The 70,969-nt window shown below is 50.7% G+C and overlaps 1 protein-coding gene and 1 pseudogene across 2 annotated transcripts; one reads left to right on the forward strand and one right to left on the reverse strand.

The window, feature by feature from the left end:
* Positions 1-1,965: 1,965 nt before the first annotated feature.
* On the reverse strand, positions 1,966-57,042 carry TSPAN15 (tetraspanin 15). Of its 2 annotated transcripts, XM_007963218.3 has the most exons (8): positions 56,817-57,042; positions 24,370-24,555; positions 23,032-23,106; positions 13,811-13,906; positions 11,157-11,273; positions 5,188-5,235; positions 3,409-3,525; positions 1,966-2,807 (listed from the first exon to the last, which is right to left on the reverse strand). In XM_007963218.3, exons 1-8 carry the CDS (start codon positions 56,910-56,912, stop codon positions 2,658-2,660), a joined length of 885 nt encoding a protein of 294 aa, XP_007961409.1. In that variant the 5' UTR covers positions 56,913-57,042; the 3' UTR covers positions 1,966-2,657. The 2 variants fall into 2 exon arrangements, with proteins under 2 accessions (XP_007961409.1, XP_037865061.1); XM_038009133.2 differs by lacking the exons at positions 23,032-23,106; positions 24,370-24,555.
* Positions 57,043-69,350: 12,308 nt separating this feature from the next.
* LOC103216789 (uncharacterized) overlaps positions 69,351-70,969 on the forward strand; it is a 6,076-nt pseudogene continuing 4,457 nt past the window's right edge.

Consider the following 70,969-nt stretch of genomic DNA (forward strand, 5'->3'; position numbering starts at 1 on the left):
ATGCCAAAACAGACAAATGGGATCTAATTAAACTAAAGAGCTTCTGCACAGCAAAAGAAACTATCATCAGAGTGAACAGACAACCTACAGAATGGGAGAAAATTTTTGCAATCTATCCATCTTACGAAAAGCTAATATCCAGAATTTAAAGGAACTTAAATTTACCAAAAACAAAAAACAAAAAAAAATCAAACAATCCCATCAAAAAGTGGGCAAAGGATATGAACACACACTTCTCAAAAAAAGAAGATATTTATGCTTCCATTTCTTGAGAGGTAAGTGACCAAGGTTTGGAAAAGAGGAGATGAGTGTCTGCTGGAGCTTAGCCATCTGTGGCACCAGTGCTGGTCCACAGAAGCAGCTGGCCACAGAAGCAGTGTGAGGTAAAGAGGTGTCTGTGAGTGGTGCTGGAAAGAGGGAAGACAGGGGGTCCAGGTTCCAGGTTCCAGGTAAGGTGACCTTGGATAAGCGATTCGGAGCAGCCCATCTCCCACGGTGCCCCTGCCATCCTGCTGCCCCTAAAGGCAGCTGCCGTCTCCCCTCTGGGCACAAAAGGGGTTCTCAGAACAGCCAGAGCCTCCAGGACTACAAGGCCTCCAGCCAGACACAGAGCTTGACCTGGCCTTGTGTTCATTAGGTCAAACTGGGACAAGACAGAGGCTGCAGCAGTGGCTACAGTGAATATCCCCGGGACAGAGCTTCAGAAGCAGCTGCAGCCTCCACTGGTTTTGCACGCCTAGTACCGTGTGTGCAGAGGAGGCAACAGAGGCAGTACAGCAGAGGGGCTGACTGGCTCAAGAGATCCTACCTGGGCTCAAGTCATGGCTTTGTCACTTACCAGCTGCCTGCCTGGGCAAGTTACTTAACTGCCCTGTGCCCAATTTTCCCACTAATAAAATGGAGATATGAATTACCCTAGTCGTGAGGATTAGAGTTAATATCGTTCCTGGCAAAGTATGCTCTATGGTGTGTTTGTTATTGCTGTGTTATTGCATACTTTTAAAAACCCTCCTCCTGCCCCTTCTTACACATGGGGTTGGTACACATGGCAGACCAAGCATCTGACCACTTGACTTCTGGGTGTATAGACGGTTCCCACCGTCAGAGTTCTTCACGTTTGGACGTTTGGGGCTCTTGCTGCTTTCTTTCTTTTCCTTTTTTTTTTTTTTTTTTTGAGACAGAGTCTTGATCTGTTGCCCAGGCTGGAGTGCGGTGGCAGGATCTCGGCTCACCACAACCTCCACCTCCCGGGTTCAAGCGATTCTCCTGCCTCACTCAGCCTCCTGAGTACCTGGGACTACAGGCGTGCACCACCATGCCCAGCTAATTTTTGTATTTTTAGCAGAGATGGGTTTCACTATGTTGGTCAGGCTGGTCTCGAACACCTGGCCTCGTGATTGGCCTACCTCGGCCTCCCAAAGTGCTGGGGTTACAGATGTGAGCCACCGCGCCCGGCCTCTTGCTACTTTATTTCTATTGCGCTGGCTACTAAGAGCCTCACAAAAAATCTAGATTCCATGTCTTGGGGCCGGAAGGTTTGGGTGGACTGATTCACGCAAGTCCCGGCATCTCCAGCAGGGGTCGACGGACACCACGCTCTGCATGCGTTGCGCGGCAGCCACTGGGCACACTGAGGGCTGCAGGGAGAGCTGTAAGTGAACCTGAAGGCAACTCCGCTTCCCTGGTACCCCGTTCACCCCATTTCCTGGAGGTAGAGTATCATGCTATATACCTGGCCCAGGCTCTTTCCCTCGGTTCTTGGTAAAACAGGCGTGGTCACCTCTGGCCCTGTGGCTTCCCCACATCACCACTCCCGCCTGTGTCCCAAGCTATGCGAAATCTTCATCCCATGCTCCCTCTTCATCCTCGCATCCACAAGAGGTTTCCAAATCCAGGTTGCAGCCTTCCTTACCCCCGCCCCAACAAAACAGCACACAGGAAAGGCAAAATAAATAAATAAATAAATAAAAATAAATCATATTTTTATTGTTTGATTAACAAACTGGTTGGGGGGAGGGCAAGAATAAGACATGCGGGGAAATACCAGCTTTGATTAGTCAGAAACTCCTGTTATCTGTACAAAAAAATGAATGTTACAAAAATCACATAAAAAACTAGGCTCAAGGAAGCAGCTGCCCTTGCAAAAGAGGGCTCAAGGCACCTGGGAGGCTGAGAAGAGGCCAACCTGGTCATGGGCGTGGCTGTGGGGACAGCCCTTCCCTCCTTCCCTCCTGCCCTTCCCCAGATGCCCTTCCCTCCTGCCAGAGGGGCACACTCCCTCTCCCCGATTACAAGTGCTACAAAACTGCCTTGAATACCACCGGCCAAGGCACTGCCAGAGATGAAATGGGCCCTGAGTGGAGCCCCAGGCTCTCCCTCCCGGGTGGCCCAGGCCTGGAGAAAGGAGGGCCTTGTTCCCCAGGCCCCAGGCGGGCACAGATTCTGGAGCTGCCTGGGGGAAGCCTCTTAGGGGAGGCCCAGGCTCCGCCCCCTGGGGAGGCAGCGGCTGTGGGACCCACACACAGGCACACACACCCCTGGTTTTGGTCAGTACTGAGTGTGGGCAGAGGGGCCACAGCCCTGTCCAGCCCCATGATGTTGACTGAGAGGTGCTATCCCAGACGGTCCTTGCTGGAGCTGCCATCGCAGCCTGGGCCCTAATTGGGATAGCACAAACAGCATCCCGTGCCCGCCGCCTCCACGCTGGGCTTGGCACCGGGTCCCAGGAGCCCATCAGTGACAGAGTGCTCCATGATGATGTCCTCCACCCGGGTGATGTACAGCAGCGTCAGCAGCACCCCCAGGAACTGAGAAGAAGGGGCAGGGCTGGTAAGGGCCTGCTGGGCATCAGGGCAGCCCTCCCTGCAGCTCCCGGCTCCCAGAAATCCAAGCAGCCAGTCCCAAGCCCTCATGGCCCTGTGTGACCTGGGCAACACCCACAGCAAAGACTTCTCCCAGCACCCACACTGCCCAAGAAGCTGGGCCCCCTCTCCCCGACCTGGGCCCCTTCTCCCTCTCCCAAGAAATCCCAGAGTTCTTCGCTGAGCCCGATCAGCAAGGGCCCCTCCCTTCTGGGATTTCTGCCTCCACCCCAGCTCTGTTATACACTATCTAGGGGATCTTGGCAAGTCACTGAAGCTTGCGGCTCCTCAATTTCCTCCTCTGTGAAATGGGCATCGTAATAGTGCCTCCCTCACAAAAAAAAGTGAAGCAGCAGTGGCTGTGCAGCACTTGGAAGAGCTTTGCCACCACTGCTATTGCCATTCGCCCCTCCTTCCAGCCGTGCAGCCCTCCCCGGGCAAGTCCTGGACTTCTACGAAAAAAGCCCCTTTGCTCTCCCACTCTGCACCTTCTCTGCCCTTCTGCAATCACCAAACCACACTTTCTCTGAACCCATGGCCGGCCCACCTGGGGGAGGAGGATGCCCAGAAGGATGCCCGCCATGATGGTGTAGTTGTCCATGAACCAGATGATCACGGCGTTGGTGCAGCCCCGCACGTAGATGACATCCTGCACACTGAAGCGCTGCATGGGAAGGAGCTGGGTCAGCCCAGAAGAGCACCTGGGCTGGCAAGAGCCACAGCCCCGACTCTGCCATTTACACAAGGTCCAGGCTAGTCCCTCAACTGCTGTGATCCTCAGTTTCCCATATGCAGCATGAGAAGGTGGCCCTAGATTCTGGTTCTTAATGGACAGTACTGTTCTCTAGAGAGGACTGGGGACACCGTGGTGGCACTTTTGGTTGCCCCAGCAATCGAGGTTGGGGGCCGAGGGACTGCAGAGCTCAGGGTAATCCTACTCCACAAACAACTGCCCTGCCTGCATGTTTCTCAGATATCCCTGCATGAAAAGCCTCACGGATGTTTTCCATACATGGAAAGCCTATCTATCCAAGCCAACAGCCCCACTCCAGGTACATATAAAAAACAAAGCAGAGCTGGGCATGGTGGCATATGCCTGCAGTCCCAGCTACTATGGAGGCTCAGTTGGGAGGACTGCCTGAGCCTAGGAGTTTGAGGCCAGCCTAGGCAACAGTGAGACCCTGTCTGTCTCTTAAGGGGGGGCGGGGGGAAGCATTTCTCCATTGGTTTTAATATACCATGAATTTTCCAGGACTACTACTAGGTAAATTAAGGAATGATTATACATTATTTAATTCAGAACTTTATCAAGAATTGTTCACCGTTTTTAAAAACCATGCCCATGCCAATGGCAAAAATGATGCCCATGGTATGTGAGTCGCCAACACAATGCCTACTATCAGCTGCCCTGTAGCTACTGCAGCCTCAGGGATGCCTCACATCAGTGCAGACACCTGACTACATTGTATCTTCTCCTGCACCCCTCGCTGCCTAAGCACTTACATGATGAACTATGTTAAAGAGCTGTAAATTGCTGTATTTCATTTCTACTTTATCTCAGATCATTACGTTAATTGTTTTGGAATGGGGCATGTAGGTAGGTTATCTGTGAATCTCACTTGGGGATAATACATAGGACGTTACCACTGTTTGTTATTAAAATGGCCATTGGTTCTGAGGGGTTGAGAACCACTGCTGTTCTATGGCTCTCAAACATGTGTCAGAATCGCCACTAGCCCCATCCCAAGAATGTGCATTTCTCACATTCCCAGGGGATGCTGTTGCTGCTGGACCGGGGACCCCACTTTGAAACCTGCATGTCAGGTCACGTGCAGGTCACCTGCATGTCAGGTCACCATTCCTTTTAGGTCCCTTCTCAGCACCAGACCAGGTCTCTCCTAGACCAGGAGTGTTGCCCAGGAAGCTGACCCAGGGGCAGCCCCCAGAGAGAGTTACCATCCTCTAGGACTCCTGGGTCCCAGGTGGCCCCAGGGGCAGAGGCAAGCTGGTGCTGAGCATGGCTGAGCGCACAGCACACTGCGGGTACCAGGAAGGGCCATGGTGGCTTCACGTGGACCAGCCCACAGTAGGTGCTTGGTAAACCCTGACAGGTGGCATCTTCCAGCCTGGGGGAATTCTTGGTTCCTTGAGACCTTCTGTGTCTGGGTGGGGGTGGAAAACCCCAGCAGCCCTGGCTCTGGGTCACAGCCAGGAATGTTGGAAAATCTCAGTGGCCAGGACCCCGACCTCAATAAACCCCTCCAATCACCCCAGGGTGGAACAGGAAGAGCAACATTTCCAGGGAAAGGCGTTTCAAAGACGTTACCTCCTTGTCGATAGTTTTGTAGCCACACATGGTGTTGACAACTTCTGTCTGAAATGGAAATGTATAATAGCTAATATTTATAACGGTTCTAACTCAGAAAGGCACTATTATCCTACCCATTTTACAGATGAAAACTGAAGCACAGAGTTGCACTGTCCAGCAGGGATGGAGCTGAGATTCCGACCCAGGCAGTCTGGCTTGAGTCTCCATCATAACCACCTCCTCCTCCGAGAAATGCCCCGTGAAAAAACTGTAGGAACGCAGGTTCCATGACTTTTACAAGGGAGGACCACCCCTCCACGAGCAGCAGATCAAGACCCCAGAGAAAGGTGTGCTGCCCAGGCTCCCGGGCCATGACCGCCCCAGAGCACCGCTTTGCTCACATGGTAATGCACCATCTCAGAAGTCGGGGTGGGGCTGTTCCTGTACCGCTGGCTCTTGGGGAAGAAAACCTCAGACCGCAGCTGGCACAGGGTCAGCTGTGGTTTACCTGAAGTCCAGGTCAGGGCTCCTGGCCACGCTTCCCTGTTCCATAGACCACTGCTCCACCAGCAGAGAGGGCTGCCAAAACTTCCTTCTTGGGAAGAGAGGTGCTCTCCAGAATTCCCAACTACTGATTAATTCAGGCATAGGGAAAGCTGTGGTCACGCCCTAGACCTCGTCAAACCCCTCCCCAAGCAGGCCCTAACTCACAGGCTGCCGCGGGCACCTCCCATCACCACCTGTGCCCTGCAGGGTCTCCTTCTCCAACCACCAGGGAAGAGAGTGAGACTCCCTGGTCCAGCCCGTGACCCCCACCAGCCCTGCTGCTCTACATCTAAGTGAACACTGCCGTGGGGGATGGATGCCGCAGGCGGCCAGTGATGACTTAGGGGGTCAACAGCAGAGCCCCCAGTGTACCCTCTGGTGTTACATTTCCTAGGTCCAGATCCTGCTCTGCCACTTAGGAGCTGTGACCAACCTTAGGTGGGCTGCCAAGGAACCGGCATGCAGAGGTACTTAATACATATTTGTTAACTGAGCGAATGAATGAATGAATGAATGAATGAATGAATAGGCTGTGATGATCACAGAACCCCACCTCCTAGGGCTGTTCTGGACATAAAGTGAGATGCACATGTAAAGTGCTTATCACAGGGCCGGACACATGGAGAAGCACAGGAACGCTGGCAGGTGTGATTTGTTCATAATTCCAGCCCTTGGAAAGGTAAGGGAGGGTGTCTTCTCTCCTTCCAAGAAAGAGGGTTGGGCTCCAGATGTCATCTAGGTCAATCTAAATGTCAGGGCTTGATGTGCAGGCAAGATAACTTCCCTCGGTCTAGCTGGTTCTCCAGGTAGCCTCAGTTCCAGCCAGTGTATTTGGCCCTTCCAGGCCATAAACACGACCCCTATGGAGAGGGTCAGGCCTGGAGAGCAGGTGCACAGGCACATGATGGGAGTGAGTGCTTTCCATCTCGTTGGTTCATCATTCATTTGTTCATTGAACAAATATTAACTGAGCACCTATTGCATGCCAATCCCAGTTCTAGTCACTTGAAATACAAAAGTCTTGAACAACAAGACAAAGTCCCTGCCTTCATGGAACTTACGCTGCAGAAAGGGAGATAATGAACATAACAAATAGGTAAGCTGCATGGTACGTAAGGAGGTGACAAGAGTGACTTCACTGGGCCAGCCCTGGTGACCCGGGGGTGATAAGTCTCTTAGCAGACAGGCGACTGGCATAGGCCTCTCTGGTGCCAGAGCCCAGAACCCTTCTCCAGGCCCAGGGGGGACTCACCTCGCCCTGCCAGGGTCTTTCCAAAAGTAAAGCCTGCCTGGGTTTACCTGCCTGACCACAGAATTGATATTCTGCAAGAGGCTCTGCTGAAGTTCACAGGCCCCAAGACCAGGGTCCAGCAGCCTCTTCCATCCTGCACAGGGCCACAGGACAGGAAGTCAGAAAGGGGACTCCTGGGCAGCCAGAAGATCACAGCAACGCTCGTGTGTGCATCCTCTCACCCTGAGCAGACTGAGCAGCTGATGGGACAGGGAGGGGGCCTTCACGACAGGCCCCTAAGGGGTAGCCAACAACAAAGGAGGGGAGGTTCGTGAAAATTTGTCCTAAGAGCTCAGCAGGCACAGCAGTCTGGAGTCATTTAATGTAGAAGCACGCTGCCCTCTGCACCAACAGCTCCCAGGGATATATCCTGGTATAACCAGATTTTACAGCCCTATGTGAACTTTTATGGCTCAAATCCTCTATTGGAAGCTCATTTAAGACATTTCTTCTAAAGCTGAGTGTTAGAGAAAAAGTTACTTTTCCTGAAGAACTGGTATGTTCTGCTGAACAGTAACAATGTAACAGACCATGTCTCCCTTTTCCTTTTGGCTGCCAGGAAACTCTAAGTTAGCGGCCTCCAACCTTTCTGGCACCAGAGACTGGTTTCAAGGGAAACAATTTTTCCACAGGATGGGGTGCGGAGGGGTGGGGGAAGATGGTTTCAGGATGAAACCATTCCACCTCAGATCATCAGGCATTAGTTTGATTCTCATAAGGAGCACGCAATCTAGGTCCCTTGCATGCACAGTTTACAATAGGGTTCGTGCTCCTAGTGCCACTGCCAACGTGACAGGAGGTGGAGCTCAGGCGGTAATGCTCCCCCACCCTCTGCTCACCTCCTGTTGTGAGACCTGGTTCCTAACAAGTCACTGACCGGTACTGGTTCATGGCCTGGAGGTGGAGGAGGCCTGCTCCAAACCACCAGAAATGAGGCTCAGTTCCTTTTCAGTGAGTCCATGAGGCCCTGAGGCTTAGATAGCAGGATTTTATATTTTTCTCCACCATCTAGGCCTCCTATCTGAGAATACAATTTCCACAGTCCTGATTTTTAATGTTATTTTAGTTTTTTACACTACATATTTCCTGTGTACTTGTTCAAATCCTAGGTTGAATGGTATAGTGTAAAATAAATAGATTTGGACACAAATCAACCAGTTCTATGGAGGAAGGGAATGCCCTGTTTCACATTTAGAGAAAATCATCCAGGTGTGGTGGCACAGGGAGAATCAATGGTCATGTGTAACGCAGGGTCAGATAACCCCGGCCAGGGGAAGGCTCCTCCCTACCTCGGTGCTCTCATTCAGATGCTGTCTTCAGATTCTACCTTCTCTGCAGATGGTGTCCGTGTTTATACCCCCAGCCTAGTCGTCCCCAGAACTCCAGACTCCTATATCCAACCGCATCTTTGACATCCCTGCTGGGATGCTGAACAGGCTCTCAAGCCCCCCATGTCCACGCTGAGCTCCTGGTCGCCTCCTGCCTCCTTTCAGTCCTCCCCTCTCAGGGAGTGGCAGACCCATCTTTCCTGTGGCTCAGACCAAAACCTGGGTATCCTCCTTGATTTCTCTCTTTCACTCATCGCCCACATCTGCTATGCCAGCAAATCCTGTAGGCTTACTTGCAAAATACAGCCAGAATGTCACCACTTCCAACACCACCACCACCCAGCTCCAAGCATCTGTCTTCTCCTGCCTGGTGCAGGGATGCTGCGGGCAGCCCTTAGCTGTCAGCCCCCTGCAGTAACTACTTCATGTGATCGTTAATTTTATATGTCAACGTGACCGGGCCATGGGATGCCCAGATATTTGGCCAGACATTATCCTGGGTGTCTCTGCAGGGATGTTTCTGCATGAGGCTAATGTTTAAATCAGCAGACTAAGTAAAGCAGATGGCCCTGCGCAAGGGGGAGAGGTCTCATCTGATCAGTGAAGGCCTGAACAGAAGACTGCCCTCTCCTCAGTGACCATAAGAGATTTCTCCCTGCTTGGCTACCTTCGGGTGTGAACTGAAACACTGGCTGTTCCTAGGTTTGGAGCCTGATCGGCCTTTGAATGGGAGCTCCACCCTCAGCTCTCCTGGGTCTCTGGCCTGCCCACTCACCCTGCAGATCTTGGAACTTGCCCGCCTCCATAATTACACAAGCCAATTCCTTATTATCAATCAATCCCTCTCTTTGCTCTTGGTGTATTAGTCTGTTCTTGGCTGAACAGAGCCAGCAAGTCCCTTCTTGGGTGGACCACTGGACTCATGCAATGCCTGGTCAATGTGGGTGGGAGTGTGAAGGCCTGGCCCCCTCATCCCAGTAGGGGACAACTCTGAAGGGCTGTCCTTGTAGATGTGGCTGAGGCCTCCAGCCGAACTGAGCTGAGGCTGCATCACTGCTCAGCTCCCTTCATTGCCCAGTCCCGCTTCTGGCTCCCGCTGCCACAGGTGCTGATCCAAGAGCACCTTCCCGGACAAGATGACCTGTGACCCCTGGATCACTGCATATCAGCCCCTAACTCTATCCCTTCATCTAGCATGTCCCTTACAACAGCCAGGCTGATTCTTGTGAAACCAAGTTAGAGTGCCGCTCTTCCATGCAGCCCTGTATGGCCCCTGTCACTCCTCCGTGACTCCACTCCTACCATCCTCCCCTGTAACTCCCTGTGCTCCAGCCACTCCGTGCATTTCTCAAACACCCTGGGCTGATTCCCACCTGGGGCCTTGGCACAGCTGTTCTTGCTGCCAGGAATGCCCCTCCCCCAGACACCTTCCTCGCTTTCTTCAGAGCTTCACCCAGATCTCACCTTTCTCAGTATCCCAAACTGCAATCCTCTATGCCCTACTTTCTTTTTCTCCTTAGCATTTATGACCCTCTAACTATCTTTTACTTATTTTGTTTGTCAGTTTTCTCCAGTAGGATGTCACCTCCACACAGGCAGAGACTTTGTTTGCTGCACCCCCAGAACCTGGAAATGTGTCTGGCATAGAGTAGGTCCTCAGCCAAAATGTGTTGAATGAATGAATGAATACAACTTCGGCTTCCACATCTCAGCTTAGGTATTCAGATGCTGCTGCCCTGGGTGATGAGGCTCAGGATCGCCCCATGCAGGCCTCTCTGGAAACTCTGCTCCTCCTCAGCAACCCCCTTCCCAAAGAACTACCCTAAAATGGCAGCTAACATTTCCAAACAAAGTTTCCCTCCTGGCCCAGCCTTTTTTAGAGCTAGTGCACTTGGCACTGGCTCTCTGACTCATGGGCGAGGCCCCCACCCGCAGCTGCTCAGTTTACAGAATCTGGCAGTAGGCACAGAATGGTGGCGATGTCAGGAGAGAAACTTTCCATGATTATCTGGCCCATGAGTAATTGCAAAGCTCTCCACCTCGTTCCAATCCTGAAACAGTTTCTGGACACATTTGTCAAACACAAGGACTGATGAAGGCTTTCACTTAAGCGCTGACTACACAGGACATCATCCCAAATGACCAAGGTGACAGAGCCGAGAGGATCGTGCTGGGGAGAGGAAGAGGCTGGCATTTACGTCATCAGACCCCCTTCCAAGCACTCTGCTGCTGAGGATCACCAGGACCTCAAGGCTAAAGACTAATAGAGATGTCCAAGGTGCAGGTCCTACCAGGCTCCACTAGCGCTGCAGAGCCAGCTCTCCCCCGCTAAGCTCCCCTGGCCTGGGCGCCTCTCCCTGCTGCCCTCACCTGGCCTGCACAGTTCTCCAGAGTGTAGCTCAGGTAACTGCTGTCTGCACTTCATCCCAGCCCTGCCAACCTTGAGCAAGACACCCAGCCTTTGGGTGCCTCAATTTCCCCATTTGTAAAGTGGGTAAAATAACAGTACGTACCTCACAGGGTTGTGAATACTAAATGAGTAAATACCACCAAAGTGCCCAGAGCAGGCCTGCACAAGGTAGGTGCTCAATAGATGTTAACCAACACCACTAAGAAAGATATGGCCTCCCCACCCCCAACCCCTAGAAGCTCCACTTTCAGGAGCCCTTGAGAATCAGGAAAGCCTCCGCTCTGCCACCAACTCCTACTTCCCCGCCATCCACCCACACCACCCATCTTCAACTTGGGGAGAGAAACAAGAGAAGAGTTGTACCATCTGGGGTCCCCAACAGCCCCCCACCCCCCACAGGAACAGTGTCTACCGTGTTCCTGATGCAGCAGGTGTAGGGCACCCCACAGGCCAGGGGTCCAGGGGCACTGCAGTCGTGGTACTGGTTCTTGCTCCAGTCTCGGTAGTCCTCCCCGCCACAGCACTTGAACTAAGGAGGGAAGCAAGCAGGAAAGAGGAGCTGCCGTCATCACCCAGGCCCTGCTCCCACGACAGGAAATGGCCCTGCCAGAAGACGGATGCAGTTCATTATGTGGGTCACCCTGGTGCAGGGAGAGGCTGTACACTTTCAAGTCAGAGCTGTCAAAGTGTGGCATGGCTGCCTACAGGGTAGTGAACCCCCTGTCATTGGAGAGGTATGAAAGCCAAGGCTGGGCTGCCTCTTGATGGAATATCAGGATAGTGACTAGACACTGGGAGGAAAGGGGCTTCCTTGACAACTGGCCTCTACCTTCTTCATCTTCGTGTCCCCAAGTGCAGGTGCTGGGCTGGAAAAGATGGCCCTTAAAGTCCCAGAGACCAAGCATGACTCTGTGAAAGTCCCTGCACCTCAACTGACCTTCACACCCGCCCTAGAAGCCCTGCTGGCCCTGCCCTTAGCAAGGAGAGCACCCGAACCTCACAATCTGCCTGGGACTCTCCCCTTAGCCAAACCCTCCCTGCCTCCCCTCCCTGCTCCTGTAGGAAGTAGTTGGTAATCCTCCTGATGGCTGGTATGTGCCTGGCATTGTCCTGGGCACTGGAGAGACAGGGTGAGCAAAAGCAACGCAGCCCCTGCTTAGGTGGAACACATTCCATTGGAGAGACAGAGTGAGCACTGGATGGAAAGGTGCTGTGCACCCCGGAAATGGAGAAACAGGGGAAGATTGGGGAGGGGTGGCTCTAGGTTGGAAGGTCACAAAAGGGCTCTCTATAGAGAGGATATTTCCTCTGAAACACAGAAACAGGAAGAAGCCAGCCGAAATCATGCAAAGGCCCCACACAGAAGCAAGCTTGTATTTCAGCAACAGGTGTGGAGGCCAGCAAGCCTGGAACAGAGAGAGCGCAGAGCATGAGGCTGAGAGGGCAGCACAGGCTGGACCATGCAAAGCTTTGCCAGCCAGCTGAAGCAGGAGCTGGGACTGGAGGGCTCAACCAGGGCTGTGGTACATGTCCTGGTAGCCAGACACCCTTCAGAGTCCCCACAGTGCCCCTTAAGCCATCAGGTTTTGGGACCTGGAAGTGTCTTTCTGCAATGCAGTTCAAAGGGCATTTGCTTTGCAATGGAACAGACCCAAGGTCAAATCCTCAGACCACCACTCCCTGCTGTGCAACCTCAGGCAAGTTGGTCAGTCTCTCTGAGCCTCAGAGTTGTCTGTAAAGCAAGAATAAGGATGGCAGCTCTGCACAGCTGAGCTGTGATTACATATAGTGCCATGCATGAAGCACTCAGCACTGGGCCTGGCACCAAGCAAGTGTTCATTCAGCATTAATCACCTCCTACCTCACCCCAGGAGAAATGAAATCCCCAAGCCAGTTAAAGGCTGGTTCCAATAAAAACATCTCACTGCACCCAGAGCAGAAGTCAGCTCTCCCGGCCCAAGCTGGCAGGCACATCCCTGGCAGGAAAAGGCCTTCCAGAGGCTGCACCTGTTGTGACTGAAGAGAAGGTCTGGGCCAAGGGTGCGGCCACAGCAAGTGGCCCTGCGTGTGGGGAGAGGCTGGTCCCCACAGAGGGCTGGCACAGGGGCCCAGGCCAGCTGAGGCCCCCTAGATTATGTCCCAGGAAGTGCTGCCCTGGCTGAGTGGTCCTGTGGCCCTCACTCTGCTTGTCCTCACCCAGGAGAACATACCAGTGATCCCCGCGGCTGGCACTGTGGTCTCACCCTGTGCCTGGCACTGTTCTAAGCACATCTCCTAAATTAAGTCAAGGTAATCCTCATGATGACACCCCAAGAGCTTCCTGTCATTATTCCCCTTATGCAGGTGAGGAAGCTGAGGCTCAGGACCAAGTGAAGTTGATGTGCAAAAGCCACCCAGGACAGGAGCTGGCCCTACCACTGCTATTATTAGTAGTAGTATTACACCAACAGATTTGGGTGGACCTAGAGGGGAGAGATGGTCTCCCAAAAGGAACAGGATCATCATCACATTCAAGAAGTGTCATGGAAGTAAGAGAGGAGTCTGGTTCAGTGTCCCATATTTGGGGGAAACTGAAATCAGTGAAGAGCTTTCTCCTGATCAGGGCTGTCTTTCACTTGACAAGGAGTGAGTTGTCACTGAAGAGACTTGGCAGAGGGGGCTTTGGACTGGGGGAGGTTTCTCCCCTCGAGGTTGCTCACCCTCAAGGAAGGAGGATCCTTGCCCATTGGAGGGTGGTACCCTAGGACCCCACAAGGTTGCTTGTAGCGACGCCTGACTTTGTATTTGGGGGTGGGGGATAGGAAGCCAGTGTAACTGGAGAGGGACAGAAGGGTGACAAGGTTTTGGGCCAGGAATGTGGGCAGAGGACTGGCTGAGAAGGTTGGGTCCTGGCTTCCCCATCCTTGGTGGACCATCCATGCTCACCCTTGCCTCCCAACCTGGCCAGTCACCTGCTTTGGGAATGGATAAGTCACCTGGCCCCTCACCCCATCTTCTTGAGCAGGGGCCTGAATGGGGGGCTAAGGGCACGGGAGGCGCATCTCTACCCCAAAGCACCTGGCTCACCTTTTTCTGAACAAAGTCCATGATGTTTTTGAAGTCCAGATCGTCATAGTAGTTCTCAATTCCTCTTCGAATGTTGTCGTTAAGGAAGGCAATGGTCTATTCAAAAGGAGAAATTACAAAGAAAAAGAACCACACACTCCTGGAGTCCAACTCAAGGTTCCCCAGAAGCCTGGATGGGTAGAGAATGCCATGTGCTGGTGCCTCCAGTGTTCACCTGATGCCTGAGTCCCTGTGCTATGTCCCAGCAGGAGTAATTCACTCCACTCCCTTTACAGACCAGACAGCCCAGGCCCTGAGAGGCTGGGGCTGTGCTTGGGGACACACAGCTCTGATGCCGCCATGCCTGAGCTGAGACCTGGCTGTCCTGGTCCCAGGCCCAGTGTTCTTTCCACCGCCCGGGGATGGGCCCACACTGGAATCTTCCCTTTGCCCTCCAGAGCACCTCTCCACACTCCTCCACTATCCAGCCTCTTGTTTTACAGATGAGGAGACCGAGACTTGGGGAGGGAGTGAGGTCACAGAGCAGGCTGGGTGGGGTATTGCCAGGACTGGAATTCAGTTCTCCTGACCTCCCTCACGTGGACCGCTCTCTTCATCACTGCAGCGCTCAGTCCCCCTCAGCTGGGGCTGGGACAATCCCTGCCAGGAGGAACATGGCAGGCCGCCCTCTCCCAGTCACGCTGCACTTTCTGGATCAACAGCCTGGCTGTTGTGCTGAGACCCAGGAGCACAAAGGGCCCCACAGTGGGAAGGGGCGGGGGCAGGAGCGTGGGCAGTCCAGCTCACTGTAACAATTGCAGCTTTCAGAGCACGGAGGTCGAGTATCAGCAGAGACTGGGGACAAAGGGGGCATTCTCGGCTGCGGTGCCTGCCTGAAGAGCCAGACAATTCCCGGGGGTGGCACCACAGCGTACGCTGGGACAACAGGATCCTGGTTCCAGGCCCCATCACGGCTTACTTCTCCTCTCTGGGCCTCAGCTTCTCAACTGTGAGCCAAACCCGTAGGCCTATCTTTAAGGTAACTTCCAGCTCTGAGGATCAAAAACCAAGTCCCAGAGAGGCTGTCAAGCCTCATAATCAAGGACACGGTCCCCACAGCCACCCAGGCCTCCGCTGCTTCTTGTAACTTCTGAGCCTCTGTTTGCTCACCTGAAAAATCAGGAGGAAAACACTCTCTGCCTCATAGGAATGTTGTGAGATTTAAATAAACAAAAGCTGTGAAGGTGTTTAGCAGGACACCAGGCACATCGTAGGTCCTGGTGTTATTATTCAAGATTTGTCTGTTTTTCAAGGAGACAAATACTCTATGGTACTACTTCACACCCACATGTCGGTGGAAAACAAATCCCAGGGGAAACCGAGGCCCCAACTCTTGTTCAAAAAACTGGCTGCAATGCAGGTAGCCTCTGAGGCACGAGTCCCGGCCAGCCCCACTCTTACAAATACCCTGCAGGCCATAGAGCGATGTGGCTAGTCCAAGGTCATCCAGCTCACCACTGGCAGAGAGCCGCTGGGACCAGGGTGTCAAACTCCCAGTCTGATATACTTTAAGGTGCTAAGAAACCAAGTTTCAGGTTTGGAGCCATCTCCCAAAATTATCTCCAGGATCAGGAAAAGAGGAACAAAGACTGTAGCACCCACCTCCTCCCTGAGCCTCACTCTGCTCAAAGTCAAGGTAAAGAAGGAGATCGAGGCCTGGCGCGGTGGCTCACACCTGTAATCCCAGCACTTTGGAAGGCCGAGGTGGGCAGATCACCTGAGGTCAGGAGTTCGAGACCAGCCTGACCAATGTGATGAAATCCCGTATCCCCTAAAAATACAAAAATTAGCGGGGCATGGTGGCATGCGCCTGTAGTCCCAGCTACTCGGGAGGCTGAGGCAGGAGAATCGCTTGAACCTGGGAGGCAGAGGCTGCAGTGAGCCGCGATGGCACCACTGCACTCCAGCCTGGGTAACACAGCGAGACTCCATCTCAAAAAAAAAAAAAAAAAAAAAGGAGATGGGCTTGGGGAAACTGGCCTTCGTAGCCAGAAGGAAAGTCCTCTGCTGATGATAAACGCAGCTCTGGAGCAGGCCTGGGACTGCAGAAGACTGGAGTCAGCCCCAAGAGAAAAAAGGAGATGCAGGCTCCTGTGAACGGCTGTCAACTCACCAACCCATGGCCCTTCGCGGGCCTGGCACTGACCCCCAGGGCAGAAGTTGGGTGGGAGCATTGCCTTCCAGCCGAGCAGCCTGAGCAGAACAAGGATTCTCATGGCCCCGGGCCCACCCTCCCAGAGGCCCCCAGGTCACGAAGCTTTTTCATCCTTGGGTGCCTGCTCCTCTGGGTGATGAAGGGACAAGCCAGCTGGCTAGGGTGTGGTTGCGGGTGCCTAAAAAACAGGACACCAGGGTGGGGCCAGTCTGCCATCCAGGGTGGGGCAGGGGAATGAGCTTACAGCATTAAACAACAGGCTTGGCTGAGCTACGTACTCTTGGGGTGCCGCCAGGGTCAGGGCCTTGCCTAAGGCCACACGTGGGGAGGTTCCTCTCAGGCGGCTTGCCCTTACCCTCGAGGCACCACAGACACAGTCCTGGCCCACCATGTCCTCTGCACCTACCTGGGCCCACTGACCCACTTACAGCACCCCCACTGGCCACTGTGCTGTTTGGACTCTCCCAGGGCTGCCAAAAGGGTGTGATGAAGGTGGGAAGCCCAGGGAAGGAAGGAAGGGAAGTGGCAGAGTACAGGCTGCTCTGTGGCTGTGGGGAAAGGCTCTGCATCTCTGGTGAACAGCCACAGCCTGCCTCGCCAAACCATCCCCAAACCATCCCGGCTCCTGGGCACTTTCCAAGGTTCGGACTTCGAGAGGGGCCTCGAAAAATTAGGCCTTCCATCTGGTAAGCTGAGCCCAGTTTTGGGGGGCAGGGGGGCCTTGCAGGAGCAACAGATGTCCCTGGGTTTCATGGACAGCAGCTGCCCCGAACACCCATCAGGGAGCAATTTGGGGCATGCTGGCTCTTGCAAGTGTGCACTGCTTGTATGTGTGTGCACATGTGTACGTGTACCAGGGAGACGAGGACACTGAGATGGTTCCTGTGCTGTGAGGGGCGATGGCGGGGTGGGGGGTGTGTGTGAGAAGATCCCATGAGGCAAGCTGGCTGTGCAGTTTGTTAACTGGAAAGTGCTTATGCTGACGTTGACATACTGGTAATGTTCTGAGAGACCAGGGGAGCCACTCAGAGGACAGGGAAGAGAGAATTCTAGCTTCCTCTGCCATTCTCAGATGCCCAACATACGCAGTGCCACTGCCCCCACCCCATCCCCCTCCAAACCAGGCCATGCCAGCAGGAGCAGTTCCAGTGAGGACTAGAAAACCAGGCCAAATTAAGCAAACAGTAAGCAAACATCAAAGGCCACAAAGTTTGAAAGCATGTTGTTTAAAGCACCAAAGAAAGCTATGAAGAACTGTCCTTTCTAGCTTTGTCTTTTAAACCTAGTTTTTATCTGAAGCCTCCACATCACCCCTCTCTCAGGGTTTTTAAATGAATGAGGAACTGAAGCGGGTGAGGCATGTGGCGGCAGCTCCTCCAGCACAGAGGACAGAGGGGTAGGAAAAGGAGTGGAAGGGGCAGCTGCTGGAGTCTCCTACCAGGCCAGCTGCCTGCATAGGACCAAGACCCGCTCGGGGGAAGGAGCAGCCTAGGGCTCCCCTAGGCTGCTTCTGGCTAACACCGCTTCCATGTCAACCTGAGACCTGAGGCTGGGAAGGCCCTGCTGCTGGTCTAGTGCGGGCCTAGCTCTCAAACTTGGAGGAGGAGCTGGTCATGGTGGTCCCTGCCTATAATCCCAGTACTTTGGGATGCCAAGGCAGGAGGATCACTTGAGTCCAGGAGTTCGAGACTAACCTGGGCAACATGATGAGACCTCATCTACACACACACACACACACACACACACACACACACAATTAATTATCCAGGCATGGTGGCATATACCTGTAGTCCCGACTACTCAGGAGGCTAAGGTGGGAGGATCGCTTGAGCCTAGGAGCTGAGGCTGCAATGAGCTGTGATTGCACCACTGCACTCCAGTCTGGGTGACACAGCAAGACTCTGTCTCAAAAACAAAACGAACACTTGGAGGAGAGGTGCTTGGCCCAGGATTTTCTTCCTTCATTTGTGCCTGGAGCCAAGCCATCATCTCAGCCTTTCCCCAGTCCCTCTAGAATGGGGACTTGTCCTCATTGCCCCTGGACCCTAGCCTCTGCTCCAGTCCCAATAGAAGCCTAATGTGACAACCAGGAATGGAAGAGAACCCAGGGAGCCAGAAGAAAAGAGAATGCAGGAAGGGGCATGTGGAGTGAGCATCCGCCAGACCCTTCCTCAGAGCCTGGCCGGGGTCACAGGCTCATCTCCATGGTGGGGGAGGGTTATGTTTCAGTGTCCTTGGGACTGGGGGCTCCAGCCTCACTCCCCGACGGCTGTCCACAGTGGGGCACACCTGTTGGGGAGCCTGGCCAGACCAGCAAGGAGCACTCTCTACTTCTGGACGGCCAACAGCTCTGCTGTAGGTGGGAAAGACACACAGCCAGCCCTCCACATCCACGGGTTCTGTACCCACAGATTCAAGTAACAGTGGATGGAAAATATTTGGGAAAAGGAAAAATAAAAGATAACAACACAATAGTAAAAAATAATACAAATTAAAGAACAATACAGCATAAGCAACTATCTACACAGCATTTACACTGTATTAGGTATTTGGTTGTTTTGTTTTGTTTTGTTTTTTGTTTGAGACGGAATCTCGCTCTGTCACCCAGGCTGGATGGAGTGCAGTAGCGTGATCATGGCTCACCGCAGCCTCTGCCTCCCGGGTTGAAGCGATCCTCCTGCCTCAGCCTCCCCAGTAGCTGGCATTACAGGTGCCCACCACCACGCCCAACTACTTTTTGTATTTTTTCTAGAGACAGAGCTTCACTATGTTGGCCAGGCTGGTCTCGAACTCCTAACCTCAAATGATCCGCCTGCCTTGGCCTCCCAAGGTGCTGGGATTATAGGCGTGAGCCACCATGCCCGGTCCTGTATTAGGTATTTGCAAGTAATCTAGGAGTGATTTACGGGAGGATGCGTGTAGGTTATATTCAAGTACTACACCATTTTATGTAAAGGACTTGAGCATGCGTGGATTTGGGTATCCTTTGGTGGGGGGGCATGTCCTGGAACCAATCCCCCTCGGACACCAAGGGACAACTGTATATATTCAGGTGTTGGCCAAGACAGCCATGGTGCCACCTACTTTCTCCTGCCTCTGACCTCAAGGTTGTGCCCAGAGCCAGCTTGTGCCAGTGCCATGATAAAATAGGCAGGCTGGTGCTCCCCACTGTTCCCTGACCACAGTGTCAGTTAAGACCACAGTGTCAGGTAGGACCACAGTGTCCACTGATCCTACCGTGGTGGTAGAGAGAGGAGGCCTGGGATGGGGATATAGACACACCCGCTACTGCCCGGACCCTCCAGGTGTCCATGCTCAGCTGCACCTGGCTGGGAACATGAGGAGCTGCCCACCTCTGACACCTGACACCCTCACGAGAAGTCCCAGAACAAGCTGGGACAAGAGCAAGTATCAAGAGGGCTGAGACCCAGACAGCTGGGGAAGTCACTCAGGTCCTCCTCTGGCCCCTGGCTGGGGTCAGGGTGTCATACTTCTCCTAAGGCCTGCTCTGTGCCCGGCTCCCCAGCGCATGGCCACGCGCCCCTGTATGAGTGGAGAAGCGGCTTCAGTCCGACTGTCAGGCCACGCCTAGCAGCAGAAATCTTGCCTGGGGTCAAAGCCTGAGGGAGTTTCCTTCTTATATCCAGGAGTCTGTTTAGCTTTCAATGCCTGGCTGTGGCTGTGGTCTGTGCACCTCGCTGAGAACCCAACATGTAATCCTTAGCCTAATGACTTGTTCTGATTTGTCATAACTCAGAGTTAACAGGGCCCGTGGCACTGGAGACTGAACTTGTTATGTTGTGGCTCAGAGAAATCCTCTTGATCAAGGAAAAATGGAATTGAGAAATCACCTCCTCCTGGAGGTTGACCTTGATTGCTCCTCACCTTTTTCTCCATCTTACACTGCCCTTCCTACCATCATCAACAGCCAGGCCACTCCTTCCCCATCTCCACCACTGGCCTGACTCCTGTTTTACAAAATCATATCACGTTAGAGTTGGAAGGGATATTATTTTTCTTTTTGTGATATTTTCCCCTTGATTATTAAAAAAAAAAAAAAAAATTGAGAGCTAGGGAAAAATATAAAGGGGAGGAGAAAAATCACCCTCGTCTCATCCCTCAGAGGAAATATGAGTTCACATGCTGATATTTCCATTCCTTTAAGTCTTTTTCTAGACCTATTTTTTTTTCATTGTAGAGATCTTACTGCAATTATAATTTTGTATCTCATTTTTTAAGTTTTCAAGATGATGAATCATGGCCTGAGCCTCCAAACAGCGGAGAGGCGTCAGTGAGGACCCTTCCTGGGCTGCATACCAAGGCCCTCCCCATGAGGCGACACCACCCAAGGGGAAGGAGCACCCTTCACAGGCTACCGCACCTACAAGGTCTGGGGGCGACGGGAAACCATCAGGCCTGACCTCAGGCCCACGGAAACCTAAGCAGTGAGCACTGAAGGGCCCCTGGACCTTCCGCCAGCCAAGGCCTTCATCTCAGCCCAGCTCCATCACTTGAAAGAAGGAGGTGATGTTCTGTTGACCTACAGGGCACCAGAAAATGACAAATCAAATGGCCTTTGCAGCAGTGCGCTAGAAACTAGAACTGCTGCCCATCATGGAAGGATGGTTTATGAAGGCCATGCATGCTGCTGACCACAAACTGGACCTGGGCTCCAGCCAGGAAAGCGCTAACCCATAGTCCCTGGAAAGCCGCAGGCCGGCCGGGAGCTCTGCTGGCTGTACAGAGAGGCAGCCCCATGGTCAAATGGAATAAAGATCTCTCCCCTCGCAGCTGCTGAAAAGTGAACCAGCATCCTGGATCTGCCAGCTCAGAGGAGAGGCTCTGACAAGTAGAAAAGAGAGACAGGGAGGGGCACGTAGCAAGACAGGACTGGGAAGCATTCCTGAGGCGCCTCTGCCTTGCTGTGTGCTCTTGGGGGAATTCTTAACTTCTGTGTGCCTCCATGACTCCATTGATGGGATGGCCACTTGCCCCTGTATGAGTGGAGAAGCCACTCCAGTCTGACCGTCAAGCCATGCCTAGCAGCAGAAACCTTGTCTGGGGTCAGGGGCTAGTGGAGATTCCTCCTTCTATCCAGGAGTCTGTTTAGTTGGCCACAAACTGGACCTGGGCTCCAGCCAGGAAAGCACTAACTAGTAGCCCCTGGAAAGCCGCAGGCTGGCCAGGAGCTCTGCTGCCTGCACAGAGAGGCAGCCCCATGGGCAAATGGAATAAAGCTCTCTCCCCTCAAGTCTGCTGGAAAGTGAACCAGCATGCTGGATCTGCCAGCTCAGAAGAGAGGCTCTGATAAGCAGAAAAGAGGCAAAGGGAGGGGCAGGTAGAAAAGAGGAAAAGGGAGAAGCAGTCTCATGGGCAAATGGAATAAAGCCCCTTTCCTGGGGCTCATAAGACAGTAAGGCCCCTGGATTCCAGGTGTGCAGACTTGCCTGTGGTTAGGTCCCACTGCAGGAGGTCCCAGCAGAACTAGTGTGGTCCCTGCTCCCACCCGAGCTGGAATCACACTCCCATGAACATTTTCACAGGGCCAGACCCTGGGCCATCTGAGAGGTCTGCACAACGCGGGCTGTGGGACAGCACCTGCTGCCTTAAAAGCAACTGCTGACAACAAAGATAATTTGGCTGGGCACAGGGGTGCATGACTGTAGTCCCAGCTACTTGGGAGGCTAAGGCCGGAGGATCACTTGAGCCCAGGAGTTCGAGGCTGCAGTGAGCGATGATCGCACCACTGCTCCAGCCTGGGTGACAGAGTGAGACCCTGCCTCAAAAAAATAAATAAACAATTTTTTTTAAAAAAAGATAACTTGGCTCACAGCCCTAATGCATGTCCCAGCAGCGACTGTCCAGCTGCACCAGGACCAAGCTATCGGGGGCAGGGAGGGGTGCAGGCCAGGCAGGGGACACAGAGAATGGCGTTTCTGCAAACATGCCCTGCTCCTCGAGCCCCACCTATGGCAGCAATGCAGGATGAGGACAAAGGAAGAAGATTATGGGAGGAAAGACGGAGTCCTGGGTTGGAGTCAGCCCTGCTCCACCACCAGCTTCTTGTGGGGACTTGACCACTATGTGCCAGAACCATGCCCAGTCCTTCACATGCATTCTCTCATCAGATCTGTGAGCTAGGTGTCCCCTAATAATCCAAGAGGCCAAGTAACTCACCCAACGTGGCACAACTAGTATGAAGTGCATACATCCTGCCTGAAGGAGCTGGAGCCAGGAGCCAGGAGAACCTTTCTGGCTCTAAGGCGCCCTGATTCTGCAAACCCTGCCAGGGTCAGGATGCCAGGCGTCACCCTGTCAACCTGCCCCTCTCCTCATTCCTCTAGACAGCACAACAGCCTCTGACAGTGCTGCCTCCAAAACACACACCAAATCACCTTTTCAGCCCAGGCCCACCGCCTCCACCTCAGTCCAAGTCATCTTACCCCATTCCCAGGATGACCCCCACAGCCTCCCAGCTGGGCCCTGTGTACACCTTCAACTCTTCCCTGTCCATTCCCCAACTCAGCAGCCATGGTAAAATATAAACTGGGTCACATCGCTTCCCACGTGAGACTCTCCAAAGGCTCCTGCCACCTCTAGAAAAAACTCCAAGCTCCTAACTCATGGCCTACAAGGACCTCTGTGACCTGCCTGACCAGTCCTTTCGACGTCACCTTCCACCCCTCTCCACCCTACCCATCCTCAGCCACATGGCCTCCACGCTGTTTTGCTCACATGCTAAGCTCATTTCTGCTCAGCTTCCCTCTGCTGGGACCTCACTCATCTGGCTCCTTTTACCATTTCAGCACGGTCCTCCCATCTCCTCCCCAGGCACTCTCATGTCAGCCTGCTTCATTTTCTTAGTCACTGCTTTACTTGTTCAGTGTCTGTCATTCTCTTTTAGCAGAATGAAAGCTCCATGGGGGTTATCTGCCCTGCTCACTGCTGCACCCCCAGTTAACAGCCTAAGGCACCCACAGTGGGTGCTCCGTACACACATAGCTGATACACAAATCCACAGGCCCACCTGGTTCCGGAAGGTCAAGGCCACCACACCACCAATGAGCTCCATGATGAGGCAGATCCCAAGGATGTACATGAACTGGAAAACAGAATTCAGAGACTCACCTGGAGAGGGGCAGAGGGCATGTGTGGGGTACAGGGGATGCACCATCTGCTCCAACAGCAAGCACAAGGAGAAGCATCCCTGGGGGAGCTCCTATCAGCTCCCAGGCCTCTGCCCCTTCCTCCCGTGAGAACGTGGACGTGGACAGGCAGGCCCCAGGAAAATCTGTCTCTGGAGCCGGAGGGCAGGAAGAGTGACTCAGCTGTCCCAGCCAGATCGTCACCTCCATTCGTCTTGGGGGTCTATGTAGAAGAGCACACCCTTCCCCCACCACCATAAGAGAGCTGGACCTCACTGCCACTGAGCCAGAGGGGCTGGGCCTGGCTTAATGGGCAGGCTGGGGCAGTATTTCCAGCTCCCCACAGAGAGCCCTCAGATGTGACCTCCCAGATCCCCCAGAGTGAGTGAGGGGGATGGCTGAAGCTTAGAGGATATGCACCCCCACCTCTGCCCTTTACTAGAGAGCAGGCATTATCCAAACTGATTTCGGCAACTTCCAGCCTCAAGTAGCATCCAAACCCGGTTTATAGCGGATTGCAGGGGCTTCCCATATAGGGGGAGACAATGAGGTCAAGAGACACACAAGTGCAGAGTGAATGGATCTGCCTACTCACTACCCCCAACTGTGGGGAGTCATCCCTCACCCCACAATAATGGGATGCAGATAGGATTGACTCCCCATGTCCCATCCCAGAATGGGCACGTGGCCCAAGCCAGGCCCACCAGAGTCCTGGGACTTTGGCCAGAGCTGGTCAGAAAGATTCCCTGAAATCTAGAACCATAAGGACTCTGCTGGCCTGAGGCCAGCAGTGACCACCGCAAAGGGGGCAGCCCCGGTTGGGAGGGGCTGGGGAGATTGCCCAACCCTGCCCAGTGGCGCCATCTAAACCCCTGGACCCAGTGTGGGTTTGCTGGTTGCATGAGCTAATGACTCACCACCACCTCCTTTTTTTGTCTTTCCTTGCTCTCATTTGAGTGTGGTTTTTCCTACTCACAACTGAGCATCCAGATGAACACAGAGTTTAAGTAAGAGCAGTATTCCAATCAGCTTTAACATGCAGAAGGGGAGGTGGCCTGGGCACTCTTGGGCCAGTGTGATCAGATGGGCTGATCTAAGGAGCTCTCTAAAGGAGGTGGTTTGAGGCAGGGACCAAAGAAACTGAGCTGCCCAAGGGCACAGGGGCAGGCGCCGCAGCTCTCCTGGGGAGTCCCAGTTGAGGGGTGGTGTGGTCCACTCACTGCTTGGAGAAGGTACAGGTTGTCACGGAGGGACGCCAGCACACCAATGAAGGAGACCAAGAACATGACGACACCCAGGAGGATGAGGATGATGGCTGGAGCCAGGAAGGCACTTTCAAGGGTTTTATATTTCTGCCGCTCGACCTCTGCATAGATGCCCACAGATAGGACCAGGGCCCCGATCAGCTGCAGCAAGAAAACAGAGGGTGAGAGAGAAACGAAGGTCACTTGATTTTCCAAAGCAAACAGTCATCTGGGGCTGTGGTACCTGCTGTGTGGGAGGCTTGCCCCAGGTTACAGCATATAAAGGGTCCTGTTAGTGGCTGAACTGTTTTCCCAAAATTCCTCTATTGAAATCCTAACCCCCGGTACCTCGAAATGTGACTATATTTGGAGACAGGGTCCTTAAAGAACTAATTAAAGTTAAAATGAGGTCACTAAGGTGGCCCTAATCCAATATGACTGGTGTCCTTATAAGGGGAAGAGATTATGATACAGACACGCACAGAGGGAAGACCGTGTGAACACGCAGGGAGAAGGCAGTGTCTATAAGTCAGTGACAAGCCTCGGAAGAAATCAACCCTGCAGGCCGGGCGCGGTGGCTCACGCCTGTAATCCCAGCACTTTGGGAGGCCAAGGTGGGCCGATCACGAGGTCAGGAGATCGAGACCATCCTGACTAACACAGTGAAACCCCGTCTCTACTAAAAATACAAAAAAATAGCCGGGCATAGTGGCAGGTTCCTGTAGTCCCAGCTATTCGGGAGGCTGAGGCAGGAGAATGGCGTGAACCCAAAAGGTGGAGCTTGCAGTGAGCCGAGATTGTGCCACTGCACTCCAGCCTGGGTGACAGAGTCAGAGTCCATCTCAAAAACAAAAAACAAACAAACAAAAAAAAACCCCTGCCACCTTGATCTTGGACTTCTAACCTCCAGAACTATGAGAAAATAAATGTCTGTTGTTTAAGTCATTCAGTCTGGTACTTGATGTTATGGCAGCCCTAGCAGACTAATACAGACCCAATCTGGAGATGCCACTTTAGAGGAGAGTACAGATGGGTTAGGGGAAATGCCACTGGCTGGAGGGTCAGAGAACATGGGTTCGAGCCCCAGCTCTGCTACTTGCTAACCCTGGCCTTGGACAGGCATTTCCATGTGATTCTGTGTTCTCATCTGAAAGACAGGCATGAAGACATTCATTTCTGCACTGCTCACACCACGGCTTTTGTGAGAGAATGAACGTGGAAACACTACAGACCTGGAAGTGTGAGGCCGCCGTGACCTGTATTAAACAGGCAGGTCACCCAAAAAACATTCCAGAAGTGCTCAGGGTGACAGACATTTCACACAGTACCATAACACAGAATTTACTTTCAGGATGACCACAGAGAAGGCCAAAGGTTGAAGCAGGAAGAATTTTGAGGGAATTCGCAAGTAGAATCCCTCACTCTCAACTTTTCTAACAGTGGACATGCTGTTACAGAACACCCTGTAACTTTCCACCAGGAAAACCCAGGCTTCTTGTTGCTTGTCAACTGCCATGTGTGCTCACCCCAGGGCCTTGGCACAGGCAGTTCTGACTGCCTGGAATGCTCTTCCCTGACACCAGCATGATTCACTCCCCCACCTCCTTCTCTTCTTTGCTCAGTTACCACCTGCAAAAGGGGGCCCTTCAGGGCCACTTTATTTACAGATGGGAAGTTCCTCCCCAGGAAACTCCTGATCTCATTTATCTTTTTTATTTTCTCCTTAGAACTTACCCATATTTAACATACTACACTATTTCTGGTTGGTTTTTTTATGGTTTTTTTTTTTTTTAATTTGTCTTCCTCACTAGACCACAAGCTCCAGGAGGGGTTTTTCAATTGCTTTGGACATCCCCAGCACCTAGACATTCTGACACTGAGGAAGTAGAATCAGCATTTATGATCAACATCTGCTGAATGAACAAGATCTGGGCTTTCCAACAGACCCTCTGAATTCAAGTCAGGCACTGTCTACCCAGTCCCCTGACTGTCCAAGGATTCTGACTTTCTGGGCCACATATTCCAAAGGGCAGGGACAAGTCATCAGATAACTGGACTTCTCCACTAAGCTGAAGGCAGCATGGGAGAGTAAGTGGAAGACACGGTGCTGTCAGCTAGGGTCCAAGGAAAGGAAGGGATGATACAGACAGATGTTGGTGGGAAGTGACATGAGCATAGCCATCCCAGTGTCACCATGCAGAACACCGAGGAGGCTGCCCCTCCAGCCACTCACAGGGCTGCCTGAGCCTTAAACTGACTTCATGGGTCTCCTTACTGATCATCATGTCCTCAAGTAGATGTCCATGACCTCCTTCTAAAGAGAGCTAAATCCTGAGTAAAGGGAAGTGACTGCTTCCTCGTAAGCTTTGATGCCTGACAGGGAAGCCAGAAGTCAAACAAGCAGACAGAGCTTATGCAGAAACACAGGATAACAGAGGATTACCAGGAAACCATCTCACTTAGATCCAGTACGCTGCTATGTGTCAAGGCTAAGTGCCATTCCCCTTGGCTTAAAAATTAATCCAGGATTAGTGAGACCCTTCCCCCAGTCTCGAAGGATGCCTTTCCAATACACGGGCCAGGAGGGACTCAAGACACTGACAAGCTCAGCCACCAGTCACTTACTAACAAGTTGGCCTTAGAAGGCAGGACACACACACACACACACACACACACACACACACATACTCACCCTCTACAGGAAAATGGAGACCATGAAAATATTTACTTTTGGTAAAGAAAGGTAAACCAGAGACTATCCAGTCAGTCATACTCCAAAACTCAGAACATGGAGATATCACTGTTCGAGGGCAGCCTAAGTGCCCCAGGTCCTCGGAGAGCAATGGTGAGCAGCCATTAAAAAGCCAAGTCCAGATTGGGCACGGTGGCTCATGCCTGTAATCCCAGCACTTTGGGAGGCTGAGGTGGGCAGATCACCTGAGATTAAGAGTTCAAGAGCAGCCTGGCCACCATGGCGAAACCCCATCTCTACTAAAAATACAAAAATTAGCCGAGCATGGTGGCACGTGCCTGTAATCCCACCTACTCAGGAGGCTAAGGCAGGAGAATCGCCTGAACCAGCGAGGTGGAGGTTGCAGTGATCCGAGATTGCGCCACTGCACTCTAGCCTGGGTGACAAAGCAAGACTCCATCTCGAGAAAAAAGAAAAGAAAAAAAAAAAAAAAAAGGCCAATCCCCCTCCTCAGTGACTCCACCTGTGAGGAATCACTCACTAAACTCAACCTGGACAAATAAAAGAGCCCTGAGGCTCATCCACCTCAAAGCAGAGAATCATAGTTAAATAAGAACCCCATAGAGCATGGAAGTTTTCAGAGCCCAGGCATGGAGTGAATAAAATATTCAAGGACTCGGGTACTTGAGGGTGGCAGAGGTAGGGTTTTATCTTCCATTTTGATAAAAAGCATAATTCTCACCCTGTCGTGGAACCAACACAACTATTATATCTTAACATTTTCAGAACTGGCCCAATATACTTTTGGAAGTTCTATGTTCCCTGTTGTAAAAAAGAAAATCCTTTTCTTCCTTGGCAGGATGGGGACAGCTGACATCCTTCCCCATTCCCCTGCCCCCAGCCTGTTCCCATTCCTCCTTCCTGCCTGAGGCTGTGCTTCTGAGTGAAGGTACTCTGCTTTGGAAACCATCCCCCAAGTACCAGAGCTGCCACTGGCCCCAATGCTGAGCAGAACTGACCCCAACCCGCTCCATAAAGGCAGTCAGTGGCTTCTTCTATTTTTACAAGCTCCCCAGAGCCCTGGGACCCACTCCAGAACACCCTTGCCAGCAGAAAACAAAACTTCCCTTGCTCTGATCTCACTCTCTGCTGTTAAAAAGCATTGCCATTTCCTTGCTAGTTAGCCTTGAGACATTTCCAGACCATAAACCCCATGGGAAAAGCTCCCAAAGCAAATGTAAACCAAGGACTCCCTCAAGCCATCCTAGGCCCTATTTCTCCTGGTCTAGCAGAAGGAGCTGCCACCCCAACCCTCCCAGCAGCCTGGCAGGCAACTCCCAGGCAGCTCCTCATACAGCACAGGCCTCTCTGGCCTCCCCATTCAAGTGCCCCCAAGAGCAGCAGGCATGGGGAGAGGCCGGCATAAACCTTCCCAGGAACTTCGAAATTTCCAAATGATATTTACATCTCTGATGACATCAGTTTATCCATCTGAGGATAAAATTATCTGTCAATGCCAGCATGCAATCCCATCCGCTCCACTCTGCTAATTATAGCCTTCCACTAGGCAGCCGGCCACTCAGCTCTAGCACAGGAAGCAAATGGCCCATCTGTCAAGCAGGATGGCCTCAGCTAAACAGGGCTGGGGGTTGGGGGCACACGGCCGTGCCCATTTAGGGCCAAAGAGGGAAGGTGGAAGCTGCTGGCAGCCCACAGCCAAGCCCAAAAGCCCAGGCTTTGTGAACCACATGGCATCTTCAACAGGCTGCAGAGGAGCCCTGTGGCCCCACATGAACCAGGCCTGAAGGTCCCCTCTGAGCCCTGCATCCTGGAACCCTGCTTCCTCCTGTGCAGGGAGAGGCCCAGCTCCAGGCAGCTGCTGGGAAGCAGGAGACTCTGTGAGGCATTCCAGCACCTGTGCCTCCTGAAGGAAGCATCTGGTCACCCGTCCCGGCTGGCTCACCACAGCTGGGGCAAATCTGTGCTTAATGAGGACCTGCAAGGCCCATTTTCAGCCCTAAAAGGCAAATGCTAGGCTCTGTTGTGTTCCAGGCCCTGTATTACTCTCTGTAGGCTCACAAGGGGCCAGAAGACTATTGAGAAGGGAGGGTAAGAGAGGCTGGAACTGATGGTCCCATGGATGGAATTTAGGGAGCTTTCAAACTGGAGATGGAGAAAAATCCACATCTTTACTTTTGTTTACCTCTAACTGAAATATCCCTTCCATGTGGGATGTGGCAACAAACTGAAGTAATATTAACAGCACCTGCAATTTTGTCAGCAGTAGAAATCTCATATCTTAAAATGTCATTTACATTCCTCATTACTTCAAACTTACGATAGTATTCGACTCACTGCTAGTCACTGCTAGATCTTGTGAGTGAATGCACTGATAAAGTTGCACATTATTACATCAAAACGTTGGTTGTATAAAATGTTAATAATTGTATCCTACTATAATTGGTTTCTTTTGTAACCGTGTGTATTTCATTTTATGCATTTAAGTATCTTGTTCGGAAAAAGGATCGATCCACAGGCTTCCCCAGAGAACCAAAGGGTCCTTGGCACACAAAAAGTAAGAACCCCTGGTTTACAGGAAGCAAATATCATTCCTGCCACGAAGAGGTGAAGAGGGCTCTAGGAATTTGAATGAAAGTGACAGGGAAGAGGGAGAGCGCAGGACTTCAGGATGAGCCCCCTGTTGGAGCCCGCAGTTCCTGGAAGGCCCTGAGAACCACTTCATTCTGCAACCGTCTCATGGAGCAATCGAGGTCCAGGGCTCCATGTTGGGCCAAAACAAAGCGCTTTTCAGACTTTCTAGCTTGAAAGGGGGTGGGGAAGAGCTAAACTCCAAGGCTTGAGAGAGGTTTTGAATAAAGTGAGACTAGCAGGGACCCTCCTCCTGCCCAGAGAAACCCTGCACCTCCCTTCCTGAGGCCCTCTGCCCTGAGGCCCATCCTGCCTGGCCCCGGGCCAAGCCCACCCTGCAGACAGTCACCTGCTCTGCACACTGCTGCCCCAGCTTCTCCTGTCCCAGAGCAGGGTGCTGGTGGAAGAAGCAGAGGCAACAGAGGAGTCAGGAGTTCTGGGCCTCCACGGGTGAGCTCAGTACCCTTGGCCGTGTCACTTCCCACTTGTGGGTCTCATTTTTTACCTGTAAAACAGTGAAGTCTCTTGGCTCTTATAGTGATTATGCTGTGCCACTATCCTGTCATACCTGCATCATCTCATTTCCTTTCATCAACATACCCCCTCAAACACCCAAGAAACGACTAATCTCGTTTCACAGACTATGCTCAAAGAGACTAAGCAGCACAGAACCCATGAGAGAGTCAGGATTCACAACCAAAACTCTGCCTGGCCAGCCACTAGGGCTACCAGACGGGCCTTTTGTGAAGAACTGGGGGGAAAGAGGTGTGAAATACCTTTGTAAAATACAAAGCCAACAATAGCAGAGCAGCAGTGCTGAAAGAACTTCCTAGATGATGCCAACACCTAGTGTGGTATCCACGAGCCACGTGTGGCTAGCAAGCTCTTGAAACAGGGCCCTGGTGCCTGAGGAACTGAACTTTCCATGTTATTTTGCTTTAAGTTAAATTCGACCACAGGTAGCTGGTGGCCACATTTTGGACAGCACAAGTCTAGAGAGTCTCTCACTGGTGCTGCCCCTCACCACTCTTTCAAGGTTCCTTTTGGAAGGTAGATTCCATCCTTATAAAAAAAGGTGGCCGGGTGTGGTGGCTCACGTCTGTAATCCCAGCACTTTGGGAGGCCGAGGCGGGTGGATCACAAGGTCAGGAGTTCGAGACCAGCCTGCCCAATATGATGAAACCCCACCTCTACTAAAAATACAAAAATTAGCTGGGCGTGGTGGCGCACACCTGTAGTCCCAGCTACTTGGGAGGCTGAGGCAGGAGAAGCACTTGAACCCGGGAGGCGTTGGTTGCAGTGAGCCAAGATCGCACCACTGCACTCCAGCCTAGCGACGGAGTGACACTCTGTCTCAAAGAAAAAGAAAAAGGCACATGCTTCAACCCTCCTGCCACAAGCTAGGGAAGGCTCAGCAAGTGTTCACCAACTTACTCAGGAGAAAACAGTCTTCTCTCCTACGTCGCCAGGGCAGCTGGGTTCCTGCCTTCCCACTCCCCTTTCCTGTAAGGAAAGCAAAACAGACCAAGGATAGGAGGTCCTGGCAGTGCCCCCAATCCAAACTGCTATAGGGCCCATTCTGTCTCCCCTAGGGAGCACCAGCCCCACCTCCAGGACCACCCGGCTGTACTCTAAGCTCTGGGGACACTGAACCTCTATCCCACTGACCTGGCCCTACTTATGCTTGAGGAACGGGGCTCCCCGACAACCCCAAATCAAAGCCAGCTCTTGAGAAAGCAGCAGAGGCTGCCTCCCGCCACCAGCAAAGACGCATTCACTTGTCTTTGTCACTAGTACTTTGCTGTCAATCCTGCCTTGACTCTGGATAGGACTTCTTCCTTTATAAAAACTGGACATCAAGTACAGAGAACCTAGTTAATTGTAATCCTTCGTCCCTGACATTCTCTGACACAGCCTCTTTTGTTACTCTTTTTTTTTTTTTTTTTGAGACCCTTTGAGACAGGGTCTCACTCTGTCATCTGGGCTGGAGTGCAGTGGCGTGATCATAGCTCACTGCAGCCTCGATCTCCTGAGCTCAAGCGATCCTCCCATCTCAGCCTCCCAAAGTGCTGGGATTACAAGTGTGAACCACCATGCCCAACTTTGTTTGTTACTTTTGTTAATGTCAGAGCACCATTGATCAAACCAGTCCTTCTGTCCCCACTGATCTGCTATGACCCCACTGTCATACTCTAAGGTTTTCCATAAGCCTGGGGCTGTTTCTGGCTATCTCCTCCATTGGTTGTTCTGTCTGTTTCTAAACAAACCTCCTTATTGTAATAACTTCAGTTTTACAACACATCATGCCATCTGGTAGGCCAAGTCTCTTCTTCCTGTCTTCTTCAGAAGTGTCCTAGATATTCTTAGATCTCGAATCTTCCATACACATTTTAGAATCATCTTCTCAAGTCTCAGGAAAAAAATCAACTGAACTGAACTTTGATTGGAACCACAATGAATCTATAGATCCGTTTGGGGAGAAATGGCATTTCTACTCTAGCAGGTCTTCCTGCTCCTAAATGGAATAAATAGTAAATAAATATTTATTATTTGTAAATTATCCCTTTATTAATATTATTAAATAATAATCCCTTCTTATTTTATGTCTTCTTTAAACAATTATGGCTTCTTTAACAACAGTTCTCATTGCCTCCCTCAAGCTTTCCATGGTGTCTGAGCAGAGCTGGAGAAAGACATCTAAAGTCTTAGGTTCATCAGTTCAAAGGTGACAAACATGGCCTTTGGAAAACAAACCTCTCCAGGAAGCAAAGTGGGCACATCAGTCTGTTTTGCTAACCCTCCTGTTGGCAATAGTTGCAGAAACTTGATGTAAGACTCCCACAGGCACACAGCACATTCCAGGCTGTGAAGGAGCTATGCTGGGAGTTTTGCAAACCCCAGTTATTCAATCCAGCCAGGGCAGAGAGTGGAATTTCTCATCAAGGACAACCACAAATGAATGAAGTACAGGGTGGGAGTGGGGGTGGCATGCCTTGGGCTGTTTTGGGGAAGAGTTTGGGGACAGGCAGGTAGAAGCGGTAGAACAAATAAGTGACCAAGGCATTCTGAGACAAGATGCAGAGCAATTACTTCCTCCTGGGGAAACCAGAGAAGGACTCTGAAGGATGCACGGAGTTTGACTTCATGCAACTGGACCCTCCCTGAACACAGGGACTGGCCTAATATATCTGCTGGAAGAATAAATCTGAAAAATGGTTTATGGCTTCAGACGCCTGTAAGCCCAAAGAAGGAACTCTGCAATGATCCCAGTCTGGAACAGAGCCTTCCAAGGCTTAAGGATAAGAATGACTCATGGTTAATCGGAGAACCACAGAAACAGCCATGGGAAGGAGAGTCAAGAGCGACTTCATCTCCACCCAGTACCCTCCTCGCCTTGCTTTTCTTTCTCCCTCACTCTCCAGACCTCTCTGTCTCTCTCTCCCCACCTTCCATATGTCTGAACCAAGAGAGTCAGAGCCTGCCTCCCAGGGCTGTGTCCCCAGCGTACATGGGAAATGGTGTCTGGTGATTTTGTTCACAGATCTCAGCCCCGGGTGGACCTCTGGCCAGGCCTCCACAGACCCAGCTGACTGAGTAGCCAGAGGTCAATCAGAGCAGAAGACAGCGCTCCCGGATGCACCCTGGACGTCTGGCCCTGGTGGTGAGACAGGAAGCCCCAGCTCAGGCCACTGCCGGCAGCATCCTCTGTCTGGGGTTGGAGCTCCAGCTGAGGGGTAGGAATGGGGAATGGAGGCTGGAAGTCTGAGTATGGGCTTAGGGAGCCCAGGAATGAAGAGCTGGGTGGGGTGGGGTGGGGTGGGGCTTGCTTCCTCCCAGGGTAACTGCTCACGGGTATATTCCTGTGTCAAAGCATTGCTGGTCACCCCTCCTCCTCCTTCTGGCCAGGACCGTGTCCCTCTGCAGCCCACAGCACCCAATCAGCTAAGCCTCCACCACTCACGACTGTAGGCCGCCGCCAGCAGGAGTGAGTGAGATGGCCCAGGTCTTCCTTCTCTCAGACCCTTTGAAAGGAGACACGGGCTCACAGAGATGACAGGAGGCCTTTGCCCTATACAACAGCCTCCAGTCCAAGGTCCTGGCAGCCTTTCGGAGCCCACCCTGTCTGGGAACTGCTCCATGCATCCCCTGTTCCTCCACTGGCCTAGGTCTTCCCTAGAGACTGCCTGAGAGTTATCCTCATGGGGCCCGACGTGAGGGCAACAGGAGTTCCAGGGAAGGGGTCTGGGAGTGCCCTGTGGTCTCACTCTCCTGACCCCTCTGGGCTGCCGAGACGAGAAGCCACCATGAGGGAGAGCCATCTGAAAAGGAGCAGGCGGTGGGGAGAGCAGGTGCAGGGAGGAGGTGGGCGGAGATGAAGGGAACTCCAACAGTAGGAGCCCAGGATGTGAGGCTCAGTCAGAACTGCTGGCTCCCAGGAGACACCTGGCTGAGTCGGGCATATATAAACTATCTCTACACAACTTCGGCAGTGCTAAAGCTTTTGATTATTTCATGGATCTTGTTTTTAATGTCAAATGTAGTTCTCTATATAAAAAAGAAATGCATCAAATTGCTTTTTACATATGGGGCCCTTGGTTTATTCTTTCCCCCTTTGCATGGAATCCCACATCTGAACTGTACCCTTTGCCCCTGAACTATGGATAGAAGGCAGAGGCAGCAATCAGATCTCAAGTGTCTGGAATGCGCAGGGCCTTAATGAAGATATAGGGCCCCAGTTCAAGGGCTCATGTCTCCAAAGAGGACAAAGGGGAAAGGAAAGGAGCACTGGGCAGCTGGTCACATGGGCACCCTAGGCTCCAATCCCAGCTCTGCTACCAACTCTTTGTGACCTTGGGGAAGTCCCTTACCTTTTCTGAGCCTCAGTTTCCCAGTTGGCATGACAACCCCCAGGGTTGCTCCACTGCTCCGGGAGTCCATGGAAACTCCCCTCGAATCCTGGCATATAAGCAGACTGCGGGTGGCCCGTCTCCTCCTCTCGCCCCACACACTGCTCTGACTCCGCCCCCACGGGCTGCCCTCTGCTCTCCCACCCGGCCCAAGGATGTCACATTTCTGCAAGGGTAAAACCCTAAAGCAGACAGCAATGCCTTCCCTCCCCAGCCTTGATGAAGGCACACACCTCCAGCACTGCCTCCTATGGCAGCCTCGGAAAGGACATGGTTTCCTGGAAATAATAAAGCCAAAAGGGGCTCATACCCATCTTCCAAGCTCAGCTCAAAGCCCTCCTCCCATCACTTGAGCCCAGGAGATCATGGCTGTAGCAAGCCATGATTGTGCCACTGCACTCCAGCCTGGGTGACAGAGCAAGATTCTGTCTAAAAACAAGAAAATGCCCTCCTCCCCTGGGAAGCCTTCTTGGATCACCCCTGCTACAGGGATATCTCTCCACTTCTGAATATCTATAAAACCAACAATGGGAAGCCCTTGCTGGTAGTGATACTGACAGCATTAACCATGCTCTTTGGACTGAGAATTCCCGGTATTTCTTATGGACAGCATGCAGGACATGGTGGCAAGATCCAGCAACACACATACAACTTTGCCCTCAACAACTTCACAGTCTGCACATACTATGCAAATGCATTAGGATGTCCCAGAAGTTCACAGAAGTTTGGTGGCTTAGTTACCAGACCACACTCTCCTCATGGAAGCCAGACAGAAAGTGGTTAGGGCCCAAGCCTGTTCACAATGGCCAAATAAACCACAATGTCCTGAAGCCAGATGCCACACGAAAGCTCCTGGCACCCAGCAGGCACTTAGTAAATGTTACTTCTTCCCCAGTAACCATGTAGTGCTGTTGTAATGCTGACATTTCAAAACCCAAGTCAGAAGCCAGAAACCATTTCCCCTTCAGACCCTCTTTGGTCCAGGGTTAATTCCAGGGAGGGAGGAGTCCCTATTCTGAATTCCAAGGCAGCACTCACTGATTCCACGTACATTAAGCACCTCTTATGTAGCAGACATTGGGAATAAGCAGATGAGTTCCTGTCCTCAAGAAGCTCTGTCTGGTGAGAGACCTACCAGCACATCAACACATGTGGGAGTCATCAAAACCCTGGGGTAGATGGGATCAAGTGTGCAAAGGCGCCGGAGAGAAGGAGACACTAAATGAGAAAGGCAAAATCAGGGAAGGCTTCCTAGAGGAGGTCATGTTTGAACTGAGTCCATTTAATGGACAAGCAGGAATTCCTAAGGTGGACAAGAGGGATAAGGAGTTCCAGATGCCCATGAAGGTACCACAGGAACAGCAGGTCAGGTCAGCAGAGCTGGAATCAAGGACAGGCAGAGGACAAGGGAAGGGGAGGCAGACAGGGAGGTTCACAGAAGCCACAGCACCAAGGCCAGGTCTCATGGGTTAGGCCAAGAAGTCCATTTATTCAAATGACATCTATTGACTGAGTGGTTGTTGCACACCAGGCATTATTTGAAGCCAATGGGTCTCAAAGTTTTTGGCCTGAAAACTCCTTTTCATTCTTAAAAATGTTTGAAGATCTGGAGCTTTTGTTTATGATGATATCCATTAATTATTTACCATAAATTAAAACTAGGACTTATTTTAAATATTTATTATCTCATTTAGAAATAACAAGAGACAGCTCGGAGCAGTGGCTCACGCCTGTAATCCCAGTACTTTGGGACGCAGAGGTGGAAGGTTCACTTCAGTCCAGAAGTTCAAGACCAACCTGGGCAACACAGGGAGACCTCATCCCTACAAAAAGTAAGAAGAATTAGCCAGGTGTGGTGGCACGGCTCTGTGATCCCAGCTACTTGGGAGGCTGAGGTGGGAGGATGGCCTGAGCTCAGGTCAAGACTGCAGTGAGCTGTGATTGCAACACTGCACTCCAGCCTGGGTACTAGAGTCAAAAGAGGGGAGGCGAGGGGAGGGGAGGGGAGGGGAGGAAAGAAGGGAGGGGAGGGAGAGAAGGGAGAGGGAGAGAGACAGAGAAAAAAAGAAAGAAATATTGATTTATATGTTAAATAGTATATTTTTTTATTTAAAAAATTCCCCCAAAAAAACACACAAAAACTGAGTGAGCAGAGTGGCGTGGGCTCTGCGTGTTTGTAAATGTTAACGTCTGGCTGCTGAGAAGGCAGCTGGATTCTCAGATCTGCTCCTCATCGGCTCCATTGCCACACTGAGTGTTCAGGTGCCTCTGGGACACTCCATCACATGCTCCCGAGAGAGTGACAATAAGAGTCTTAGTATTACTATGAAAGTGGTTCTAGATGCAAGAGCACCTGACAGTGGAACCCAGAGGTCCCTAGACCCACTTTGGGAGCTACTATTTTAAGAACTGGATGTGCAACGAGAGCAATGAAAGAAAACCACAAAAATCCCAGCTTTGGTGGAGCTCACATTCTACTTGGGGACAGGCAAATATGTAAGAATAGTATCTACTATGCTATGGTTATAAGTGCTACCAAGAAAGATAAAACGGGGAAGAAGGCTAGGGAAGCTGGGGAAAGTGGCCATCAGTGTGGCCAGGGAAGGTGACATTTGAGAAAAGACTTGGAGCAGAGGAGGCACCAAGCCACACGGATATGTGAATGAGCATCCAAGCAGGCACTGTGGCCTTGGGATGTGCCTGTGTTTTCAAGAAACAGCAAGGGGGATGGGGCTGCTGGAGAGGGAGCATCTAGGAGATGAGGCAGTGGGCTGATCAGGAAGGAACTCTGAGGCCACTGAGAAGACTGACTTTTGCTCTGAGTGGGTGGGAGGCACTGAAAGTTTGCAGAGAAGTGCTCTGTTGCAACTGTGATCTTATTTTATTTTAAATAATTGAGACGGGGGTCTTGCTATGTTGCCCAGGCTGGTCTCGAACTCCTGGGCTCAAGCAATCCTCCCGCCTTAGCCTCCCAAGTAGTGCTTGCCACCACGCCTGGCTGTGATCTTTAAATGAGTTGCCAAGAGACTAGGAGATGGAGGTGGGATGGGCCAGTCAGGGAGCTACTGTGGTGACCAATGTGAGGTGACAGTGGCCTGGACCACAGTGGGCATGTGAAGGGTGTCCAGAAGCAGGCAGTGTATTTTCAGGCTGGAATAGGGAAATAATTGAAATAATTTAAGCAGGGGAGTCTCATATTCAGATTAACTTTTAAAAGTTCTTTCACCAGAGTGTTTCACATCAGCCTATGTGTTCATCATGATGGGAAAAGGTGCCATTGCAATGGAGAGGGCTGGTCAAGTTCAGGATGGCCAACCATGGTGTGGCCAGATAGCACACACCCCCTAATGGGATATTCCGTACTTCCCACTGCACCCCCTGTGAAATGCTCCTGCAGGAAATGTGTGGCATGAACCTAATCATGAGGAAGCTGTGAAGCTCTGAAGCAAATCCAGACATTCCACAGATCAAGTGGCCTGGAGGCTTCAAAGGACTCAAAAGAAGCAAGGATAGTCTAGGCTGGGGGAGATTAAAGAGACATAGAGCCAGAAGTAATGTACAAACCTTGGGTGGATCCTGGATTGGGTAAAATATCAGCCACAAAGGACATTTGGGGAATGAGGTGCTTTCCAACACCATCAGCCAGTTCTCTGATTCTCTTGAGAGACCAGCTGGGTGTCAAACAATGTAATTCAACTCTGACACCATTTACCTGGAGTTAGCATCAGATCCCACAGGTTAACGTGCTCAAGCCCACGAGATTAGGCTGGGCATGGTGGCTCATGACTGCAATCCTAGCACTCTGGGAGGCCAAGGTGGATAGACTGCTTGAGCTCAGGAGTTTGAGACCAGCCTAGGCAGCATGGCGAAACCTCATCTCTACAAAAAAAAATACAAAAATTAGCTGGACATGGTGGCGTGCACCTGTAGTCCCAGCTATTAAAAAAAATATAGTATTATTAAAAGAAATGGCAAAAACTGCAATTACTTTTGCACCGACCTAATACTTGGGAGGCTAAGGTGGAAGGATTGCTTGAGCCTGGGAGGTAGAGGTTGAAGTGAGACAAGATCAAGCCACTGCACTCCGGCCACCCTGGGCGACAGAGTGAGACTCCGACACAAAAAAAAAGTCTACAAGATTGCCTGACCTTCAGATGCCAATCACAAGTCCAGGACTCAAAGTCTGGCTGTAAGTCAGGGGTTCCCACAACCCCTTCCCCAAGTTTGATAATTTGCACGAATGGCTCACAGAACTCAGGGTTACTTGTATTAACCAGTTTATTACAAAGAATACAACTCAGGAACAGCCAGAAGGAGGAGATGCACTGGGCAAGGTGGGCAGGGAGCTCCCTGGCCCACTCTGGGCCCACGCTCACCCCTCAACACCTCAGTGAGTTCCCAAACTCAGAAGCTCATCTAATCTCATTGTTCAAGAGTTTTTCTCTTCTACTGGTTGAGAGTTGGAAAAAAAGAAAGTTTTACATAGAGCTCAATCTCCAGCCCCCATCCCCCACCACCCACACCCTTTCTGTCCAGCCTATGGGAGAGGTTGAACTGTCCAACCCTCTAATTATTTGGTGTTTCTGGTGATTCGCCCCATCCTAAGGCCGTCTAGGGCCTTACCCTAAGTCGTTTCGTCAGCGTAAACTCAGGTGTGATGAAATGGGCTCACTATTAATAACGAAAGGCATTCTTATCAGGAAATTCCAAGGGTTTTAAGAGCTCTCAGCAGGAACTGGGGACAAAGAACAAACATATTTCTTACAACACAGGAATGTCATAAGAAATGTGGCCTGTATGTAGGACTGAAAAGTCTGATTTCATGGTGATTTTTTTTTTTAATCAGATGGATAGCAGTGGTGTGAGGAAGAATGCCCTTTCTGGGAAGCCGAATGCGGGGGTATTTAGAGGAGTGGGGTCACAACGATTGCAGTCTCTTTGTAGCTAGGTTGGCAAAAAAAGAAGTGGTGTATTTAGAGAGAGCTGTTAAGACAAGATGTTCACAACTGATAACTCAGAGGTGGGCAGATGTTCTTTGAATTCTTCCATCCATTTTTCTGTGGGTTTAACTTAAAAAAAAAAAAAGTCCATTTCCCCTATAGCAGCTTGATACAGGAAGTATTGATTAGGGGATACTCCAGCCGCCTGATAATGCTCCCCATCTGGTATGAGAGAAGGGGGCTCTCTCGGCCCTACCCCAGCCTATCCCAAGCATCAGAACCAAGGAACAAAGAGCCGCTGCCCCACACATCAGTGCACTAACTTTCCAAGAGCCATGACCCGGCCACACCAGGGCACACTGAGTCTCCCCAGCCAGGCTGTGGACAGCCAGCTGGGGGTCTTTCAGTCCTTTAGAGCATCTTTCCCCAGTGCCCGGCACGGGGCCCAGTGTTTGCACCTGGTGATTAAGGGTGGAAATTCAGGGAGCCTTGGGTCTGGCTTCCAGACACCGATCAGCTCTACTAATGACACCGTGGGGGAGGGGGTGGGGCCTGGAGTCTCATGGGTGGGGACAGTTTTCCAGGCAAGCCTTTCCTAATTGGCTTTCTGAATTTCCCCTAAGCAACAAAAGGAACCACCTGGCCCCAGTAGGTCTTGGATCAGGGACAATGTAGGCAAGTAACACACGACAGTCCCCACCAGGACCCCAGAACCTATAATATTCAGGGCCTCAGAGGTCACCCTCAAGTTTCAGATGCACTGGGCCATTTTTTATCAAAAAGAAACCCAAAGCAATGTATAAGCTGTGATGCTGGGTCCTGATTTTTTTTAATGCGCTATGAGACATGTTTTAGGGACAATTAGGTATGCTTTGGCATAAACTTAGTATTTTCTTAGGCATGACAATGGTGTTGTGGCTATAACTATATCCAAGAACATTCTTTTACCTTGTCTATAGCAAGCAAGTTCTATGTTTTCCAAGAAGAGGTTTTTGTGTGTGTGTGTGTGTGCATGTGTGTGTGTGGTTTTATTTTGTTTTGTTTAGAGGAGACAAGGTCTTACCCTGTTGCCCAGGCTGGGGTACAGTGGTGTGATCATAGCTCACTGCAGCCTCAACCTCTTGGGCTCAAGCGATCCTCCTGCCTCAGCCTCCCAAGTAGCTGGGACTGCAGGCACATGCCACCATACCAGGCTAAAGGAAGAGGTTTATTTACTACAGGTTTGAGTCTTCCTTTGCCTAAAACTCCAGACCAGATTCCACGCCATCAGGAAAGTCTCAGTGGCCATAGGCAAGGGTGAGCTCACCAGAGGCCTGGGTCTGGTGGCCTGTTCTGGCCTGGAATTAATGCCCAAACCAGATGTTTCACTAACTGCTACCCTGGAGCTAAATACAGGCTGTAATGGGAACCTGCCTATTACACATCCAAGTGCACCTATTAGGAAACAGGGTGCCGAGGGCTTTAGAACATGCTCCTCACTGCATGGGGAAGAGGCCTGGGGGAAGGGAGAGGGAGGGTCGCTTGTCATCTTAAATCCTTTTCTCCTCTGCTTTAAGAATATCAGGACAAGAGAAGATGCATGCAACAAGCCAACATGACTGTGAAACCCTGTGCAGAAAGCGGCAGCTGGGAAAGGAGGTAAATGTCAGGAACGGGCTCCCAGAGGGCTGGCGCTGATGCGACCCAGCAAAAAGCCTAGGCCAGCTGGAGGCGCTGGACCACTTACGAGCTGCGTGATGCTGGACAGACCATCTCCCTCAGAGCACCAACTGCCTCTCCACTGTGACATGGGAATATAATGGTCACGCGAAGGAGACTCTGAGGTGGCGAAACTCCTTTGTAAATGTAAGATGCCGGACCATAATAAGAAGCCACTTCCTTAACAGTCAGCAGTACACAGACTGTGTTAAGTGTCTGCACCTGATCAGGAGATGCCACACTGCCTACATTCTCAGAAAAGAGCTGGAAGGAACTACTGAGAACTCCCAGTGTCTCCCAAACTCCAGCCATTCTCTTATCACGTCTCCACGTGGTCAGGTTGGCCAGCTACTTGCATTATTATTAACTCAATGTTTTAATAAAACCTCACTGGCTTTTCTTACTCAAGTAAATACGGTCCTGACCTAAACTAATCAAGACCTACACAATCACAAGTTTGAGGTACTCATTATTTTTTTAATACACATCACACTTCCCACATGCACATTAAAATGTTTAAATGTTCCCCCATGGCCCACCTACAATCATCTCGTGCACCACCAGGAATCAGCGGGGGGACGCTGATCTGGCCCAATCCCATGATTTTGCAGATGGGAATCTGAGGCTGAGAGAGAGGCTGGCACTCCCACCAGGTCACACTGCAAATTAGCCCTCACTCAGCAGCTGCGACCCGGGTCTCCCATGTCCCAGGCCAGTGCTCTGTCAGCCACAGGCCGCCCTCCCTCATCAGGAACAAGACTTCTCACGCCTTGGCATATCCTCTCCAAAAAAAGAAAAATTTAAGGATGCGTTTCTGAAGAACAGTGATGCTGGCCTCACTTCTGCCTTCCTGCGGCTCCAGAGAGCCAATGGGACCTGGGCCCTGGCATCTGGTGCCACTTCCGGTCAGCTTGCTCCCTCCATCCCAAGGTGGCAACCAGCCCACCTCCCTGGGAGAGCCTGTGGCCCCTGCCCTGGGGAGCTGGTGCTACTCCAGCAGAGACACCAGTCCCTGTGTTAGCAATGTCTTGTAACTTCTACGTAAAGTTACAAATCTAACCGGGATGGCCTTCTGGAAGCACAGAGCCTCAGGGAGGATCAGAGACACCCTCATGCTTAGAACATGTTTGATGAGCGGCTAAATGACCAAACCAATGGACAAACAACACATCCCCAAAAAGTCCATCTCTCTAAGAAAAGTTCTCCCAAGAAAGAAGAACAAACATCTAGGCCAGGAAGGAAGCGGGTAAGTCTGCCGAGAGAGAGAGGCTTCACACCCCACCTCCAGTTCTCACGAGTGAGTTACCTAACTCTCTGAGCATCTCCTTCCCAAGTGCAAATGAGGCAAGAGCAGCGCTGTCTCTTAGGCTGCTGGAGGATGAAATGAGAGAATGGCTAGAAAACAGCTCAGCCCAGAGCCTGGCACACAGGAAGAGCTCGTTAACTGTTAGTTTTAAAGACAATATAGGACAACCTAGGAGGATGCAGAAGGCACAACCCAGCTAGACAGAGTGTGGGGGAATTCCTGGCTGAAAAAAAGTCAAGTTTCATTCCATGTGAGGCCAGCACCAGGAGACCACAGTGGAGAAGGAAGATACTGTAGAAACAAACAGGCCAGAAGTAGGCCCCACTCCATCTCAGGATCTGTGGGTACCTGAACAACTCCTGCCCTCATCTTGTCTCTGCTCTCAACATGAGTCTACCCGCCTAGTGGTTGGAAAGCCAAGTGGCCACTGCCACCCCTGGGGGAAGCCCAGAGCCCAACACCCTGAAGCTAAGTGTCTCTGCCACAGCCTCCTGGGAGCCTCTGGCCAGGCCTGCTTGCTCCACCCAGATCACAGAATGTCTGCAGCTGTCAGAGCATGCTGCTAGGACTCAGTGAGCGCCAGCTTCTCAAGGGGACAGGGACAGGGCTGGCTCATCTGTTCCTGTGACCCGGTCCCTCCCAGGTCAGAGGCTGAGTCAGAACCAAGCCAGAGACATGAACAGGGTTCCCTCAGCCTGGGTTCTGACCCTGCAGGGAACATTCTTCTCTTCTCTGTGAGAAGTCACAAGTCAGCACTCTGTCCCCACACCCTGGCTGGACAGGAAGCTCCTGGTTCGAAACCACTGAGTAGTGTCCATTGTCCCCCCTGCACACTAGAGATTGTCCCATTGGCAGAGTTTTAGAACCAGGGGCACATGCTGGGTAGCCTGGGGCTTGGTTTCCTTCTCTCTGAAAGGAAGGGGTAGCACTAGATGCCCTCTATGGCCTCTCAAAGTTCAACCCACTGGAAGTCCAGGCCACATCCTAACTGCCCCACACAATGGGTGACGCTCCTGTTCTGAAGCTGTCAGGGAATCCCGTGTTTTACAGCTCAGCTTGGCAAGTAGTTTTGATTTAACTGTTTTCACAACTGGCAAGTCCTTCCCGAGAGCTAGCTCGCATCTACCTTCCTCAGTTTTAACCTCTTTCCATCAGGTTTTCCTTGCAAAGGGGAAGCCCTAAGAAACCAGCTGTAGGGCATGGCCCCCTGGCCTGAGGAGGGGCCAGAAACCTCACTACCCACAGTCTCACTCCTCCCCCAGCCCCCCTGTTCTCGCCCTGCTCCTTCCCCCTTGGTTTTGAGCACAACCCACAGAAGGAAGGTGGTTCTCAGGGCCCTGCTCAATTGGGCCCCTCCCTAGTAAGGCCACCTGCTGAGGCAGAACAGCTTGCATTTTCCTATGGCTGCCCGAACAAATGACCACAATTGGGGTGGCTTAAAACAGAAGTTTAATCTCTCACCATTCAGGAGGCCAGAGGCCAAGGTGTCTACTGAGCCATACTTCCTCCAGAGGCTCTAGGGGAGAAGCCCTCTTGCCTCCGCCAGCTTTTAGTGGCTCCCAGAGTCGCTCGGCTTGTCTGCCTCCGTCTGCTCACAGAAGGCCATGTACTCAGTTCCCTCTGTGTGCCCATGGCCTCCTCTTCCGTCCATCTCAAATCTCCCTCTGCCTTTCTCTTATAAAGACACTTGACACTGGATTTAGGGCACACTCAGGTCACCTAAGATGATTTCATTTCAAGATTTTGAACTGAATTATATCTGCAAAAACCTTTTTTCCAAATAAGGTTACATTCACAGGTTTTAGAACCTAAACATACATACCTTCATACTTTTTTTTTTTTTGAGACGGAGTCTTGCTCTGATACCCAGCTGGAGTGCAGTATCACCATCTCGGCTCACTGCAACCTCTACCTCCCAGGTTCAAGCAATTATACTGCCTCATCCTCCCAAGTAACAGGGATTACACGCATGTGTCACTATGCCCGGCTAATTTTTGCATTTTTAATAGAGACGGGGCTTCACCATGTTGGCCAGGCTGGGCTCTAACTCCTGACCTCAAGTGATCCACCCGCCTCAGCCTCCCAAAGTGCTGGGATTACAGGTGTGAGCCACCGCACCCAGCCAAGAACATACCTTTTTAATGAGGCCACGACTCAACCCACAACAGAGCTCACCCGTCAGAGTGAGAAATCAAGGCCTCATCCTTCTGCTAACTGGCCCCTAGCTTACCACCATGACCCCAAGCAACGTCCTCTCCCCTGTCTGGCCCTCTTTCACCATCTGTGAAGTGGGGATAGATCACCGCCTGCCACACCTCTCCTATGGGGGCCAGAACTGGGGTCACTGACCTGGAGATCACAGCCAGCTTTCCAACACGATAATCCTGCATCGAGACTTCTCAAACTCGAGATATCATTTAAGGAGGAAGAATTATCACCGGCCACCCCACAAGTTTCTGAATCCCTGACTCATAAAACTCAAGCCTGATTCTATAGAAACTTATTCGGTTACAAAGGTAACCTCACAGAAACCTTGTCTTTAGAGCACATAAAAGAATGTTTTGATGATAACCAAAAGGAAAGCAAAATTCTACAACTCACAGACTCCTCTCCCTCCCACAACATACATCCTGATTCCCTGCAGGAGAAGCCAGCTCTCACAGTCCCCCCACATTCCCAGGCCGGTGGTCTCCACATACCTCCACCAACCCTTCCTCACCCACATGGGGCCCTACTGACTCCCCCTACTCTTCTCCCAACCCCCTGGCTAGCGTGTTCTCTTTCTTTCTGGGCCTCTCCCAACTGTGTTTGCTAACTTTCCCCAGCTCAGAGAACCTGTCCAGATTGTAAGAGAGGTCAGAAGAAGGTCTCAAATCACTCAGAATTCACCTACAGAGAAAGGTGTCCTGGAAATCGCCAGTACCATCAGAATTCCCTTACAGATACCACCCTGAGCTGTGGTTTCGCCTCCAGCTGCAGATTAGAATCACCCAGGGAAGTTTAAAAATTATAGGTAGGGCCAGGCGCGGTGGCTCATGCCTGTAATTCCAGCACTTTGGGAGGCCAAGGCAGGCGGATCACGAGGTCAGAAGATCAAGATCATCCTGGCTAACACGGTGAAACCCCGTTTATACTAAAAATACAAAAAATTAGCTGGTTGTGGTGGCGGGTGACTGTAGTCCCAAGCTACTCAGGAGGCTGAGGGAGGAGAATGGCGTAAACCTGGGAGGCAGAGTTTGCAGTGAGACGAGATCGCGCCACTGCACTCCAGCCTGGGCAACAGAGCGAGACTCTGTCTCAAAAATAAAATTAAATTAAAAAATAAAAATAAATAAAAATATTACAGATAAAGCTGGGTGCGTTGGCTCATGCCCATAATCCCAGCACTATGGGAGGTGGAAGCAGGTGGATCACTTGAGACCAGGAGTTCAAGACTAGTCTGGGCAACATGGTGAGACCCTGTTTCTACAAAAAAAAACACAAAACTTTAAAATTAGCCAGGTATGGTGGCACATGCCTGTGGTGGTACCTACTCAGGAGGCTGAGGTGGGAGGATCACTTCAGCCCAGGAGGTCAAGGCTGCTATGAGTCATGATTGCACCACTTGCTCTGGGTGACAGAGCAAGACCCTGTCATTATAATTATATATATATACATATATATATATATTTTTTTTTTAATTACAGGTGCTGGGCCTAGCCCAGACCCACTGAATCAGAAGCTCTGGTGATGGGGGGCGGGGCGCGAGTGAACATGTGTCCTTGTGAAATCCTCGCAGGGTAGGAGGCCTTGAGCCATGAAGTCGAGGTCCACTGGCCAAGAAGGTAGTGTCTTTTGACTCTGGAAAGTGACCTAGTCTCAGAATCCTGTGCAGTCTCAGCAGCCGACACCCCACCCTACTGCACCTAGGAGATGGTCCCAATCTGCCACAGGGTGGGCCAGAGGCTGGCCTCAGCCCACCACCAGCCACAGTGTGCCCATGCCTGCACCCAGCACCTGGCACACGGTGAGTGCCCAGAAATGAACACCCTGACCCCAAGCACCCACAGCCTCCCCACACTGCACCCAGCACAGCTGGAGAGGCTGGCACGGCCAACCCTCTGGTAGGAGATGGGAAACAGCCTGGGTGGGTAGGGGGTGCTGTGTCACTCGTATAAGGTCACAGGCAACATCCTGAGAGGGACTTCCAGCAGCCCCAGGAGTCGAGAGTTCCTGCTCTCCCAGGCAGTGGGAGGGCTCTGAGGAGGGAAAAACAAGCCCGTCTGGGCCAAGGCTGTTTTCCTTCCACCCTCCAGGGAAACATTTACTTCCCTGCAGGCCCAGATGCAAAATGTCTTGGTGAGAAAGTCCCTTTTGGAAAAAATTAAAACCCAGCAGGCACCTTTCCCACAGTGAAACAGTTCTTGTCTCAGGAACAGATGCAAATGATGGTTCTCACACAAGTTACTTCCATGCTCAGGCCTCAGTCTCCTCCTCTGTAAAATGGGACAAGGCACACGGGGTCATTCTGAGAATGCAAAGAGATGACGCAAAGTGTGGCGAGACACGCGGCAGATGGCGTCTCCTCCCAGCATCTGCATGAACCCAGCCAGATGCCCACTCAGAGCTCTGTGGGCACTGCCTCATCCAAGCCTCACCCCTGTGGGCAGCACAACAGCTATCCCCTCCCAGCAGACAAGAAAACCAAGGCGCAGAGAGTGTTCCATGACTTGTCACATGGACATTCTCCTCACCCGCCAACCAAGAAGTGCTCATCCTCCTCAGCTCTGCTTGGCCTCCAGACCTGGTCTTCCCAGAGGGCATTTCTGACCTCAACACTCAGGCCCAAGAAACATTCTGTAGCCCGCCCTCCCTCTCCCAAGACTCATCTCCACTCCTCTCTGCGAGGCCTCCCTGCCCAGTGAAGCCCTCAGAGACCTCCCAAGGACTCCTCTGTAAAACACGACAAGACTCCCTGTCCTGCCCAGCTCAAGGGTCACTCTGAGAATCCAAAGAGATGAAGCAAAATGTGGCAGTCAGGCCACCACAGTCACGCAGCCCAGCTCAGACTGGCCCTTGATGGAACCAGCTCCTCCAGCCAGTTGGTCTGACCCTTTGGGCATGCATGTGGTCTTTTCCAGGGACTGGGCCCTTCCCACCCCTTAGTTCCTGGGTTACCACGGCACACCACCAGAGGCAGAGATGGCTGCCATCTCCTTCACAGGCCGACCCTCTAGCTGGGGAAGGTGACACCGTAAGTCTATGGTGTCTCTTCCTCACCTCCACCGGCTCAGGGGCCTAACTTGGAGCTAAACAACTCATGCTGACTGAGGGCTAGGACCTCTCAGAGCCTTGCAGGACACTTGTCAGACAGCCTGCCTGGCCCTGCGTGCCTGTTGTGGCCCAGTGCCTCTGACAGTGTGCCATGGTAGCCAAGAAACTAAGAGGTGGGAGGGGCCCAGCCTCTAGAAAAGACCACATGCACGCCCAAGGGGTCACACCATCTGACTGGAGGAGCTGCTTCCATAGCCATCTGTTCTAGGCAGGCTGAGTACCCCTAGGGGCAAAGGAGCCTCCTCTGACAAGACGGATTCCAGAAGTTCTCATCTCATCATCTCATCTTATCTCATCTCATCTCATCTCATCTCATCTCATCTCATCTCATCATCTCCCCAGCTACCCCTGGGCAATGCAAGGCTCCCAGGTGACTCTCCCTCCCTCCATGGGCGGGGGGCCCTAGAGTCTCCCTCCCTCCGTGGGCGGGGGTCCCTAGAGTAGACCCTGTGCTTTTGTACCTCTCATCTCACAGGATCCTCCCCATCACCCTCTGGGGTACCCACAGAGGAGGCATCTTGGAGGCTCAGAGAGCTGGTCCTTTACCCAATGTCACACAGAATAGCCAACACCTGATCTAGGTCTCTAGATGGCAAGACCACAGGGCCTGACAATGAAACCCTGCTTCTCAGTCACTCGAACCCCAAACTTTTCACACAACCAGGCCCCTGCCACCCTCTCCACCCACAGTGCGGCCCTTCCTGGGCTTCCTCATCTGCAGCAGCCATGCTTGCGACCTGCCTCAGGGACTCTGCACTCATGGCTCTCTCTGCCTGGATGCCCTGGACAAGTCTTTATGGCTGTCCAGAGTCTTTATTCTCTGGACAAGTCTTTATTCTCTATTTGAGCTTCAGCTGAAATGTCAGCTCCTCATAAAGGCTTTCCCTGACCACATCATCGAAAGTAGAAACGCCCATCCCTCCCCACTTGCTTCCTAATTTTCTCCTTAGCACCTATCCCAAGTGATACTTATTTACTGCTCTGTCTTCCAAGGCCTGGACTAAGCCTGCCTTGTTCATAGTTGTTTCCCACACCTATCACAGTATCACAGCGCCTGGCACTCAGTAGGCATCAAATAACTATTTGTTGACTTAATGAACAAACAAATCAACCAGAGAGCACGGCTGGTTAAGACTGAATGCTCCTGCCTTCCAACAAGAAGTCGAGTCAAACTCATTCGCATCTAAAAGTTCTCTCTGGGAAAGCTTGTTTTTTTGTTTGTTTTGTTTGTTTGTTTGTCTGTTTTGTTTTTTACTCCCGCAAAGTTTTCTGACTAGACTTACCCAGAAAACATCTTTCCCCTGTGGGGAGCCAGTTGGTACAGAAATTTCATTATCAGTCCCTTATCAGGTTGACCGTGAGCCCCACCCCACGGTGGCATTGTGAATCACCTGGGAAGAAAGGGCTCCGGGCAGGAGGGCAGGTGGTTATTCCTGCTTCTCCAGGAACCAACCCAAAGGCAGCAAGGTCCAGTCCTATGACACAAAGCAATTCCCCTACTAAAGTGGGGAAGGAGACCATGTACAAAGTCGAGGCTAAGAGCGAAGGACATTTCTCAGGGCCTTAGTTTGCTCATCTATAAAATGAAGGTGTTGGAAGGCTCTCCACACCCCTGGCAGGGCTGCAGGCCTGATTCTCTGGATATTAAAGGCTCTGTGGCCAGACTGGGGGAGGGGAGGACCTCTCTGTGCCCGAGGCCTGAGCCCAGTCTGATGCTGTGAGATCATCTCTGACGGCCCATTAGGCACGGCTGGCCACTTCTCCAATATGAAGGTTGCTCCACTTTCAGCTTCACTATTTGAGTTTCACTATTTGGATTGCTTATCTAGAGCCAGAAAATGAACTTTGCTCGACAAATCAAACACAATAAGAAAAATGATTAAAGAAATAAAATGTCTACATATATGTACAAGATGTCCAGATGGATGTTTACCGACACATAACAGTGGTTGAATCCCAGTGGTAGAATCAGAGGGGACTTTTGTTGTTTTCATTGTACTTTCCTGAATGGCTTAATTTTTTAAGCTATGCACATGTATTATTTTCACAAAAACAATAAAGCTCTTCTCGAAAGTAAAAATCTTGTCCTGCTGCACTCCAGCCTGGGCGACAGAGCGAGACTCCGTCTCAAAAACAAACAAACAAACAAAAATCTCCTGGAAACTGTCTCCAGAGAAGTGCTTTCTTTTCGGCCTGGCTTCACCTAGCGCTTCACTGGGAGGCCAGGGACGTGGCCTTTTTCAGAAAGGTTATCTTCCACCATCACCCTGACAACAGGGAGGAACATACATGGTGCCTGGAAAGGTCATGAGGGCCCGAGGAAGAAACTGGAGTCAGGCAACCTGGGTCTGGTCTTGGCCTGTCACTAACTTGCCGTGGGCTTTTAAGCAACTCACTTCTCTTCAGGCCTCTGATTTCTCCTCTGTAAATTTAAAAGGCTGCACTAGAGGTGTCTTTAACAGCCCTTCTCATTCTTAGTCTATGGCTCTTGAGCAGCAAGGCCAGAGAGGAAGGCAGGAAAAGAACGGCTAATCCGTGAGTAGTTGATGGTGTGTTCGTCATGTGCCAGGCACCGCTCTAAGCTCTTCAGATGTATTAATCCATTTAATCTTCTCAGCAACTCAGGTAGGTACATAATATCCATTTAGAGAGGTGCATGGATGTTATGCCTAGGCCACTTAAACTTTAAGTCTCAGAGCTGGGATTTGAACCCAGGCAACAGGGTACAGAATCCACACTCTTAACCGTTAAACTATAAGAAATGTAAGAAATCACAGGCCAAGCTCTGATAAGTAGGTTCATCCTTGGAGAAGGCCCAGAAAGAGTTTCTATTGCCTCTGGCGTTCACTGCCTCCATGACCTATCCACCCTCAGCTCCTCCCTACTTGCCCCCAACTCCCACCAAGTCCTTTTCTTCCTGATTAGTCAACACTCCCCAGCCATGACACCTCTACCCACTTGAAAGTCCTACCCTGTTATCAAGGAAATAGGCTTGGTGCTCTGAGGGGAGCCCATAGCACCATGATCAGCCCTGCCCACTTTGCAAAGTCAAGGCCTCAGCAGACCTGACCACTGCGGGTTACACCCCCAGCCAGGCCTCTGCCCCACGTTGGATCCCGCCTTGTAGGTGCAAGTGGGACTCAATCACCGTCATGCAACAAGCCTCTCCTGAGCACCTACTGTGTGTGCAGGCCCCAGGGCCAGCATTCAGAGGAGGATATGGATGAGCGACAATCCTGACCTCTGGGAGCCCACAGTCCAGCAAGGAAAGCAGTCCTGTAAGCGGATCTCTAAGATACCCCGTGGGCAGTGCTAAAATTAGAGGTGTGTCCCCAACAGGCTGAGGGTGCATGTGTCAGAATGATTCACCCTGTATGGTGGGAAGAGGAGGCTCTAAGTGCCTCTGTGTGAGCTCATTTCTCCCGCAGACATCTCCATGACTTACTGGAAGGGCAAAGGAGCACTGGCCTGAGGATGCGGAGACCTGGGGTATATGCCAGCTCTGCCAAGTGAGCCTCAAACACACCCTTTCGCAGCCCCAAAGTTCCCTGCTGAAAACAAGAGGGCCCTGGGTGTGGGACAGATAACCATTAGTGGTTTAGGGGCATATTCATGGGGACTTACAGAATGAGCTTTCCTCGTTCAATGCCCTTTCAACCCCTCCGATTGCATCAAGGACTTGCCAACCTACCTTTTGAACAGAGAGGATGGGCATCAGGGTCACAGCCTTCAGCACCCACGACATCTAGCTAGGATTTAGTATCATTGTTTTGTTTTCCCTGTACTATATTTACTTTAAAACTTTACCTGCTATTTATGATGAGGGGTCTTGGTTTCTCATTCATAATACTAATATAAAACCTTCTTTTAAAAATAAATTTAAAGGCGTGTATATTCAGGGCAACTTGAATCTATGTGCCTGGAAAATAAAAAAATATATAATTTTAAAAAGGGAAAAAAGAAAAAGAAATTTAAGTTTAAAAAGTAAGTTTAGGCTGGACGCAGTGGCTCACGCCTGTAATCCCAACACTTTGGGAGGCCCAGGCTGGTGGATCATTTGAGGTCAGGAGTTTGAGACAGTCTGGTCAACATGGTGGGACCCCGTCTCTATCAAAAATACAAAAATTAGCCCAGCGTGTTAGCAGGTACCTGTAGGCCCAGCTACTCGGGAGGCTGAAGCAGCAGAATCGCTTGAGCCCGGAAGGCAGAGGCTGCAGTGAGCCAAGATCACACCACTGTACTCCAGTCTAGGTGAAAGAGTGAGGTTCTGTCTCAAAAAAAAAAAAAGTAAATTTAAATAAGCATATTAAGTAAATAATATTACAATTGGTATCACCTCTATATAGGACAATTTAATAACATCAAAATGTTAAATGCACATACAAAAACAGGCAAAGCTATTCTATACTGCTAGATAATCCAGTGGTGACCACCCCCAAAGGTAAAAGATAGTGCCTAGAAGAGAGCTTGAGGGGTATCTGGCTTCCGCTGTCCATTCTGCTGGTTGACCTGGTGGCTCACTGTACAGGTGTGTTCACTTTGTGAAAACTTATTAAGCTATATACACTGATGACAGGCGTGTGTCTGCATGTATAACATATATTCACATACCCCTTAACTCAACAACCCCACGCCTAGAAATTACTCCGCAGACATATACACCCATGCAAAACGACACATTCAGAGATACTCACTGTGTCACTGTTCTCAGTTAAAAAAAAAAAAAAAAAGAGAGAGAGAGAAGGAAGGAAGGAAGGAAGGAAGGAAGGAAGGAAGGAAGGAAGGAAGGAAGGAAGGAAGGAAGGAAGGAAGGAGAAAGAACGAATGAACATTGGAAACAACCTAAGAGTTCCCCAGCTGGGGACTATTAAATAAATGTGGCATAGATTCCACTCTAGTGGTACATAGTTTTGTGCATAGTGTGCTACCTTATTTTAAATATACATATGTTTGGCCTAGGACATCCTTTGACTAGGATAGCTCAGAAAAGAGTGACAGGAAACTGATAACAAAGGCCCCCTCTGGACTGGGCAGGCCAGGAGAGAGGAGTAGGAGGGGAGGCTTTTCACTAACCACTACCTTTTCTTTTTTTTTTTTTTTTTTTTTGAGACGGAGTCTCACTCTGTTGCCAGGCTGGAGTGTAGTGGCGCTATATAGGCTCACTGTAACCTCCACCTCCCGGGTTCAAGTGATTCTCCGCCTCAGCCTCTAGCTGTAACTGAAACTACAGGCACGCACCATCACACCAGCTAATTTTTGTATTTTTAGTAAAGATGGGGTTCTGCCATGTTGGCCAGGATGTTCTCAATCTCTCAACCTCATGATCCACCTGCCTCGGCCTCCCAAAGTGCTGGGATTACACCTCGCCCAGTCTTACCCTTTTCTACTTCTAAATTTTGTACCAAGCCATCATGATGGAAACCATGCATTTCCATCAATAGTAATTTATTTTTTATTTTTTATTTTTTTGCAAGAGTCTCATGCAGGCTGGAGTGCAGTGGCATAATCTCAAGTCATTTCAACTTCCATCTCCTGAGCTCAGGTGATCCTCCCACCTCAGCCTCCCAAGTAGCTGTGACTACAGGTGCATGCCACCACGCCCAGGTAATTTTTTTATTTTTAGTAGAGACAGGGTTTCACCATGTTACCCAGGCTGGTCTCGAACTCCCAGGCTCAAGCAATCTGCCCATCTTGGCCTTCCAAAGTGCTAGGATTACAGGCATCAGCCACAACACCTAGCCAATAGTAATTTTTTTTTATTTTTAGACCGAGTCTTGCTCTGTCTTCCAACTGCAGTGCTGTGGCACGATGTCAGCTCACTGCAACCTCCGCCTCCTGGGTTCAAGCAATTCTCATGCTTCAGCCTCCCGAGTAACTGGGATTACACGCACACGCCACGACGTCTGGCTAATTTTTGTATTTTTAGTAGAGATGGGGTTTCACCATGTTGGCCAGGCTGGTCTCAAACTCCGGACCTCAGGTGATCCTCCCACCTCAGTCTCCCAAAATGCTGAGATTACAAGTGTGAGCCACTGGGCCCAGCCCCAGTAGTAATTTTTAAAGTAAGCAAAAAGTCTTACAGAAGGTACAAGCCTGTCATAAAACTTATGAACCCTCTAGACCTAAAAACAGATGCAAATTGTTAGCACTTTGTACTTATAAAGCAAGTAACCCTTCCCTCAACCCCAGAGATGGACCCAGAGATAATGGGCTTTCCTGTAAATGGTTTCCAAATAACAGTAAACCTGGTCCAGGACAAATTACTTAACTCACACTGGGCCCTGCCCTGCAGTCAAACTCTGGCACCTGGAGCTGCCCTGGCAGAGCTGGCAGGTGGCTGAGTTCTTGGCATGGGTGTGGAGATTTTAAACAGAAATACTTCTCCAGATGGGAGTTAAGGATTAGTAAGGCAATCTCAGTCGGCAGAGGAGGGAGTCCAAGTTCTGAGAACCGCCCTGCCCAAGAGAAGCAAGGCAAGGGTCATTGAGTGGGCTTCTCTGGGAGCTGCAAAGGACAGCGACAGAGCAAAGCCTTAAAAATTAGAGTTCGGGGGCCGGGCGCGGTGGCTCACACCTGTAATCCCAGCACTTTGGGAGGCCAAGGCGGGCAGATCACGAGGTCAGGAGATCGAGACCATCCTGGCTAACACGGTGAAAGCCCATCTCAACTAAAAAATACAAAAAAAATCAGCCGGACGCGGGTGGCGAGCGCCTGTGGTCCCAGTTACTCAGGAAGCTGAGGCAGGAGAAGGCGTCAACCCGGGAAGAGGCGGAGCTTGCAGTGAGGCAAGACTGCACCACTGCACTCCAGCCTGGGCGACAGAGCGAGACTCCATCTCAAAAAAAAAAAAAAAATTAGAGTTCCGTTTTAACTGCATGATGTATGTTTGTACTGCACTTGTTTTGCTCATATGTCACTCTTTCCCCATATTGCTAATCCTAAAATAATTCAGTGAGGTGCAGGGCAGAGATTCACTTATTCATTTTACAGATGAGAAAATGGAAGTGTGAGGAGGTAGAGAGACTGGTTAGTAATTATACATCTGGGGAAAGGGTGAAGCCCGAAATACAACTCCCATCTTCCTACCTCCCTACCCATCAACCCTGGGCTCTCCTCTTTCAATTCTGATCTACAGAGAGAAGGGCTCACAGGCCAGACAAGGGGCAGGCACAGAAATCCTAGGGACGTAAAGGACCTATGAGACCACCTAGGGCAGCAGTTTTCAATACTGACTGCACACTAGAATTACCTTAATTCTGGTAAGTAATTTACTAGAATTAAGCTTAAGTAAATTTAAATAAATACCTATGCCAGGGCACAAGAATCTATAGATTCTGATGCAACCGCTGATTTCTAGCTCAAATCACCCGCACTCCCATCCCACATATGACCGTCTGTCTCCCTGGAGCTTCCACCAACAGGTCCTTGCTCCACCCTCCCGCCCCAAACATACTGCTCATCTCTCTTCCACATTACCTGGAGTCAGAAAATTGGATTGGAAACTGGTCTCAGACTAGTTTTATAGATGGAAAAGTCAACGAACAGTTCTGAGGCCCAAAACAGGGAAGTGACTTGCCTAAGATATCCATAAGTCAGTAACAGAGCTGAATCTGGATCTCTGATTACTAGGCAAGGCCCCACCCACAAAGGGGTCACAGGTAAAACTAGTCCTGATGGCAAATCCAGCAGCTCCTGCTAGCAGAAGAGACCCAGCAAGGGGTTAAGGAGGACAACAGCGGAGAGTGTGTGTGTTTGGTGGGAATGGGGTGTCAGTAACCACCCCATAACTGGTCCCTGGCCAAGTCTGCTCTCCTGGCGTACTGGAGGCAGGGAGTGATCCCGGAGTGACGGGGCAGAGCTGGCCTGTAGGAAGATATCTTCATCTCTAGACCAGGGCCCAGCCTAATCTGAGACACCCTTACAGAAACCCAGTATTTTGGGGCAGCTTACACCACAGGTGTCCAGATTCCCTGCGCATGATAGTAATCATGTCTCACACTTCTTGAGCTCTTCGCTAGGCACCGTACCCGGCCTATTTCATTTAATCTCCGCGAGCATCCTACAAGTTGAAAATAATTACTGTGTCCATTTACAGATGAGGAAACCATGGCCGAGAAGGATTAAGTAACCTCCCCAAGATCACTCAGCAAGTGCTCATTTCAGAAACGCACAAACTAAAATTGGAACAATACAGAGATTAGCAATGTTTTAAATAAAAATTAAAATTAAAATAAAAGACCACTGGGAGCGACGGAATTCAAAGCTTGGTTCATGTCTAACCCCTACCATCCTGTCCCCTAACAAGGCAGAGGAGGAGGTGAAGCCCAGCGACAGCGGAAACTGAGCACCTAGGAGTGCAGGAGACGTCGTCTGATGGAATCCTCCTCGCCACGCAGGAGGCACGCGCATCCACCAAAGAGGAAACCAAGACGCAGCGGGGAAGCGTCTTTCTTGCTCAGGGGCATCTGCAAGTAACTAGCAGGGACCAGACCCGGAATCCAGGTCTCCCAACCCCGACTGCAAAGCCTAACTACTTAAGCTCCACAGGCCGATGGAGAGGCAAAGTCAGTCCTACCGGGTAGGCGTGGTGGGTGCGGCCAGCGCGGTCACCTCATCCTAGCCAGTCGGCCAGCGGACGCACAGCGGGCAAACCGCCCACCGGGTGCACACAGGTGAGCCAGGTGGCACTCGGCCGGTCGGCAACCAGCTCTAACACTCCCGAAAGGGCGGCTGAAAATTCAGGCTGAGCTCTGGCCGCCAGAATTTTCTGATTCCCGGGTAGAAAGACAAGGAGTTCGCGCGCGCTCCCCTGCGCACTCCCTGGAGCGGTTAAGTCTGGACCCAACCCCGGGTTAGTGAGGCGGCGGTCGGAGTGTGGTCCACACCCCCCATCCCCGGGCCCTACTGGGGTCACTCACCCAAAACACGGTGGAGTAGATGATAAGTGAAAACTTGAGCCAGAGGTAAGAGAAGCGCGCGCAGTAGCGCACCTGCTCCGAGTCCCCGCGCGGCATTCTGGGCGCTCCCCGCGCGGGTTACGGGGGCTCCGGGGCTCTCCGGCTTGGTCTCTCAGCCAGAGCTCGAGGCCCCACCTGCGGCTGCCCGGCTACGAGCCCCGCCACCGGCGTTCTCTCCGGGACTGACACTGGCGCGCGGCAATCACAGCCCCAGCCGGGAAGCCTGCCAGCCCTGGCGGCCAATGGGAGGCCGCGGCGGCCCAGCCTCTGGGAGGGGGCGGGCCAGGGGCGGAGCTGCTGCCCTGGGCCCTAGAGGGGACCAAGAAGGGATGGGACCGGGAGACGGTCTTGCAAATAGCTCGAGTGCAACTCTGGCAACGCCTGTGCTAATGCAAGGGGGCGTGGGAGAGTGTGACCCAGAGGTGCTCTAGGGAGACAGCGAGCGTGCCTAATCGGGGTACTTAGAAATGCGAACTTTCCTCTGTTGTCAAGAGGGAAAACTATGGGAAAAGGGCAGGAATTAATCGCCCAGGTGTTGAAAGTGCAAATGAGTGTGCCAAACGTGAATGGAATAAGGAAGTGGAGTTGCTCGGCCTCAGGGAGGCGGAGTACGGCATCTTGGAATGTGTGGTAGACCAGGGTGGGGCCAATAGGCCCCCATGGAGCTGGAGTCTGGGGTTTGCTCGTGAAACAGATCTGCTGAAGGCCTTCACCAAACGACCTCGGAAGTCCCTTTCTTTTGCCAGGTGATAACCCAGCCTTGGGAAGGGTTCCTCCCGGGAAACCCCATCTTCAAATTAGGTTGAAGGCCTGGCGCGGTGGCTCACGCCTGTAATCCCAGCATTTGAGGAGGCTGAGGCGGGCGAATGGCTTGAGCCCCAGGAGTTCAAGACCAGCCTGGGCAACATGGCAAAGCCCCGACTCTATAATTAAAAAATAAATAAAAAGCCAGACACGGTGGTGCGCCTGTTGTCCCAGCTACTTGAGAGACTGAGGCAGGAGGATGGCTTGAGTTGGGGAAGTCAAGGCTGCAGTGAGCCGTGATTGTGCCACTGCACTCCAGCCTGGGAGACAGAGTGAGACCCTCTCTCCAAAACAAAAACAAAAACAAGCCCGGGCACGGTGGTTCAGGCCTGTAATACCAACACTTTGGGAGGCCAAGGCGTGCGGATCACTTGAGGTCAGGAGTTCGAGACTAGCCTGGCTAAATGGTGAAACCCCATCACTACTAAGAAATACAAAAAAATTAGCCGGGCAGAGGCCGGGGGCGGTGGCTCACGCCTGTAATCCCAGCACTTTGGAAGGCCGAGGCGGGCGGATCGTGAGGTCAGGAGATCGAGACCATCCTGGCTAACACGGTGAAACCCCGTCTCTACTAAAAATACAAAAAATTAGCGGGTCGTAGTGGCGGGCGCCTGTAATCCCAGCTACTCGGGAGGCTGAGGCGGGAGAATGGCGTGAACCCGGGGGGCGGAGCTTGCAGTGAGCGGAGATCATGCCACTGCACTTCGGGCAGAGTGGCACGTGCCTGTAGTCCCAGTTACTCAGGAGGCTGAAGCAGGAGAATCGCTTGAACCCAGGAGGCGGAGGTTACAGTGAACCGACATCCTGCCACTGCACTCCGGCCTGGGCGACAAAGGGAGACTATGTCTCAAAAGAACAAAAAACAAACAAACAGAAACTACAGATGAGGGAGGCAGCTCCCTCTCTTGCACATAGTCAACCACTAACCCAGCCTCCTCCCACCTGGCCTTTTCTCAGCCTGGGACCAGAGGTGGCTGTGAGCCTGTCTCTCATGCTAGATGGTCCCAGTTTTACTCACTGTTGCTTTCCTGTCTCCCCAAGCCTAGCTCAGCCTGGGACTTGGGAGCCAGACAATCCCTGCTGTGGCCTTCAGTAATTAAATCCATGGCACAGAGGTCATAAGCTCAAGCAGTGCTGGGTGGGGTCCCTGGTGGTGATTTCAGGAATGACACTCTTATACAAGTCCCCAGTCCTGGGTTCCCAGGGCTCCTGCATACACAAACTCAACAGAGAAGGACAGTCTCAGAGACTTGAGTCCAGGCTGGCTCTAGCCCCCAGGGCTCTGCCCTAGGAGGAAGAAAGCAAGGTTGTGGGGGGTGGGAGGGAGGCAGTGCCATCCCTGGAAGGGTAAAAGGAAACCAGTTTCCTGGTACAAAACCAGCAAACCTTGGGAGGATGTTTGTGTGGGGTAGAGAAATAGAACCAGGGCCAGGCACAGTGGCTCATGCCTGTAATCCCAGCACTTTGGGAGGCCAAGGTGGGAGGTTTGCTTGAGTGCAGGAGTTTCAGACCAGTCTGAGCAACGTAGCAAACCTCGTCTCCACTGAAAATCAAAAAAATCAGCCAAGCATGGTGACTCGTGCCTGTAGTCCCAGCTACTTGGGAGACTGAGGTGGGGGTATCGCTTCTGGAGCCCAAAAGATCAAGGGCTGCAGTGAGCTATGATTGTGCTACAGCACTCCAGCCTGGACAACAAACACAGATCCTGGTTTAAAAAAAACAACAGAAAAAAAAAGGTGGAAAGAGAACCAGAGACAAATGCAAGCTGCCCTCAAATGATTACCTGAGAGCCAAGAAGACAGCTTACCATAGGGTTAAAAGTTGTCCACTTTGGCCGGGCACAGTGGTTCATGCCTGTCATCCCAACACTTCGAGAGGCCAAGGCGGGGGGATCACTTGAGGTCAGGAACTCAAGACCAGCCTGGCCATCGTGGTGAAACCCCAGCTCTACTAAAAATACAAAAATTAGCCGGGCATGGTGATGAGTGCCTATAATCCCAGCTACTCGGGAGGCTGAGGCAGGAGAATCACTTGAACCTGGATAGCAGAGGTTGCAAAGAGTCAAGATCGCGCCACTGCACTCCAGCCTGGATGACAGAGCTAAACTCTGTCCCAAAAGAAGAAAAAAAAAAAGTTGTCCTTTCTGTCCTTTGAGGAGGAAGACTAACTTTTTATTCCTCTTTGAGGGCTAGAGCCTCCATCCAGCCCTGCAGAGCTAAGTTCACACCCATTATTTGAGGTGCTAGTCTCTTCCCCACCCATAGAAGCTTGGAATCCTTTTCATACCCTGGAAAGCTAGTTTAGCCTCCTAGTTCCCTTTCACTCTCCGTATTTAAGCTACAGTCCCAACTGCCACACACCTCCTCCATCGGGTTTCCTTCCTAGTTGCCCCTGGACTTCTATTCTTCCCTTCTGGCCTCTCCAACCAGCTGCATTTTCTCTCATCTTTCAAATATTCCCTGGTGACACACAAGCTTCTTAGCAAGCCCTCTCAGCTCTCCCTAAGCCCTTGAGGTGAGCCATCCCTACAAAGAGCCTTGGAGCTCTTTGGGGCTGGCACAGCCTTTCCCCGGCTGCTGGGCTCCTTCACTGTGCCTCCCCACCTGCAACCCTGACCCTGGCCCCAAGCACTAGCGCTCCTCCTGAAACACATTTGCAAACACTGAGACCTCAGAAGAAATGGCCATCTGTTTCCCACTTTTCCTTCTTTAGCCAGGAACTCCGGCCTAGAGGTCAGTCGGCCTGGTGCAAATCCTGGTTTTGCCATTACTTTTTTGTAGACCTGTAAGAATGTGTGGCCTAGTGTGACATACAGGTGTGAATGTAACCCTAGCTGCAGATTAAAAGCACCTGGTGAGCTTTAAATGTATCCTGATATTCAAGCCCCACTGCAGTCAAGTCAAAATCCCCACCAACAGGAAGCTGGTAATCAGCATTATTTTTAAACTCCCCAGGTAATTTCTTATTTTTATTTTTATTTTTTTGGGAGGCAGTGTCGCTCTGTCACCCAGGCTGGAGTGCAGTGGCATGATCTTGACTCACTGCAACCTCTGCTATCCAAGTTCAAGTGATTCTTCTCCCTCAGCCTCCCAAGTAGCTGACATTGCAGCCCCCCCACCACCACGCCCAGCTAATTTTTGTATTTTAGTAGAGACGGAGTTTCACCATGTTGGTCAGGCTGGTCTTGAACTCCTGACCTCAAATCATCAGCCCACCTCAGCCTCCCGAAGTGCTAGGATTACAAACATGAGCCATTGTGTCTGGCCTCCCCCAAGTAATTTCTAAAGTGCAGCCAGAATTAAGCATCACTGGTACAGAGGTAGTCATGAGGGTAAGGTTGTCAGCCAACATCTTACCAGAAAGCCACATTCCAGAGGCCACTTACTCAGCTATCCACTGATATACTGGTAAATATTTAAAAACTGGCTGGTGTGGGGGATTCCAATTTCCATAAAGTAAATACTTCCACCATGTCTGATTTTAAGTTACCAACTTCAAGTCAATGAACTTGGGAGTTCAGAGGCGTGCAGAGTCTGGAACAATCGCTCAGTATCCCATGCAAATATCCATATCTCAGTCTACCCCAAGGCCTTTCTAATTAGCATAATGAATGCGGTAAAATTCGGTGCTTATTAATTAGCATAACAGGTATTAGAAATGAGTCTCCTTTGGAGAAATTAACAGTATTCAAGATATTTAGATTGGCTAAAATAGTTTTGGCACCACCCATTCCTTGTTCAAACAGTGTCAAAGAATCTTGGGAAGCTGCTAATCCTCACTTATGGATAATATACTGAGCTAAAGGCTTGAGAGTGCTTCTGTCCCGAAGTATTCCAATGCAGCCATCGGTCAAACTGAATCTTGCCTTTAGAACATTGTATTTTCCTCCAGCAGACCCTTCCTGCAAGGTGGAAAAGTTCCTAAAAGGACAGAAAGCTGGGCCTTCTTGAGTTTCACAGAAGAGGTTGTATGAACCAATTTTATGGCTACTTGCTAATAAATGTTTGTTTTATAGACATTTGTATGGGCAGCAGAATCCATCCTGAGATCCGTTTTTGTGTTAGCTTGGCAGTGAGATTTAGGGGGAAATGACTAACCCTTGCCTTTAGTGGCTATTACAGTTTGTGAAAAAGAAGCTAACAATTATGCATGACCAACCTGACTTGAGTATGTCTGTATTCATGCCACTGGGCAAAGGACTCTGTCTGTGCCTCTGTTTCCCCACCTGTGAAACAATGAAGTTGGCCTGTTTCTCTTCCAGCTCTAACAATCTTAGCTGTAATTCTCACAGTCAATAGATGAGTCAGCAAATGCACAACGAGCTTCTCCTATGAGTCAAGTCCTGCCCAGGCTCTGAGGATACAACTGCAAACAAGATACACAAGAGCTTCTGTGCTATTCTCTTGGAGAGTGGGGGATTGTAGGAACATGCAACACATGAAAACAGACACATGAAAAGTATCATTTCAGCCCTCAAAGTGGCTCACTGGTAATCCCAGCACTTTGAGAGGCTGAGGTGGGAGAATGGCTTAAGGCCAGGAGTTGGAGACTAGCCTGGGCAACAAAGTGAGACCCTGTCTCTACAAAAACAAATGTTTTAAACCGTCCGGGCACAGTGGTGCATGCCTGCAGTTCCATCTACTCCGGAGTCACTGGCAGGAAGATTGCTTGAGCCCAGGAATTTGAGGCTTCATTGAGCCATGATTGCAACACTGCATTCCAGCCTGGGCAACAGCAAGGCCGTGCCTGAAAAAAAATAAATAAATAAATAAAGGAAAACAGAAAAGTATAATTTTAGATATGGATCCCTGCTAAAGATCTGAGAGTAAAGCTTTTAAGTGGAAGAAACAGCAAGTGCAAAGGCAGGAGACAGGAAAGGCCTTGGAGAGATCTGTGTGGCTCATGCAATGGGCTCCTGGGAGAGTGGAAGGAGGCAAGGTCAGAGACATTGAGCCTGTGGCTTTAGAAAATGGTTTAGATTTATTTCTAGTTTCACTGAGGGCCATTGGTAGGTTTTAAGCAGGAAGGTGATACAGAATCTGATTTGTGCTTGGGCAGGCTCCTGTATGGAGGATGGACAGGAGTTGGGGGAACCTACAGAAGGGAAGGGAGGAGGAAGACTGGTTAGGAGGCCATTGCAGCAGTCCCAGTGCAAGAAGGTTTTGACTTGGACTAAGAGGACAGCACTGGAAATAGTGGCAAGCAGTTTCATTGGGGATATACGTTACGGGTAGAGCCAGCAGGGCTTACTGATGCAGTGGGTGTGGAGTGTGAGAAAAAGAGAAACCAAGGATGAGCCCAAATTCTTTTGCCTCAAGCAACTAGGTAGATGTTGCTGTCATTTACAAAGGCAAGAGAGATCAAGAAGAGTGGCAAGGGAGGTTAGGCCACAACTGGAATTACTTTTGTGCTTGTTTCAGCAGCACATATGCTTTGTAAAAAAATTCAATTTCTTTATTTGCCTATTTTATTTTTTGAGATGTCTTTTCAAAATCCAGGTGCAGCTGTCTGGGGGGCTCAGAGGTGAGGTTTGGGTTGGATGATATAGATTTGAGAGTCATTTGATCCATTTATGGCCTATATGAGGTCATCTAGGGAGAAAGTAAAGCAAGAAGAAAAAAGAGAGACAAAGGCTGACCCTGGGCCCTCCTACATTGAGAATGAAAGAGGCAGCAAAGAAAACAGAGAAGGTACAGTCAGTAAGGAAGAAGGAAAATAAGGCCAGTGAGGGGACAGGGATGCTTGGAGAAGGAGAAAGAGATGTGGGAAAGGATTACGTGTCCTGGGAACTCCCCTTCCAACCTGCGCCAAGGCTTCCACTATGTCCTGAGAGGTCAAGTAGGGGCAGCACAGAAAATCATCCATTTGCTTTGCAAGATGTGAGTCACAATGACCTGATGAGAGCCCTTTCCACAGAGCATCGGGGTGAAAGCCTTATTAGAATGGATGAAAGAGAGGAAGGGCAAGAAGCAGAGGAAACAAGTACAGGAAACACAGGGAAGAAGACATTCCTTCAAGCAGTTGTGAAACCACTCACAAGGGAGTTTGCACATGGACTTCTTCCCATTCCACCAAATACACAAGAGTAACCTCTATTTGGGAGATTTTAAATGACCATGAACTCCTTACAGCTTCTATCAAGAGGTAGAATCTATTTTTCCACCTTGTAAGTCTATGCTGCACTTCTGACTTGTTTTCATCAATAGAATGTGATGGAAGTGAGGTTTGAGTTCTAAGCCTAGGAATCAAATGCCTTGACTTGTCATGAGAACACTTTTGAGCTAGCCTGCTGGAGAGACCACATGAAGTAGAGCCATGGCTCCTTGCTGACAGCCACCAACTGCCTGATATGTGAGTGAAACCATCTCAGGCCATCCAGCCCATCAACCCAACCGCTGACTATATCCATGTGAGTGGATCCAGGCAAGACCAGCAGAACCACCCAGCTGACTCCAGCCCAAGTTTGTCAACACACAGAATTATGAACTAATGCATGATTGTTGTATTAAGGCACTAAGGCACTAAATTCTGGGGTAATTTGTTTTACAGCAAAAGCTAACTGTTACATTCATAGATCCTTTTTTTTTTTTTTTTTTTTTTTTTTTGAGATGGAGTATTGCTCTGTCGCTGAGGCTGGAGTGCAGTGGCACGATCTCAGCTCACTGCAACCTCTGCTATCTGGGCTCAAGTGATTCTCCTGCCTCAGTCTCCCGAGTAGCTGGGATTATAGGCACCTGCCACTGCACCCGGCTAATTTTTGTATTTTTAGTACAGATGGCATTTTACCACCTTGGCCAGGCTAGTCTTGAGCTCCTGACCTCCTGAACCACCCACCTCGGCCTCCCAAAGTGCTGGGATTACAGGTGTGAGTCACGCCCAGCCTCATAGATACTTAAAAAAAAAAAAGGAACTCAAATACCCATCCCTTTCTTTCCTATTCCTCTAGTTCTTGCCCCGAAATACTGCAATTTTGAATCTATATATTTATTCTTGAAATGGGACTTCATCCTCATTAGTAGAGTGATGAGTAAAAAAAAAAAAAAAACAAACAAACAAAACACACACAACAACAAACAACAACAACAAAAAGACAGAAAGAAAGAGGACTTCACTGGGCACAGTGGCTCAAGCCTGTAAACCCAACACTTTGAGAGGCTGAGGCGGGAGGATTGCTTGAGGCCAGAAGTTTGACACCAGCCTGAGTAACATAGTGAGACCTCATCTCAAAAAAGAAAGAGAAAGAAAGGAGGAAAGGAAAAGAAAGGAAAGGAGAGAGGAGAGAAAGGAAAAAGGAAAGGAAAGGAAAAGGGAAAGGAGAAAAAGAAAAAGGACTACCATTGTCCAGGTTTTCCATGACTCCTGTCTTTCAACTCCCAAAGCTCTATATTCATTCTCTACTAGTTATTTCTTTAGCATCAGGCATTCAGCTGGGGGCTCTCACATAATTACCTCTTAAATTTCACAACCCATGGAATTTGGCAAATAAGGAAACTGAAGTTGAAAGAAGTAAACTGATTTTTCTCCATTAAAGTGGGCCGGGCACGGTGGTTTATGTCTGTAATCCCAATACTTTGGGAGGCCAAAGCGGGCTGATCACGAGGTCAGGAGATCGAGACCATCCTGGCTAACACAGAGAAACCCTGTCGCTACTAAAAATACAAAAAATTAGCTGGGCACGGTGGCGGGTGCCTGCAGTCCCAACTACTCGGGAGGCTGAGGCAGGAGAATCGCTTGAACCCGGGAGGCTAATATCGCGCCACTGCACTCCAGCCTGGGCGACAGAGCGTGACTCCATCTCAAAAAAAAAAAAGTTAAAGTGCCCCCTGACCCAGCAAGCAATGTGCTTTTTACTCCAATGCAGTTGTAGCCCCAGCTACATTAGAATAAAATGATTTAACTAAGTGGCTAAAAAGCAAATTGGAACAATACACTCAGTTCAAATATTGGCAGTTCAATACTGGTTGGAGTTGAAGTTTTACATGGAGAGGCAGGTTACTGCAAAATAGTAGTTCCAAGAGATTTTAAGTGTTTTTTTTTTTAAAAGATCCATTAAATACGTCTAGGAAATACTGCAGGACTTCTTCGTAGCCTTTAGTGAGAACAGATACAGTATTGTGTATCTCTAAGAGGAAAGAAGATATGTAGCCTCTCTCAACTGTATTTGAGGACACAACGTTTTCCCTAGACACCAGCTATTAACATCTCAAGGAACTAGCATATCTTGAAACATACTTCGGGAAATGCTGTCCCATGGCACTAGTTCCTAATTCTTTTGAAGTTGAAAGTAACCTCCTCAAAGTTTTATGCTCTATACTTAAGAGGAAAGTTAAAGACAACAGTGATTATTTATGTTTTATGCTTGGCTTTGCAAATTACACAACTTATTCTGCAACAATTGTCAAACAACCAGACTAGGCTATGATCACCCGTGTTAGGGTCCTGCATGAGAGATGGGCACATTTTAGTGACTTTGGGCCCAAGGGGATTCAGGACAACAGCCTCCAAGGACGTGCAAAATGCTCATTACTCAGAAGGGCCTGGGTCACCCCAGCGGCTTCCTGTTTCAGAAATCCCCTGGAGAGCTGCCTCTAAAAGCCCTGCTCCTTCTGGCTTCCTCTCCGCAGCCCCCACCACTGCCCCCACAGAAGGCCGACCGCCCAGATCCTCCTCCATGCATCCCTGGGCCATTCCTACCCTTGGCTACTGAACAGCCGTCCTTGCAGCCCCCATCCCAGAACTCCTGTCCTTCCTCCTGTCCCCTGCCATCCCCTGATGAAAGACTGCTGCTGACCACCAGCTGGGGAGAGTGGATGGCCTCATGATGACCTAACTGACCAACCACAGTGTCTATCAGTGGATGATTCACACAGCCATGCTGTGAGCCCTGTGCAGCCATTGGAGGTGATGTAGAAAGGTATTGAGTGTGCTGGGAACTGCTCTTCATACCCTGAGGTTCTGTCTGTGTGTTTGGGGGTGGAAATGGAACATAAGTCAGGTTCTTTAAGTGCTGAGACTTCAGCAGGCTTTCTGGGCCTTTATCCCCAGCAATGGTAGGGGGAGCAGAAGGGTGATACCAGCAGGTGTATGAAGCCTTTGGAACCCACAGAAGAACTATCTTCAGCCTTTAGAAGGGGACATCTGGGGAGTTCTGCAGACAGTGGCCTAGGCCAGATGACAGAACCAAACTAGAGGGTCCTGAATCTGGCAAGTGGGTATATGCTATGGGAGATGGTCACTCCAGGCTGGGGTCCCAGGGCTGGGAATGCAGTCAGGAGCTGGCAGAGCCTACTAGAGTTCTGCTGTGTCTGGTGAGCCTTTCTGAGGCAACAGGCTCTGATTGTGCACTGCCCCTAGGTGATGGCAGTGCATGAGTTGGGGAAGGCTAGTGGGTCACTAAGCATAGGGGTGCTGGGCCATTTCATGATGTAGTGGGGAGGGTATGTGGGACAGGACACACCACAGTAAGTTCAATATAATAATAACTATTTCCCAAAACATACTGTACCTCCATTCGTAAGGATAAGCTCACACCTTTATAAAAGAAAAAAGTAGAAGGGAGTTCTCCTCAAATAGAAACATGCAGATGTCAGGCCAGGTACGGTGGCTCACGCCTGTAATCCCAGCACTTTGGGAGGCCGAGACGGGCAGATCATTTAAGGTCAGGAGCTCCAGATCAACCTGGCCAACCTGAGGAAACCTTGCCTCTGCTAAAAATGCAAAAATTAGCCAGGCATGGTGGGTACCTGTAATCTCACTCTGAAGCCTGAGGCACAAGAATCACTTGTACCTGGGAGGCAGAGGTTGCAGTGGGCCAAGATCGCACCACTGCACTCCAGCCTGGCCAACAGTGAAAGACTCCATCTAAAAAAAAAAAAAAAATATATATATATATATATATGCAGATGTCCATTCTCCTCCTGTATGACCAGTTTCCCAGCCTGGACCCCAGGTGCAACTGCGCATCTTTTGGGACTTGTTCATTTTTCGGCAGTATGTGTGTGTGTGTGTGTGTGTGTGTGTATACATATATACATATATATATGAAACCCTCAGAGAGTAGAGGGAAAATCTTCCCTCACCTTCAGAGGCAAAGCCTCTGAGACCCCCAGAGCCACTTCTCTTCCTCACAGCCCAGGGCTAGCCCTGTACTTGGCATCCACCCTTGTAAGGTATCTGTCTTCTGGCTGGCTTTCTCCGCCAAAATTTTTTGGATTGCTTGATAGCTTATTATACCTCCCAAAAATATTTTAAATCTTTTTGGAGTCACCTGAATCAGTGCTGTGAGGCAGGGTGGGTAACTGTTTGTATGCCCAATTACAAATGAGAAAACAGGTTAGACTATTTCCCCAGGTCATTGAGAGAATTAGCAGTAAACCAAAACTGACAGTAGTGGTGATTCAAGAAGTCCCAGAGCTGGGAGGATCTTAGACATAATTGTGTCCAACATCCACATGACTGGATAGAGAAACTCAAGCTAAAAGGGTGGCATGTTGCTCACGGCTATATATTTAAGTTTGTGTCCTCTTCTATTTATGTGCTGTATTGCACAATAAAATGTTTTCTAAATGAGAAATATCCTGTTTAATTTTCATGTCTATGATGATTAGTGAGGTTGAGGACATACATTTCTGAAAATTTCCTGTTTTTATCCTTTGCACATTTTCCAATTAAGAGATTCTTGTAAGTGGCCAATGCCAGGTGGCTGACAGGCTAAGAAAATGCCATTCACACCTCTTATCTCCACAGGAGAGGGGCCCTTCTAGATGAGGAGACTCCAGGCTGGTCTTGCAGAGCTTTTTGTTTTGTTTTATTTTGTTTTGTTTTTGTTGTTGTTGAGGGGGGATATGGACAGAGTCTCTGTCTGTCACCCAGTCTGGAGTGTAGTAGTGGCATGATCTCAGCTCACCACAACTTCCACCTCCGGGGCTAAAGCGATTCTCCTGCTTCAGCCTTCCGAGTAGCTGGGATTACAGGTGCCCACTACTACACCTGGCTAACTTTTGTATTTTTAGTAGAGACGGGGTTTCACCATGTTGACCAGGCTGGTCTCGAACTCCTGACCTCAGGTGATCCACCTGCCTTGGACTCCCAAAGTGCTGAGATTACAGGCGTGAGCCACCGCGCCCAGACATCTTGCAGAGCTTTGACAGAGGAAGAGTCTCAGAGCCATCTGCCTGCAGGGCCTGGCCTCGTTGGGGTTCAGCCAGGCATTCCGGGGAAGCAGCTGGGGAGCATTGGCTGATGGGATGTTGGACCAGGCCTGCCTGACTCATACTGGAAGAGGTTAGATGTCCCGGTGCCTGGGCATCATGCCCCGAGCAGCTCCACCTGTCACTCAGGAGGGCAGGGCAGCTGCTCTGGGAAAGGTTGGGTACTTCCGGGGGAGGGGAACCTCAGGGGAGTCAGCTGTGCTCCCAGGGCAGCCTGAGGGTACCAAGAATATAGTAGGGGACACTGAAATGGGGTCTGGACTTGAACCTGTGGTTATAGAGGAAGGTGGACAGAAGAAAGGCTGGAAGGCTTTTACATTCAAAAACACACACGGATCTGCTGGTTCATGAGCAGCAATCGACGAACCACAGCATCTGGCCATGTGCTGGTTGCTATGGAACACCAGCAGCCCTTAAAGGTGGATTTTACAGTTTGCAGTTGACAAAGCACCTCCACCTCATATATTAGAGCACTTTCCACATGCAGATTTACTTGGAGAGTGTCCCCTTCCTTGCTGGATTGTCAGCACTGTGGGTGGGAAGAACCATCTTATTTCCAGATGCCACCCCGGTGTCTGGGTGCCTGGGGGGTGCCGGACACAGGTAGGTGCTCATTAAACATGGAAGCCAGCTGTCCCCTCAGCCATGAGGACTGACTCTCCGGCAGCCCCACCTTAGACTTCTGGCAGCTGAAGACTTCTGCTGAATTCCGCAGAATTCTGTCCTTCCCCAGGCTTCCCCTGAAATTCAGTCACCATTTGATGACAATCTTGTTGGGTCTCCGGGAGGCGTCAGTTATCTGCTCCCAGACTTTCTGGCTTTCTCCTACTTCCTATTTTCCCTCAGGGCATTTTAACTTCCTCGTTCTTGTTTACTGAGCTCAGCTCAGCGGCAGCACCTACTTTCTATCTTACACACCCAAATCCCTCTCAGCCTTGTTCAGAATAAACAGAAGGTGCTTCATTAACAAAATACAATCTTCGTTACAACATGTGTCGACTAAACTGTTGTTTTTCTTTCTCAAGGGTCATCATAATCACTCTGTGTGGAGAAAAAGACAGGAAGGATTCTCCCAGGTTTACCCAAAAGGAGACAGTCTCAGATTTTTTGCCCAAAGTTTCTCACTCTGCCAGAGCATACAGCCCTGAGCATTTCACAACTGCAGAGAAACCGAGTCAGCCCGGGGGGTTAGAAGTAGGGGATCTGGGGAAAGACCACTGCTGGGGGCTGCCGAAACATTCACTGTGGGTGCTCAGTTTCACCTACTATTTAGTGCTTAGTTATAGTGCAGTGTAACTGCTGTGAGGCTACCTTGTAATTAAAGTCAGCTGGAGCTAGAGAGGTCATAGACTTCTTTTGGTAACGGATCTAAACTCCCTCCAATTTCATTCTCTTAGGAAGCCACGTCAACTGCCCCCAGAACGTCCTGTAGCTTAGCATTGCTCATATGTTTTTAACATTACCCGGAAATGTATGATATACTATAGCACAATGTGCATACAAATCACACAACTGAGCCTGAAACAAACTCGCCCTTGCCATGTGATGCATTCTTTTATTTCCTATACCATCCTTTTGTTTGAACTCTATTCACAACCCACTGTTTGAAACCACTCATCTAATTGAATCAAACTGCTGACAGAATGCTTCCAGAGAAGCCTTGCTAGGCCCATTTTGGCAAACAGGAAAGATGCACTTGGATTTACAACATCTGTTTCTACAGCAAATATCGAGGTATTAAGCAACAGTCAAACCTATATAAATATGGCTCCAGTGATCCTGAAAGTTCCATGATGAAGCGTTAAATGCCAGTGTTCCTCACCTCCCTTACCCTGTCAATTCACTCACTCTTTGGGTAACATAATCAGGAAGCCCTGAGGTGCACCTGAAGCCCAGAGAGCCCCGACATCTCCAAGGACAAGAACGGGTTTGGGGCTTCTGTCTCCTGAGCAAGAGCTGAGAGGTCAGTGGCCAGAGAGAAGGCACATCCTCCTTTCAGCATCAGATGGCAGGGAATTTCTGGTGTCTGGAGATGACCCCTGCAGCAGAACTCTTCTCAGGGAGGGGCTGCTTCTGCTGCAGGCTGTGTGTGGTCCTTGG

Source organism: Chlorocebus sabaeus, chromosome 9 (genome assembly GCF_047675955.1).
Source record: "Chlorocebus sabaeus isolate Y175 chromosome 9, mChlSab1.0.hap1, whole genome shotgun sequence".
Classification (NCBI taxonomy): domain Eukaryota; kingdom Metazoa; phylum Chordata; class Mammalia; order Primates; family Cercopithecidae; genus Chlorocebus; species Chlorocebus sabaeus.

Coding starts and splice junctions, on each gene's coding strand:
- TSPAN15 (XM_007963218.3), bottom strand. CDS start 56,912: ATGCCGCGCGGGGACTCGGAGCAGGTGCGCTACTGCGCGCGCTTCTCT. Junction 5,236..11,156: donor CCTGCTGCATCAGGAACACG/GTAGACACTGTT, acceptor TTTCCATTTCAG/ACAGAAGTTGTCAACACCAT. Junction 2,808..3,408: donor TGGGCATCCTCCTCCCCCAG/GTGGGCCGGCCA, acceptor CCTTCTTCTCAG/TTCCTGGGGGTGCTGCTGAC.